The sequence below is a fragment of the Urocitellus parryii genome, chromosome X (genome assembly GCF_045843805.1).
Source record: "Urocitellus parryii isolate mUroPar1 chromosome X, mUroPar1.hap1, whole genome shotgun sequence".
NCBI classification, from domain to species: domain Eukaryota; kingdom Metazoa; phylum Chordata; class Mammalia; order Rodentia; family Sciuridae; genus Urocitellus; species Urocitellus parryii.
The window spans coordinates 60261658-60333746 of NC_135547.1; the positions used below are offsets into that span (position 1 = coordinate 60261658).

Genomic DNA, 72089 nt, shown 5'->3' on the forward strand with positions numbered 1-72089 from the left:
CGTCATACTGCTCAAGGGAACCATACACCAACAAGACATAACAATCATAAATATATATGCCCCAAATAATGGTGCAGCTGTGTTCATCAAGCAAACTCTTCTCAAGTTCAAGAGTCTAATAGACCACCATACAATAATCATGGGAGACTTCAACACACCTCTCTCACCACTGGACAGATCTTCCAAACAAAAGTTAAATAAGGAAACTATAGAACTCAACAACACAATTAATAACCTAGACTTAATTGACATATATAGACTATTCCACCCAACATCAAGTAGTTACACTTTTTTCTCAGCAGCACATGGAACCTTCTCAAAAATAGACCATATATTATGTCACAGGGCAACTCTTAGACAATATAAAGGAGTAGAGATAATACCATGCATCTTATCTGATCATAATGGAATGAAACTGAAAATCAATGATAAAAGAAGGAAGGAAAAATCAAGCATCACTTGGAGAATGAACAATAGGTTACTGAATGATCAATGGGTTTTAGAAGACATCAAGGAGGAAATTAAAAACTTCCTAGAGTTAAATGAAAACACAGACACAACATATCGGAATCTATGGGACACATTGAAAGCAGTTCTAAGAGGAAAATTCATTGCTTGGAGTTCATTCCTCAAAAAAAGAAAAAACCAACAAATAAACGATCTCATACTTCATCTCAAAATCCTAGAAAAAGAAGAGCAAAACAACAGCAAAAGAAGTAGAAGGCAAGAAATAATTAAAATCAGAGCTGAAATTAATGAAATTGAAACAAAAGAAACAATTGAAAAAATTGACAAAACTAAAAGTTGGTTCTTTGAAAAAATAAATAAAATCGACAGATCCTTAGCCATGCTAACGAAGAGAAGAAGAGAGAGAACCCAATTACTAGCATACGGGATGAAAAAGGTAATATCACAACAGACACTTCAGAAATACAGAAGATAATCAGAAATTATTTTGAATCCTTATACTCCAATAAAATAGAAGATAGTGAAGGCATAGATAAATTTCTTAAGTCTTATGATCTGCCCAGATTGAGTCAGGAGGATATAGACAACCTAAACAGACCAATAACAATAGAGGAAATAGAAGAAACCATCAAAAGACTACCAACTAAGAAAAGTCCAGGACCGGATGGGTATACAGCAGAGTTTTACAAAACCTTTAAAGAGGAACTAACACCAATACTTTTCAAACTATTTCAGGAAATAGAAAAAGAGGGAGAACTTCCAAATTCATTCTATGAGGCCAATATCACCCTGATCCCTAAACCAGACAAAGACACTTCAAAGAAAGAAAACTACAGACCTATATCTCTAATGAACCTAGACGCAAAAATCCTCAAAATCCTGGCGAATCGGATTCAAAAACATATCAAAAAAATCATACACCATGATCAAGTAGGATTCATCCCTGGGATGCAAGGCTGGTTCAATATACGGAAATCAATAAATGTTATTCACCACATCAATAGACTTAAAAATAAGAACCATATGATCATCTCGATAGATGCAGAAAAAGCATTCGACAAAGTACAGCATCCCTTTATGTTCAAAACTCATAAAAAATTAGGGATAACTGGATCATACCTCAACATTGTAAAAGCAATCTATGATAAGCCACAGGCCAGCATCATTCTGAATGGAGAAAAATTGAAGGCATTCCCTCTAAGATCTGGTACAAGACAGGGATGCCCTCTCTCACCACTTCTGTTCAACATAGTCCTCAAAACACTGGCCAGAGCAATTAGATGAAAAAAATTAAAGGCATAAAAATAGGAAAAGAAGAACTTAAATTATCACTATTTGCAGATGACATGATTCTTTACCTAGCAGACCTAAAAGGGTCTACAAAGAAACTATTAGAGCTAATAAATGAATTCAGCAAAGTGGCAGGATATAAGATCAACACGCATAAATCAAAGGCATTCCTGTATATCAGGGACAAATCCTCTGAAACGGAAATGAGGACAACTACTCCATTCACAATATCCCCCCAAAAATAAAATACTTGGGAATCAACCTAACAAAAGAGGTGAAAGACTTATACAATGAAAACTACAGAACCCTAAAGAAAGATATAGAAGAAGACCTTAGAAGATGGAAAAATATACCCTGTTCATGGATAGGCCGAACTAACATCATCAAAATGGCGATATTACCAAAAGTTCTCTATAAGTTCAATGCAATGCCAATCAAAATCCCAACAGCATTTCTTGTAGAAATAGATAAAACAATCATGAAATTCATATGGAATAATAAAAGACCCAGAATAGCAAAAACAATGCTAAGCAGGAAGTGTGAATCAGGCGGGATAGCGATACCAGACTTCAAACTATACTACAGAGCAATAGTAACAAAAACAGCATGGTACTGGTACCCAAACAGGCAGGTGGACCAATGGTACAGAATAGAGGACACAGAAACCAATCCACAAAACTACAATTATCTTATATTTGATAAAGGGGCTAAAAGCATGCAATGGAGGAAGGATAGCATCTTCAACAAATGGTGCTGGGAAAACTGGAAATCCATTTGCATCAAAATGAAACTGAATCCCTTTCTCTCTCCATGCACAAAAGTTAACTCAAAATGGATCAAGGAGCTTGATATCAAATCAGAGACACGGCGTCTGATAGAAGAAAAAGTTGGCTATGATCTACATACCGTGGGGTCGGGCTCCAAATTCCTCAATAGGACACCCATAGCGCAAGAGTTAACAACTAGAATTAACAAATGGGACTTACTCAAACTAAAAATTTTTTCTCAGCAAAAGAAACAATAAGAGAGGTAAATAGGGAGCCTACATCCTGGGAACAAATCTTTACTCCTCACACTTCAGATAGAGCCCTAATAACCAGAATATACAAAGAACTCAAAAAATTAGACAATAAGATAACAAATAACCCAATCAATAAATGGGCCAAGGACCTGAACAGACACTTCTCAGAGGAGGACATACAATCAATCAATAAGTACATGAAAAAATGCTCACCATCTCTAGCAGTCAGAGAAATGCAAATCAAAACCACCCTAAGATACCATCTCACTCCAGTAAGATTGGCAGCCATTAGCAAGTCCAATAACAACAAGTGCTGGAGAGGATGTGGGGAAAAGGGTACACTTGTTCATTGCTGGTGGGACTGCAAATTGGTGCAGCCAATGTGGAAAGCAGTATGGAGATTTCTTGGAAAGCTGGGAATGGAACCACCATTTGACCCAGCTATTCCCCTTCTCGGTCTATTCCCCAAAGACCTAATAAGAGCATGCTACAGGGACACTGCTACATCGATGTTCATAGCAGCACAATTCACAATAGCAAGATTGTGGAACCAACCTAGATGCCCTTCAATAGATGAATGGATAAAAAAATGTGGCATTTATACACAATGGAGTATTACTCTGCATTAAGAAATGACAAAATCATAGAATTTGGAGGGAAATGGATGGCATTAGAGCAGATTATGCTAAGTGAAGCTAGCCAATCCTTAAAAAACAAATGCCAAATGACTTCTTTGATATAAGGGGAGTAACTAAGGACAGAGTAGGGACAAAGAGCAGGAGAAGAAGATTAACATTAATAGGGATGAGAGGGGGGAGGGAAAGGGAGAGAGAAGGGAAATTGCATGGAAAGGGAAGGTGATCCTCAGGGTTATACAAAATTACATACAAGAGGAAGTGAAGGGTAAGGGAAGAATAATACAAGTGGAAGAAATGTTTTACAGTAGAGGGGGTTGAGAGAGAAGAGGGGAAGGGTGGGGAGGGGAGGGGGGATAGTAGAGGTTAGGATAGAGAGCAGAATTCATCAGACACTAGAAGGGCAATATGTAAATCAGTGGAAATGTAATTGATGTAACTGATGTGATTCAGCAATCTGTATACGGGGTAAAAATGGGAGTTCATAACCCTTTTGAATCAAACTGTGAAATATGATATATCAAGTTAGATGTAATGTTTTGAAGGACCAACAATAAAAAAAAAGATTTATAGCTCTATGTGTTGACTGGAAAGAAGAAATATTTCTAATTAACAATCTAGTTTTATGGCTTAAAAAACTAGAAAAATAAGAAGAAATTAAGCCAAGATTAGCATAAAGAAATACATCATAAAAATTATCACAGAGATAAGTAAAAGGAACAATTGGAACACAATAAGGAAAATAAAATTGTTATTTTCTTTGAAAAGATCAGTAAAACTAAAAACAAACTGCATGCTACTAAGCTTTTGTCCCTGTGACCTGACATGAACAATTAAAGGAGAAAATATTCATTTTGCCTCATGGTTATAGAGGTTTCAGTTCATTATCAGCTGACTCCATTGCATGGTGATGGACAATATCATGGTAGAGAGGGTGTGGTTGTGCATAGCTGCTCATTTCATGGTGGCTTGGAAGGAGAGAAAAAGAAAGGGGCCAAGGACAAGATAAAACCCCCAAAGACTCTCTCCTTTAACTAGGTCCCACCTCCTATATTGTCCACCATCTCCCGATTATGTAGTCAAATTATCAATCCACTGATGAGGTCAGAGCCCTCATGATCCAATCACTTACCAAAATCCCCACCTCTGAATGTTGATGAATTGGAGACCAAACTTTCAACACATGAGACAGTGGGGGACATTTAATAACCAAACTATAATAAACCTTGAGTTAGATTGGCTAGGAAAATAGAAGATTCAAATTACTAAAGTAATAAATGAAATTGAGGATATCAGTATCTTTTGTAGAACTAAAAAGGATGATAAGAATGTACTGTAGTAGTCAGCTTTCTACCACTATGACAAAATATTTGAGATGATCACCTTCTAAGGAGAAAAGGTTTATTTTGGCTCATTGTTTCAGAGGTTTTAGACCATAATCACTTGGACTTCTTGTTTTTAGTCTGTGGCAGTACAGCACATCATAGTGGGAACATGTGGTGGAGGAGGGCTTTTCACCTCACAGGAGCCAAGAAGTAAGAAAGAAAAGTTCCAGGGTCCCAGTATCCCCTTCAAAGTCATTTTTGCAGCGATCTAATTTCCTCCCACTATATCCCACATCTAATAGGTTTTAACACCTCCCAATGGTACCACAGGCTAGCTACAGAGCCTTTAACACATGACCTTTCAGGGAACATTTCAGATACAAACTATAGCAAGTAGTTTGAATAAATATGTACCCCAAATTGGAAAGCCTATATTTATTGGACAAATTCCTAGAAATATTCTACCAATATTAATCATGAATAAACAAAAATGGATTCATAACTAATAAGCCCATTGAATCAGAAACCAAACCTTTTCCAACAAAGAAAATCCCCGGAGAATGAAACTGACCAAATTATGTTAGGTGCATGGATAGATATATCACAATGAAATCCACTATTTTGTCTAATTATTATGTACCCATAAAAAAGGAAAAAAGAAAACCCCTGGAACAGACGACTTCACTGGGAAATCTACAAAATGGTGAAAAATAATGAACAACAATCCTTCCCAAAGATTTTTAAAAACCCGAAGAGGAAAGATACTTCCTAATTCATTTCATGAGGTTAGCATTACTCTACTACTCAAGGTAGGCAAGAATACTTCAAGAAAAGAGAATCACAGACCACCATCTTTTATAAATTTTGGTGCAAAAAATCCTAAACAAAATATTAGTGGGTGAGAGCTGGGGTTGTGGCTCAGTGGCAGAGTGCTTGCCTAGCATGTGTGAAGTACTGGGTTCAATTCTCAGCACCACATATAAATAAATGAATAAAATAAAAGTCCATCAACAACTAAAAATATTTTAAAAAGCTATAAAAATACTAGGGGGAGAAAAACAATATTACACTGAAAAGATTATATACCATTGGAATAATATTCATAATAGTCATTATTTTTATGGGATTTATTCCCAGAATGCAAGAATCACTCTATCATTGTAATGTACCACATTAATAGAAGACAAAACACCATGTGAATATCTCCATTGATTCAGACAAAGAACTTGACAAAATGTTGACATCCTTTCATGACAAAATACTCAACAAACTAGTAATAGATGGAAATTACCACGAAACCTGCATTTAACATCATACTAAATGGTGAAACTCCATTTTTTTTGTATTTTCTTAGATAGAACAGGATAAAGATGAGCACTTTGCCACTTTTATTAGGCATAGCATTGGAAGTACTAGCCAGTACAATCAGAAAAGAGAAAGAATGTAAAAGCATCCAAATTTGGAAAGTAGAGTGTGATTATCCCTCTTTGAAGATAACATGATATCATATGTAGAAACCCCTTAAGATTCCATAAATGAACTCATAGAAGTAATGAACAAATGCAGCAAAAGTTGTAAGATAAAATATCAACAAGCAAAACCATTTGTATTTTATGCACTAAAATAAATTATTTAAAAAGAAATGAAGAAAACAATTACTTTTGCAAAGATAATGATTACTTTGGGGTGCAGCTATAGCTCAGTGGTAGAACACTTGTGTAGCATGTGTGAGGTACTGGGGTCAATCCTCACACATGCTACACAAGTGTAAGTTGTAAGATAAAATATCAACAAGCAAAACCATTTGTATTTTATGCACTAAAATAAATTATTTAAAAAGAAATGAAGAAAACAATTACTTTTGCAAAGATAATGATTACTTTGGGGTGCAGCTATAGCTCAGTGGTAGAACACTTGTGTAGCATGTGTGAGGTACTGGGGTCAATCCTCAGCACCACATAAAAAAAATAAATAAATAAAATAAAGGTATTAAGTCCACCTACAACTAAAAGAATTTTTTAAAATGGCTACTTTTATAAAAAACACTTCAGAAAAATCAATCAAGGAAGTTAAAGACTTTTATACTGAATATGTCAAAACATTTGCTGAAAGGATTTAAAGAAAGCATAAATAAAGAAAATGTATTCTGTGTTCATGGATTACAAAAAATATTGTCAAGATATCAATACTACCCAAAGTAGTTATCTACAAAGAGCCCATTAAAAAATGAGCAAAGGAGGGCTGGGGTAGTGGCTCAGTGGTAAAACACTTGCCTCACATATATGAGGCATTGGGTTTGATCCTAAGTACCACATAAAAATGAATAAAATAAAGTTTTGTGTCCATATACAACTAAAAATATTTTTTTAAAAAATGGGAAAAAGGAGTTGAACAAACCTTTCTCAAAGAAGATATATGGATGTCCTATGGAATACAAACAGGTGCTCACCAAGTGCAGTGGCACATGCCTTTAATCCCAGCTGCTTGGGAGGCTGAGGCAGGAGGATTGCAAGTCCAAAACCATCCTCAGCAAAAGTGAGGCACTAAGCAACTCAGTGAGACCCTGTCTCTAAATAAAATACAAAATAGGGGTGGGGATGTGGCTCAGTGGTTGAGTGCCCCTGAATTCAATCTCTGGTACCAAAAAAGTCAACATTTATAATCACTGGGGAAATTCTAATCAAAACTATAATGACATACTACTTCACATACATTAGGATGCCTGTTATCTTAAAAACGAAAAAAAAAGTATTGACAAGAATGTTGAGAAATTGATACACTTATGCCTACTGATGGGACTTTAATTTTATTTTTTGTAGTTGTAGATGAACAGCATGCCTTTATTTTATTTGTTTATTTTTATGTGGTGCTGAGGATTGAACCCAGTGCCTCACACATGCTAAGCCAGCACTCTGCCACTGAGCTACAGCCCCAGCCTCTGATGGGAATTTAAAAGGGTGCATTCACTATAGAAAAAAATGTGACTATTAGTAAAAAAAAAATTAAACATAGAAACACCATATGGCCCAGTAATTCTACTTCTAGGTATATACTCAAATGTATTAAAAGGAGGGACTTGAACCAATATTTGCACACCAATATTCATAGCAGCATTATTCATAATAGTCAAAAGACAGCAATCACCCCATTTTCTCTGTTTAGATTAATGGATAAACAAAATATGGCATACATACACACACACACACAGTGGAATGCTGTCATGTCTTAAAAGGAATGAAATTCTGATATTATGCTATATAAATAAATCTTGAAACATTATGATAAGAGAAAGAAGACAAAATGAAAAATATATTATTCCTTTCATATGAAATAGTATAATAAAATTAATGGACAAAGTAGATAGTGTTTATTAGGGATGGGAAAGAGGGGAAGTATAACATCTGTTCCCCACTCCCTCAATGGGGTAAGTTGCTGTGAGACCAAAGTAGACACCCAGAGATGAAATGTAAGACATAAAGTTTATGAGAAAATGTTATGGGGAAGATCTTCTGGTGATGGGTTAGACAGGTATTCTGTCAGAAAGTCCAGTGGTAAAGGGCTGGACAGGTAAATCGCCATTTAACAGAACAATTCTAGTGCTTCATCAGAAAATAGTGCCTCCATTGCCTCCATAATGCTTGGTCTAGTGGCAGCTGGCTGGGTAGGCACTTCACTCTCCATGGTACTCTGATCTGTATCAGTTACCATTGGGACAGGGATTTATTATTTAGATTATAAAAGAGTGACATTATTTGTTTCCTCAGTTCATTTTGTTCCTTTTACTATCAGCATCCCAAAGAGTATTTGCACTGATGTATGAATAAGAAAGCAGTTTCTACAGATATCACTTGTCTTCCTTATTGGGAGTATATTTGAGATAGTCAGTGTCCTTCAAGATAGTATTTATCTGGACACTCTAGTCTGGGCCTCCTTTCATTATTCCTGTAACTTATCTAGGTTCCTGGGAATGAAAAGAGCTTTTGAGGAACATGGTATTTTACAGTTCTCCTTTTTTGTAAAGATGACATAGTAAGTTATTGTTTAATAGGCACAAAGTTTCAGTTTGGGATAATGAAAATGTTAAGAGATGGATAGTCCTAATGGTTTCATAACAGTGTTAATGTTCTTAAGGCCATTGAATTGTATGCTAACAAATAGTTTAAATTATAAATTTTCTTATGTTCTACTTTGCCACATAAAAAATATTTGAGTCCTCTCTTTTTCGAGGTTGTACGGAACACTCAAATTTTTTATTAAAAAGGCTGAGATTATGCAGACATCCATGGAGAAGATAGTACAAGTCCGGTCCACCCACCTGCTCTGGTCCACTCAGTACCTGCTTCCTCCCTCACCTAGCTGTCTTAGTGCTGCTGTGGCATGTGCTTAGATACAGGAGGTATCAGAAGCCAGGCCTAGGATCCTGGATATGGAGGTGTCTCTAAGTCCTGGCTGTTCCATCATTTGCCCATTTCTTTTTTCTTTCTTTCTTTCTTTTTTTTTTTTTTTTTTTTTTTTTTGGTGCTGGGCATCAAACCAGCCTTGTGCCTGCTAAACCTGAGGTCGACCACTAAGCTACACCCTCAGGCCCATTTCCAACATCTTTTGAAACCACAAAGCCTTAGTAGTGGGTCATGAGAGTACAAATGAAACTGCAGAGACCCTAAGCCTGGCTCTCACCTATCCGGTGAAAACTGGGTATGATTTTTTTTTTAATGATCAGTGCTAGATACCCTTTTTTATTTAAAAAAAAGACAAAGAGCCTTTGGGGAAAAAAGAGGCTGAGATTATGGATGACAAAGAGAAACAAATGAATGGCATTGAAGGAAAAATAAGAGTAGCAATCCACCAGTAAGAAAGGCTTTGCATTTATTTTTATTTCCAACTTGTGTGCAGTGGCCCCATTTCAACATATGAGCTTGTTTTTGGTCCACCCACAAATTTAATATACTCCTTGTTGACATCACCTAATTTAACTCTGGGGCTTCTTAATTCAGCAGCCATAGTCATGTTACATTTTTTGGGGGGGCACCAAGGATTGAATTTAGGGGTACTCAACCACTGAGCCATATCCCCAATCCTTTTTTGTATTTCATTTAGAGACAAGGTCTTACTGAGTTGCTTAGGACCTCACTTTTGCTGAGGCTGGCTTTGAACTTGTGATCCTTCTACCTCAGCCTCCTGAGCACCTGGGATTACAGGCATGTGCCACCACTCCTGGCCATGTTGCCTTTCTGTTGGGATTGAAGGGCACCATGCTGCCCCATTATCATAGCATTCCTTCCTCCTTTCCCCTGGAGGACAGTGAGTAGCAAGCAAAGAATCATTCATTGCAGTAGGACAGTAGAAACCCTTAATCACTGCCATTTACCACTTTGGGTAAGAACATTAACTACTGGATCCTGCGCAGCCTTCTCAGATCTCCTAACCCAGGAAAATAACGCTTTCCTTATCATCTTTTATAGATCAAGGTTTTTGTCAACATCCCATCTTTACCATCAAAGCTATCAAAAATATCAAGGATGTGTGATTTTATTCTACTTGTAAATAATCTGCTATAGTCTCATACAGAATCATTCTGGCAGAAAACATGAGACTTCTGGGTCAGAAAGAATTTTATTACTCTCAGTGCAGCAGGCAGAATGAGATTTATATTTGTGCTGTTTCCTTTTGTTCCCCACTTCAAGTCCTAGACAAGTGATTTTGAATGTCTCAGGAGAAAGCTGTGCATGGTGGGCTTGCATCATAGATGAGGAATCCTGAGTTTAGGGGACCTCAATCTTATAATGGGACTATCAACAATCATACCTACCTTTTCCCCAAAGGGAGGCATGGATTTCATTATGCACACACCAAACAAATCTGCCTTCTTCCTTGGAAGAAAACACTGTCTCTTCTAAGATGGTTGACTAAGAAGTAAATATGCCCTAATACAGAAAATATGCATAAATGTTAAACACTCCTCCTAATACTATTAATGTTTGCTTGCATTACAGCTTGGAGTAATTTTTATTCAGGAGTTGAGCCGGGTTTTGTTTTGTTGTCTAAATGACTATTTTCCCGGTACCACAGGCTTCAAATTCTTCTGTTACCTTGTTCTTAGTGTGGTGGGTTGGCCCAAAAGCTTTTATTTTTCAGTGTCCCTGATCCATCCTCTGCTTTCAGTCATCTCTATTTCTGTACCATAGGCAGAATCTCCTTCCTCACTTTCACATCTCTCCCATGTAAACATCTGCTTTTTATGTAGTGCTTTTTCCCATGATATTGGTGAGCTGGACTTTTCTCCATTCTCTTTATCCAGGCTCAACCTTCAACAAGCTTTATGTATCTAGGTTTCTAGGGGTCTTTTTTGAATTCCTGCTTTTCTGCCATGTGGCAGCCAAACTCTTGACTTAGTTTTCTGATTGTGTGGGTAGTAGCAGATCTCTAATATTACTCCTAAAGGATATGAGGCCATGACTCTTTGACACTCTCCTCATGGTAGGTTTTGTTTTTTTTTTTTTTGCCTTATACAGTTTGCATGCAATGCATGTTTACATGTGACTTGTAGATGATAAAGTTCACTCAGTATATTTGATTCATATCAGAGAAGCATAAAGGCAGGGGTTAAGGATTCATGTTTTTTATGTAGCAGTGACTTAGCCCTTTCTGCAGTCTTACACTGCTCCTAATCTCTCTGTGAAACAACTAGTATGGATCCCTGGCAAAAAGCCTAAAAGTTGAGTGTGAACTTTGTGTTTGGTGCTTCCAGGATTTTACACTGTGACAGTAGCCTATACTTGATCTTTAGCAATTCATTAAAATACTCAGTTAATTCTTCTAACCCATAAATATGGTAGCTAGTCCTCCTTCTTTAGTGGTATGCCACTGGTCTGTTCATCCAGTCTATCCCTGGAGATGCCTGACCCTCCTTGGAATTCTGTGTACTAGGTAGCCCTCTAATGACATTAGCTCTCTGATAGGTTCAAGTAAATTTATGGACATGCAAGGTTTTTTGGCTTTTTCTCCAAGATAAAAAAATACATATATGCTCTTTCCAGGTTACTATACAGTAACCTTAGATAACAGTGGAATTTTTTACTCTGAAGCTTGTTTATTCTTGAGGCTCTCATTTTACTCTTATTATTCTAAAGGGCAATACAGCAGTTCTGCATTCCTAATGAAATATGCTTTTGAAATGAGTCCTAAAGAATCAGGCCTGCTGCAGGAAACAAAATTAATTTCTGCTCTTTTGTCAATCTGCATTCCATGACAAATAGCAATAGAGGAACTTTGTTGTAAATAATAGCAACAAATTCTTTGAATATCTTATGATGTCCTTAACAATTATTTTTAGTCATCCCCTAGCTGACAATTCAATTCAGTGATTCTTCCAGTCTGCTAAAAACAATGAATTAGAAGCCACCAGCCTTGCAATAGAAATGTATAAACATGTCATTTATATTTATATTGTCAACATCACACCAATAGTATTCCTAATTGTCCCTTTGTGATTTGCTATAGTTTTAACTTCAGGATATGGTGCCACTAACAGAATTATGGCACCAAAGCAGGATGGGGGTAGGGGAGGAAATACTCCAGTCTCTCCCTATTTGACAACTCCCCAACCAATATCCTACTACTATTTCATATTGATTAATCAAAATTGTAGTTCAGACAGCAAGGGAACCCAGCTTATGCAGAAAATATATAGTAAGAGCCACACTGGATAAAGCAAAAGCTAAAAGGTACAGGTGAATTTAATTTTAATAATATATTTTATTTAACACAAAAATGCCAAAAAACATAACTAGTTTGATAGCTCATTAATTTCACAAGTTAGTAGGACTTTGAAATGTTGTAAATTATCACTTCAAAATATAAGCACTATGAAAAATATGAATAATTTTACATTCTTTGTGTTTAAGTCTTTGAGATGCTATGTTTTATCAAGAAAATACTACATATAAATTATAGTTATTTTCACATTTTTCCAAGTTTGAATGTAGATTGTTATCACTAAAAATGGAACAAAATTAAATTAACTATTTTAATTAATCTTTACATTTTTTCTATAAGTCTTTAACATATAGTGTTATACCATTTCAGTGTGTACACAATAAGAACAAAACTTATTTCTTTTTTCATTGAGTCAGTCTGAAATGCAGTATGTTATCATTTCAACATAGAAACATAAATGTATTACTTTGACATTAATCTATCTTGCTAAGTCTTTAAAATGCACTCTGTTTTCATTTCAACAAAAAACCTTATACATTAATTATTAGTTATTTTCAATTCTTTTGGTTACTAAGTCATTGAAATTCAGTGATGTTGGCATTTCAACATGTAAGCAATAGGAACAAATTAACGAATTTTGCATTTTCTTACTATGTCTTCAAAATGCAGTATGCTATTATTTCAACATGTAAATGTTATAAGTACATTATTAATTAGTTACTTTATATCTTTTTTTTCTTACAATGTCTTGAGCATACAGATGTACCTTTTTTATTTAAAAGTACATCACCATTTTGGATTGGCCAAATTTCTAGTGCTCACTAGACACAATATGGCTAGTGTGTACCATAGTGAACAGGATAACTCTAGTGAAAGAGAAGGAGCAGATAAATATAGCATATTTATATCATGAATGAAATGTACACAATACATTAAAAGAGAGCAACTGATGATAAATTGAGAGAAGAGAAAGCCTTTCACTTGAGGTTTAATAGTTGAGGAGCTATTCAATAGCTTAGGAACCAGTTTGTTTTGAAAATAGTATGTTAAAGGTAGAAGTGAAAACAAAATCTTATTCATAGGAGGAATAAATAATTTTCCAAAATGTCCTAAGAAAGATTAGAGGGATAGATAAATCATAGAACATCTGTTCTTTGAGTGACTTGAGGTAGGGACTTTGTCTCATTTGCTTTTTAGTACATCTAACTTATAACAGATCCTTGGTGAGTGTGCGTGAAATAAAGAACAACTTAGCCCCAGGTATCTGAGACCTAGAAAAGGAGGTAGCAATGTATGGTTGAAGATGAAGTGGGTAGGTAGAGGCATAGTTTTTCCCCCCTTTAGTTGCAGATTTTTTTTTTTACAAGCAACCTAAGGCAACCTTAAATACAGGAAGATTAAAGTAACTCAGGGGATAAAATTATCAGCTTCAATAACTGCCACCTACTTCACAAAGGCATCCAAGAAGTACTCAAATTGTCCTGACCTGTGTCAAGTACCCATCAGTGTAGATAAGGACATCTTGTACTATGATTGGGCCAGCTCACATCATACACCTAACACTGTGGTGAGTTAACAAGGAGAAGGACAATAGATAAGAGACCCACAGGACTTCTCAGAGCCCTCTATTTTCTTAGAATTCTTCTTCTACACAGATCAGTTACATATATAAGTTCTCTAACACCAGTTTTCTAGAACAATGGAATTTTACATGTGTCTCCACAACTTGAGATTCAGGCAAGAACACTGAATGTTTTAAAGGCCACACATAAGTATTGAAACAACTCTTTGTACTGTGAAAATTACTCAGGACAAGTGGCCCAGTGCATGTCATTCCGGTTTACTGCCTCCAGCATTGCCTTCAATTCTGCTTGTACTTCAACAAGCTTCTGTTGGTCTAAACTGCCATTAAACTGCCATTGTTCATAGCAATGAACAGGGATTGGATAAATCACATGCTTCAACTCCATCAAGCCTGTTAAGTGCTGAAGAAGATTCGTCAGAGTAGGCATTGATATGGGATTGGAGGCAAAGCTAAGGACACGAAGGTGAGAACAGCGGCTTAGGGCTGGGATGACAACAGAGAGTGTAGAGTCTGTCATAAGGCAGCTATTTATCTCTAGATGCCGTAGGGTGCCTGAGAGCTTCTCCAGAAGTATCTGGAATGACTCAGAAACTTCCCAAGATATCTGGTTGTTACTGAGATTCAACAGTCTCAGGTTGGAGGCCTGAGAGCTCTGGGACAGAACAATGAAGTCTCTGCTAGAAAGTCCACAGAAAGACAGATACAAAGCATCCAACTGAGGTGGCAGGACTCTGTAGAGAAAAAAAAAATGTATTTCTGAAGAATGAGGATTGGAACAGGGCAGAGTCTTGAATTATAAGTACATATGACTCTAGAATAAATTACTTTGTATATATAGTCCAACAGTGGTTAAGAATGTGGGATTTAGATAATAGCTTTGTGACTATGTAAAAGTTACTTTTCCAAAATGTAATATATAGTTTTTAAATCTTTGGAATATGTATAATATCAATTATTACGCAGGACTGTAGAGAAGATTAAGTGAAAAAAATTAACTCAGTGCTTTATAACTTTTTTGCTTTTTTGGTGGGGCTGGGTATAGGAAAGCAACCAACTAAAGGTTCCCTTTAATCTATTCCTAAATTACACTTTCTCCATTAAGGGCCTAAGCTTTGAGGAAAACAAGAATGACGTGACAGTATTAATTACTGTAGTCAGACCATGAGTATGTGTGTCAGCACTACAGCATAATACAATTCTCCATCTGAATGCCTCTCCTTCCTTTCTACAAGCCTGTAAAATAAAACAGGAAAAGGGCTGTGTCTTTTTTTACCAATATATTTATGGAATTATAGCATCTACATATGGTTGACTGAATGTATAAACAAATGACCACCATTTACTTTTCTAATCTTGTCTTTCTCCTAACTCTAGTAAGATATTCCTAACATGACTAGTTTCAAATTTCCACCAGTGCCCATGCTAGGTAGAAGGAAAATAGGTAAAAGAAGCTTAGGAATATCCAAGAAAGGTTGCTTTCCTGTCTTAAAAATGGGACATTCAGGGTACCACCCTAACCCCTCACCTGAGCAGTTTGTGCAGTTGATTTGTGAGGCAGAAGAAAGACAAGCTGAGCTCTTGGAGGTTGTCCATCCGCCTAATATTGTTGAGAAAATTTCTGAAGTTTTTTCCCTTACAAGATTTAAAAGGGATTTTAGACAGACTAAGGCTGTCCAGGTGGATCATCTGATCCAAAAGGCTAGTGACTTCACTCAGACAAGCCTGGTCTATTCCAAGATGATCAATGCATACCAGATCCAGAAACTTCAGGATGCTTTTATAGTCAGACATTTTATCAATTTGCAAATCCCTACAGCAGAGGTGCAAGGACCCAAAGCTCTGCTCAATTTTCCGCCGAAGGAAAGAAAGAAATTGTCTTGTTTGCAAGCTACCATCAAGGGAAAGGTCCAATAATAATTCCATGGGTTCCCTGGGTGCCCGAGGCTCAGAATTTGAGGTTATAGTTCTGATATGCCTACCACCCTGCTGAGCTTCTTGTCGTTTCAGGATAGAGTGCTGTGAGAAAACACAGGACTGAAAACAGAAAGGTAATGTGGTCCTGATTTCAGAGCATGTGGTCCTGCAGTCTGCATCCTGCCTTAAATCTAGGATCCTCAGTTTTGGCCCCCTGTAGGGAAAAGGGGAGATAACACATCTGAGTTGTAGCAGATTTTAATACAATCCAATAGGATCAATGAAGAGAAGAAGAAGAAAAACCTTTTATCCCTGGTCTTTACTCCATATACTATCTGCCATTAAAAGTTTACCATGCAAAATAAAAAAAAAATTTCATTGTTTTAGCCATCCTCTGATTCTCCACAGTCTGGATGCTCATGCCCTTCTATGTAATAATGCCCAATGTGTAAAGCCAAGAATAATATCCTCAATCATCTTTATTCCAAAATCAACTCTATGAGAGATTAATCTTTAAAGTGACCCCAAGTGTTTAACAACAGCCTCAAGGAGATCTCCAGCATTCACCCTTAACTACCTACTGGAGACTGATAGGCCCTCTTCTGCCCAAAGCACATGTATAATTTCTTGCCAGCTTACCACATCTCTATTACACATAGTCTTACCAAATAGGAGAGTTCTGTGCAGGCAGGGTCTGAAGACCATCAATCATGGCTTTCCAGATTTCATAGTGTGGCTCTCGTACACTCAGTGCCCCGATATGGAGACAGCGAAACGGCCAAATTCTCACCATTGCCTTCAGTATCTTCTTACGCCCGCCCATGAAGGCAGCAACGAACAATGGAACAAAAAGGTCTCTTGGGAGTTCCTCAAGAGCACAGATGGCTGCATCCTCATTACTCACTAGACTCTGTGCAGCAAGCTCTAGCAGTGTGGATGGGGTAATTTTGTCCATTTTCTTGAACCTGCATCAGGGTGAGGAACATTTAGAAATACTGAGAAAACATTCTTAGACTCTTGTCACTGCTAGTCAACTTTCCATCACTGTGACAAAATACCTAAGATAAACAACTTAAAAAGAGAAAATGTTTATTTTGGCTCACAGTTTCAGATGTTTAAATATAGCCACTTGGATATATGGTTTCTAGACCTGTGGCAAAGCTAAACATGCTGGCAGACAGTACAGACAGTATGTGGTGAAGCAAAGCTTCTCACCTCATGGCAGTCAGGAAGCAAAAGAGAGAAAAGGAAGAAGAGGCCAGGGTTCCAATATAGTTTTTGAGGGCATGCCCCCAGTGACCTACTTCCCTCAAATAGGTCCCACCTCCTACAGTTTCCACCACCTCCCCAGAGTACCAAAGGCTAGGGACCAAGCCTTCAACACATGAGCTTTTGGAGGATATTTAAGATCCAAACCATAACATTCTGCTCCTGGTCTCCAAAGGCTCATGTCTATCTCACAACGCAAAGTGCATCTCCAAGATTTCTCTTTGTCTTATCAGTTCCATTGTGCCCCAATCTCCAAGTCCAAAGTCTCATCTGAGACTCAGGGCATACTTTTAGCTGTGAGCCCCTGTAAAATTAAAAAGAAAGTTACATATTTCCAAGATACAATGGTACACTGTATACAGTCTCATTCCAAAAGGGATGAACAGGCAAATAGCTAAAGAAGAATCAGATCAATACGACTAAAACCCAGCAGGGAGTTTATATTAAATCCTATACCTCCATGTTCAGCATTGGGACACATGTTAGTAAGATGTGGGTTCCAAAAGTCTTGGGTACCCACCCCTATGGCCGTTTCCCAGGGTAACTGAACATTGGGTGAAAGAAAATAATCAGATCTTTCAAGGTTTAGTGTACACTGACTGACACTTATTCAAGGAGATCCAAAACATCATTGTAGCCCTCTAGTTAAGAGTAGGGGCTTATGCACATCTTGTGATCAACAGACATTTAGCTCAGGTATGGCTCACAGTGAGTCTCCAACCAATCCTATGGTCCTTTTCCCAGTCCCAAACATATAATTGGGATAGGTATTCTTAGCACTGGGAAGAATTCCCATATTAGTTCCCTAACCTGTGAAGTGATGGTAAAGGCCAAATGCAAGTTGTTTGAGCTATCTCTACCTAGGAAAATAGTAAATAAGAAAATAATATCATACCCTGAAAGGATCTTAGAGATCACTACCACCATGACAGACTACAAAATGCAAGGGTCATATAAAACTCTTATTGGCCCATGCATAAGATTAATGGATTTGGAGAATGATAGTGGGATATCACAAACTTAAGTGGTGACTGCAATTGCAGTTGCTAAGCCAGATGTGATTTCCTTGCTTGAGCAGATAATATATTGTCTGGTACGTGAGATGCACCTCATGATCTGGAATTTGTCTTTTTCTCCATTCTTATTCATAAAGCCCACCAGAAGGAATTTGTTTTCAGCTGGTAAGGCCAGCAATACACCCTTACTGTCCTACCTCAGGGATATATCAACTCTCCAGCCCTGTGTCATAACTTAATTCATAGGGACTCTCGTCACCTTTATTTTCCACAAGGTATTACACTGATACACTGATGACATTATACTGCTTGAACCAAGGGTGTAAGGGAAAGCAACTATTCTGGACTTATTGATAAAGCATTTGCATGTCATAGAATAGAAAATAAATCTGACTAAAATTCAAGGGTCTTCCACCTCAGTGAAATTTCTAGAATTCCAGTGTTGTGGACATTCTGTGATATCTATCCTAAGGTAAAGGATAAATGGTTACGGCTGGTCCCCCCTTAAACCAAGAAAGCAGCACAATGTCTAACAGGTCTATTTAGATTTCTGGAGAACACAGTTCTCATTTGGGTGTGTTATTCTGGCCCATTTACTGAGTGACTCAAAAAGCTGCTAACTTTGATTGGGACTCAGAACAAGATAAGGCTTTGCAAAAGATCCAGGCTACTTTGTCAACTGGGCCATATGATCTAGCAGATATAATGGTATTTGAGGTGTCAGTGACTGTTAAGGATGCTGCTTGGAGCCTTTGGGAGGCCCCCATAAATGAATCACAGTTTGCCTAGCATGCACAAGGCCCTGGATTCAATTCCCCCATAAATTAATCACTTATGATTTTGGAAGAAGGTCCTGCCATCATCACATACAACTACTTTCCCTTTGAAAGACAGGACTTGGCGTGCTACTGGGTATTAGTGTAAACTGAACACCTGACCATGGCCCACTAAGTTACCATGCAACCTGCCCATCATGAACCAGCCCATGAAGCTAGAAAGTTGGATGTACACAGCAGCAATCTATCATTAAATGGAAGTATTATACAAGCAATTGTGTCTAAGCATATTTTGAAGGCACAAGTAAATTACATGAAGAAGTGGCCAAAATGTCCATGGTTCCTGCTCTTGCCATAATGCCTTCTGTCCCATGTGCACCTATGACCTTATGGAGAATACCCCATGGTCAACTGACAGAGAAGATTAGGACCTGACATACAGTTAACTCTGCACATTATGCAGGGACCACCCAAAAGTGAACAGCTGCAGCATTATATCCCCTTTCTGGGACATCCCTGAAAGACAGTGAAGGGAAATATTCACCATGGGGAGAAATTTGGATTGTACACCTGGTTGTACATTTTGCCTGGAAGAAAAAGTGGCCAAATGTACAATTATATACCATTTCACTGGGCTGTTGCCAAAGGTTTAGATGGATGGTCTGGGACTTGGAATGAATATGACAAAAAACATCTTGGGAAGAAGTATAACCAAAATTCTAGAGGCAATGAAAGAAAAGAATAAGCAGTTTTTCACATAAAAAGTTTTAAAAAATGAAATATAAATCATACATAAATCAAAAGGCACTGATACATGGTACATATCTCAGACTAATGGGTAATATTTTACATATATATAGAATTGAAATATTGAGGGACAAAAGACAAAAAATTTGATAGAAAATTGGGAAGAAGATATGTACAAATGATTCATAGAAAATATCAAAAACAGGGCTGGGATTGTAGCTCAGTGGTTGAACGCTTGCCTCACATGCAAGAGGCACTGGGTTCGATCCTCAGCACCAAATAAAAAAATAAATAAACTAAAGATATTGTGTCCATCTACAACTAGATAACTGTTTTTAAAAAAGAAACTGTCCTTTGCACAGTGTTTAAAAAATATCAAAAGCAGTCCTGTAATAAGAAGTGCTAATCAGTGATACTTAGACAAATGTATATTAAACAATTAAACAAATGTATATTTAAATAACACGATGGGACCTTGGATATGGCTCAGTGGTAGAGTGTTTGCCTAGCATGCACAAGGTCCAGGATTCAATTCCCAGCACCACATAAAACAAAACAACAAAACACCATATTGGCAAAGTTTTAAAAGTAAGGCAACCCATTCTGTTCATGAAGGTGTAGGAAAAGTCACTCTCATACATTTCTATGGGAAATTAAAACTAGTACAACCTTCTGGATAAACATTTGTAAGTGTCTATCAGAACTACATGTTCTTAACTTTGGGCCCAATAATTCAACTACTGGGAATACAACATAAAGCTACATTTCTACAAATATAAAAATATTTTTGACCAAACATATTCACTGAAGCATTATTTGTAATTTCAAAAAGTTGGAAAAATTTACATGTCCATACATAGATGAGTGATTGAACAAATTATAGTACAACTATACAATTGTGTCTGATGTAGCCATTAAATAAAATGATGATGAACTCTAAGAATAGTAGGAAGTAATTTCCAGGAATGGTATTAAATGAAAAATCCAAAGTGGAAAGGAATATATATAGCATGCTATCCTTCATGTAAGGGAATATAATAAAACATATCTTTGTGTGAAATAAATAAAATATTTGGAAAAAAATGTTCATCTATAATTAACATACAGATTTTTCTTGTCATTGTTCCCTAAACAATACAGCAATGACAAATATTTACATAATGTTTATGTTGTTACTAGGTATTATAAGTAATTTAAAGATGACTTAAATTATACAGGAGGATTGTGTATGTTATATGCAATTTTATACGACTTAATATAAGGAACTTGAAACCCATGGATTTTAGGTGGAGAATTCACATCGGGGGCCTGGAAACCATTTCCCTGTAGATACCAAGGGACAACTGAAAGCAATCAAAATCAACCAGGTTATGAGGGTAGGGGACTCAAAGTCAATTACAAACAGAAATTAATTATATTGTAAATGAACATGTTAACCACACTGAAGGAGTGTGGAATATCTAAGTTAAAAATCTTTGGAAACCAGTATCTTAACTGTATTCGCCTAGGCTAAAGTAAAAAAGAACTGTGTACAAACACATATTAGTAAACATTTCTAACAATGATATTGATTAGCAATCCTGAAATGACATTATGTTTACACCCTCTAGGAATTGACAAATAAGTAAATATATTGTAGATAATGAATGCCAGGTAAGAAAAAGAATTTACAAATGAGGATAGAATGAATTAGAATCAGAAGAATTAGTATAAGTTCCTGGCTTTTAATGTCTATAATATGCATAGATACCAAAATAAGTATAAATGTTTCTACATGTCTACACACACACACACACACACACACACACACACACTTCCTACTTCTGTTTATGGAAAGGACCTAGCAGCAATGAATCCTCAGTGAGAATGAATATACATCAATGTATTATTTCCTAAACATTTTCCAAGCAAAGAAACCAGGACTCTTTGAAGAAGTAATTTTAATCCATGGCTATGGTGGGGGAAAACACACAAGATGAACTCAAACATTGTACCATACCAGAAATTAAGTATATGAAAAAGGATAGGAGCACATTGAAAGACTACAGAAACAATAGGAGCTAACAATGACCAATGCTGGAACAGGTCAAGGAACAAAATGAGTAGGCTGCAGTTTCATTATAACTCATAGAATAACAGTTACATATGAGCCCATACTGACAAAAATAAATTGGACAAATAAATAAATGGGGAAAATACAGTTCCTCCTTAAAATGAGGAATATAGAAAATCATCAGTAAGTAACATTTGTTGTAGAGAAGATCTCTAAATCGATTCTAAAAGAAGTGGGTCAAAGTATGAGAAGAAACACAATATTTTCAGTCTTAAACTATTTCCCATACTGTATTTATCACTAAACAGGGGAAATAGTAGCATCACAGAGGAGCAACATAATTTCCACCACTTTAACCAAGTATAATCAAGGTAAACATCAACAGTAATACAACATATGGACATCAGGTACCTCCTGATTTGATACAAGGAGAAGGGAACAAAACCACTTTTTCAGAAATGTGGTGTAAGGCCTAAAACTAATGCCCAATCATAGTATGCCTTGACATGGGGTGAGGGGACTGGAAGGACTTTGGCCTACCACAAATTTTCATCCCTAGCCAAACTAGCATCCTTATCATATGGACTATATCCACTTATCTCTGAGTAGTGGATTTCAGTTCTCTGCCAGTCCAAAGAACTATTCAACAAGGCAATTCTACCCCATGAACCATTGGATCCTCTTGTTGCTACTAAGAGTGCTCCCACGACCCTTACTTGTTCACTTTCTTCTGGAATGTGACACTGTGTGGCTCTCCCTGGCATGTGGTATTTCCTCTCCTAGGCTGTGAGTAAATGTTACAAATAAACATCTTTTTTTGGGGGGGTGGGTTATTGAGATTGAACTCAGGGGTACTCAAACACTGAGCCACACCCCAGCCCCATTTTTTTTGACAGGGTTTCACTGGGTTTCTTAGTGCCTCACTTATGCTGAGGCTGGTTTTAAAGCCCCCATGCTCCTGCCTCAGCCTACCCAGACACTGGGATTACAGGCATGTGCCACCATGACCAGCCACTAATAAACTTCTGTGGATTTCACCTGCCCAGTATCAGGTGCCATGTGTTTGGCTACTCCCATAACAATAAATGGAGAATATGTCCCTCACCAATGGGATGAAGGAGAGGAGAATAAAATATATCCTTGTCACAGTTGCATAATTTCTATCTAGTCATAAGAAAACATCAGACAAACTCTACCTGATATAGCTTTATTTTAAGAAATATCTGACCAGTACCTTCAAAAATGTCAGAGTTGTAGAAGACCAATAAAGAACAAGGAACTCTCACCCTGGAGGAGACTAAGGAGAAATGATGACCAAATGCAATGAGGTATACGGCACTGGATTCTGGAATAGAAAAAAAAAACATTAGCATGATAATTGGTGAAATTCAAATAAATTATATAGATTCATGAATAGTACTGCATCAGTGTTAATCTCCTAGTTTTGGTAATTTTGTATGGCTATATAAAAATGTTAACATTAGGGAAATTAGGGTGATGGCTCTCTGTACAATTTTTGCAAGGCTAAACTTACATGAAAATAAGAACTGAAAATGATAAACTGGGTGGTGTGGCGCACGCCTATAATCCCAGTGGCTTGGCTTGCAAGGTTGAGGCAGAAGGATGGGGAGTTCAAAGCCAGCCTCAGCAAAAGGAAGGTGCTAAGCAACTCGGTGAGACCCTGTCTCTAAATTTAAAAATTACAAAAATAGGGCTGGGGATGTTGCTCAGTGGTCAAATGCCCCTGAATTCAATTCCCTACCACCCCTCCAATAAAAAGAATTGAAAAATGATAAAAATCAGTGGTTGAAGGGATGATTATCTATAAACTACATGGATTAACAATAGTTCATCCAACTGAAATGTAGTTAAAGGGATGGATAGAAAGATGGTTAAGTGCTTTTACACATAATTTATTAAAATTATGAATTAAAAATGCTTTAGAGAGCCTGGTATAAGAAATGAAAACCACACTTGCCTGGCACAGTAGCGCACACCTGTAACCCCAGCTATTCAGCAGATTGACACGGGAGGATCACAAATTTGAGACCAGCCTCTGCAAATTAGCGAGGCCCTCAGCAACTCAGAGAGACCCTGTATTAAATTTAACGATATAAAGGGCTAGAGATGCGGCTTGATGTTTAAAATTCACCTGGGTTGAGTTCCGAGCACAAAACCAAAATCAAAGAAAAGGAAAGAAATGAAACCTCATCTATATATAACATCTCGGTGAATATTTGCTCTTCAAGTGAGAAAGCATTTCTAAGCATAAAATAAATGAAATACGATAGAAATTAAAATATCTGCACAGCTCAATACTTACTATCTGAAAGCCTGGCATATCAACATTAGCCACTAACAAAACTAAGATGCAAAGTAGGAATATAAATTTTTGAGGAGAAAGGCTGCAGAATTTTAAACTATGTGCGGATACACCAATGCATACAGGGTGACATGCAGTGAACCATTAATCCCTAAATTTTCACTCTAGATAATTTTGGCCAAAACATGTGTAATTTATTTTTAAAAAAAATGCCGGACACAGTGGCGCACACTTGTACCCCAGTGGCGCGGGAGGCGTAGACAAGAGGACGGCGAGTTCAAAGCCAGCCTCAGCAAAAGCGGGTCACTAAGCAACTCAGTGAGTTGTATTTAAAAAAATAAAATACAAAATAGGGCTGGGGATGTGACTCAGTAGTCAGGTGCCCCTGAGTTCAATCCTCAGTACCGCCCCACCAAAAAAAAGATGTTATAATTTACCTAATTTGAAGTCAGAAAAATCTTCGATGTAGTGGAAGTGCCTCAGCAGCCGAAGCCGGAGCTTCCTCTCAGGAGCTCACATGCACCACCAGACTTAGTAGCGCGCTGCGTCTTAACGGTTCATTGCCAAAGTTAAGTAGCCAGGAGAGAATTTCTATTGGTTCACCTGAGTCAAGTGACCCATATTGATCAATCAGCTCTGCACTGGGAGGCGGGGCCAGACTCCTGACCCGCCCAGAGAGGCAGCATTCCCTCCAGCACTGCGAGGGCCCCAGGGTGAGAGCGAAAGGTTTTTATTTAAGTGCCTGCCCCACTCCATAAAATTTTCTTTGGTAAAAAGTGAGACAAAAGTGGCAGGGTTGTGGCTCAGCGGTAGAGCGCTGGCCTCGAAAATGCTCCCTCAGCTGGTACATGTGAGGCCCTGGGTTCGATCCTCAGCACCACATAAAAAATGAATGAATTAATTAAAGGTTAAAAAAAAGTGAGACAAAAAACCAGGTCTCACTGCACAATAATGTGGCAGGGGGTTTTATATGAAAAACGAGTAGCCACTGCCAAGTGTGGTGGTACATGCTTATAATCTCAGTCACTCAGGAGGCTGAGGTGATAGATCACAAGTTCGAGGCCAACCTCAGCTTTAGCAAGGCCCTAAACAACTTTCTCTCAAAAATAAATAAATAAATAAATAAATAAGGGCTGGGTATGTGACTCTGTGGTTAAGCTCTCTTGGGTTCAATCCCCAGTACAAAAAAAAAAAAAGTAGCCTTTTGATGACAAAAGGCATTAGTGTCCCTGGTTCTCTAAAGTATTAAAAAAATATACTGAAAACTTGTGTTAGGTGTGCGGGACACTCCCCCTTCTCATCAAAACTTCACTGAACCCCTCCCCTTCCTCTACAAAGAGCTCCAGGTTCAAGGGTTTTCTCAATCAAATCCACAGGACAGTGTCCACTTACTGTTCCAGAGTCACCCTGCCAATCAGCACCCGCCACATCCCCTAGCAACCCTTCTTAAGCCGAAGCTTGTAAGCACACGCTTTCTTCCTCTCCACCCTCTGCCCTCTTCCTCTTCTTTCTCTCCTCTCTCTACCTTTTCTCTCTCGTTCTACACTCCTCCTCTTCTCTCTCTGCTCTCTGCCCCTCCTTGGGGCAGCCCCCCCAATAAAATCTCTTGGTTGAATGTCTGTCTCAGGTGAGTCACTCACCTTTCATTGGTTCCCTGACTCGGATGGGGCTCCCCTGCCTTTAGCAGGACCCCCATCCCATCGGAGGTCACCACCTGAGCGGAGGCCAACCTGCGCCCATCTTCTCCATCGCCTACTTCGCATCCACCATTGGCCTACAAATTGGTGAGTCCCCCTCCCCAGACTCCTAAACCCGCGGAGGCACGGTAACGGGGAACTGGCCCTTGATCATCGGGCAGCCCCAGTGGTGTCTCGTGGGGAGGAATACACCCCACCCAGACCGAATACACCCCACCCAGACCTTCACCATCGCAGTGGTCCTCTTGGAGTCTTCCCCTTCCAACAGGCCTCAGCCAGCTTGAGAACTGGCAAACTTCCTCCCCTCCCGGAGCATGGGCCTCCTCTTTCCCCCTCTCCATCTGAAACCCTGGCGTCAGGTGACCCATATCTCCAAGGCCCTCCAGGAGGGCACCTCACCAGAGGATTTTCGGTGATGACCATATTCTCAGCCTGAGGTCTCCTTCTGATATTCGCCTGAGCAGGACGCCTCTCCAGTCAACATATCATACCCTTCCTCACAGCCCCAAGGGGGGTGCCTCCTCCCTGCTGGCCAACTCCCCTCTCAAATGTGACAATTTGGACACCCTCGGCCTAACCCCGGAGATCAATCCCAAGAAACGGATAAAAGTCTCTACACAGGATTGGCCCAATTATTCCTTAGATAACCAAAACCATTGGCCCCCTTATGGGTCCTTAGACCACGCCAGTTTGTGGGATCTCTACAATTATTGTGTGGGATCGAAAAAATGGGCAGAGATTTTATATACTCAGGCTTTCTTCCTCCTTCCTCCTTTCTGCCTCCTCATCCAGAGATTTCAACCCAGCCAACAAGCCACCGCTGTATCCCCGTCTGCCAGTCCCAGCTCCTGCCCCTCAGGCTCCTCCTTCAGTCTTCCCTTCACCCATTCAGGCACAGTCTTTCCAGCCATACCCTACTTCAATTATGGCTCCTTTGAGAGAGGTTGCTGGGGCGGAAGGGAAGGGATTGTTAGGGTCCTCATGCCCTTCTCCATGGCAGACCTTTCACAGTTGGAAAACGCTTGGTTCCTACACCTCCAACTCTACCTCATACATAAAGGAGTTTCAGTACTTACTCCAAGCCCATAGTATCACTTTTCATGACATTTACACGATCCTGGCCAATACCCTTCTCACAGAGGAAGCAGGCTGTTCTGGGAACAAGCCCATAATTATGCTGATGAGGTCCATCAAACCACTCAGGCCTACCCTCTAGGCCCCCAGGCAGTTTCTGATCAAGACCCTAATTGGGACCACAATACTGCCATAGGATTAGCCCTGAGGGACCAACTTTCCACCTGCCTAGTTGTTGGACCCAGAAGGGCGGCTCAGAAGGCGGTACATTTTTTAAAACTCCAAGAAATCATTCAGGATAAAAAAAGAGAACCCTTCCACCTTCCTAGATAGACAAAGGCTCTCCAGCAATATACGAATGTAGACGCTGAGACCCCCCCACCATGGGAGACAGCTCCTAATGACCTACTTGTTCTCCCAGAGCTACCCTGACATTTGGGTGAAAATTAAAAAAAGAAAAACTGGAATGGAGACCTTTGACCCCTCAGACTGAATTCCTGGGCACAGCCTTTAAGGTGTACCACAACCGGGATGAGAAGGCCAGAAAAAAAAAAGTCCAGATGCTGGCACAGGCTCTACAGGGACCTACTCCATGGGCCCCTTCATTTTTGGCCAAATGCCCACCACCAAAGATGGCCCCTGGGCCCTGCTTTAAGTGTGGGACAGAGGGACACTGGGCATGAGAGTGCCTGAATCCCAGGCCACCTATGCATCCATTTCCAAAATGCCAATTAAGGGGTCACTGGGCCATGGACTGTCCCAGCCCCAAAGAGGAGCCAGATCTGCCCCAAGCCCAGACCTGGATCTTTTGGGGCTGGCAACCGATGACTGAAGGAGCCTTGAGACACCCTCCCTGATGACCCCCAATTATCCTTTAGATAACCAAAACCATTGGCCCCCTTATGGGTCCTTAGGCCCCGCCATTTTGCGGGATATCTACAATTATTGTATGCGATTGAAAAAATGGGCAGAGATTTTATATACTCAGGCTTTCTTCCTCCTTTGCTCGAATCTGACTCTCTGGACCTTTTGCAACCCAAAGTGTGTCCTCTTGGCTTATAAATCCTCCTCTCTTTCTGCCTCCTCATCCAGGGATTTCGACCCAGCCAACAAGCCACCACCGTATCCTTGTACAAAGCCCTCCCCCACTCTCCTCTTCCCCTTTCAGGAGCCCAGGGTCACTATTAAGGTGGATGGACATCCAATTAACTTCCTTATAGACATAGGGGCTACTTATTCAGTCTTGAGAAAGTTTTGGGGATGCACTGTTCCATCCTGTCCCCTCATTGTTGGGGTAGGGGGACAAACAATCCTTCCCCTTAAAACCCCATGCTTTCTTGTAGGTTTTACCACTATTCTTTCTCCCACCAGTTTTTTGGTAATTGCCTCAATGCCCCATTCCCCTATTGGGAAGGGACATCTTAGCCAAATTTCATGCCTCCATCACATTCCATCCCATCCTTTCTTTTATCCTCATCCTTGGAGAAGCAACCCACATGTCCACAGGCTTCCCTCCTTCTCTCCCTCCGGAGATAAACGCTCAAGTTTGGGACACTTTCACCCCATCTCTGGCTCACTGTGTCCCTGTCAGAATTCATCTTGCAAATTCAAGCATTTCCCTTGTCAACTTCAATACCCTCTTACAACTAGCAGTCTTCAGGGCCTACAGCCCATTATTAAGGACCTATGGTGCAAGGGCTTAATAAGACTTACCCACTCACTCCCCTTACAACACTCCAATTTTGGCTGTAAAGAAACCTAATGGACAGTACCACCTTGTACAAGACCTATGAATCATTAACAAGGCAGTTAGACCCATTCACCCTCTGGTGCCAAATCCCTACACCATCTTCTCTTCCATTCCTTATTCTTAGTCCTACTTCTCAGTCATCGACCTGAAGGATGCTTTCTTCACCATTCCCCTTGCTCAGGATTTCCAGGATCCGACTGGCAGTTGGATTTCACACACATGCCCAGGGTCAAGAACCACCTGGGATGACTCCTTCACCCTGCATCCTTCCAGAACATCTCAGTCATCCCCTTCTAAGTTTTATCTGAACACAGATTTGGAAACACCAAGAAACTAAGGATGCCTTATTTATAGTGCTCTCCATCCTGACTCTTATTACCCCTTTGCTTCACATGGGAAGACCCTACATCCTTTAAGTCTCAACAGCTGACATGGACAGTCCTACCCCAAGGCTTCAGAGACAAGCCTTGACAAAAGATCTAACTGCTTATGACTTTAGGGATAGCACTCTCTTACAGTTGGATAGAAGCCTTCCTTACCTCATGGTAAACTGCTGACACCATTGCCTCTATCCTCATTGAGCAGATCATTCCCAGTTTCGGACTTCCCGCCTCCATCCAGTCAGACAACAGTCTGGCCTTCGTTTCTCAGGTTGTTCAACTAGTCTCCAAAGGCCTCAACATCACTTGGAGCCTCCACATCCCCCACCTACCCCAATCTTTGGGTAAGGTTGAGAGGGCTAACAGCATTCTCAAGGATCATTTCACTAAGCTTGCCATTGAACTCAGGCTGTCCTGGCAGCCCCCTAGAGCCCTCTCAGGCTGTAGCCCCTTTGAGCTACTCCATGGGAACCCTGTCTTAATCAACCAAAGCTTTCCAGTTACTACTCCTCCACTTGTGTCCTACCTGCCCCATCTCACACTTCTACACAAACTCCTAAGGGAACACGCAGACTGGTGTCTTCCTGCACCATCTGTTACCTCTGGCCCAACACAACCAGGAACTGATGCAGTCTTACTTAAGGTTTCTCGCCAACCCTCTCCTCCTTTTATTAATCATTAATCTCTCTCAAGCTTCTACCCTAACCCACAGATGACGCTTCTACATCCAAATGACATGGCAGCAGGATGGCACCACCAGCTCTCAGTTTATAGGTCAAGGCAATTGCCCTTCCACTGGCTGCAATCAGGCAGTCACCCTTAACATTACTGGATTCAACCAGGCCACCTCATCCCACTTATGTTCAGCAATGCTGTGCTTCATAGCAGATCAAACTGAGGAATCCTGTAAGCACTGGCCTGATATCTATGGTGGGCGCCCTTATAATTCCTGAAAGAAATGTTTCCTAGATGAGCCTTGCTATGAAAATCAAGCATACACCAAATTAACTATTTGGGACCCATGGGACCCCAAATGGGCTTCTGGTGTTGATGCTTCTCCTCAGGGATTTCCAGCTACTTGCTCCCTCGGAGGACACCTGTCTCTTACGTGAAGGCCTCAACAACAGCTGTCAGAACTTCACCATTGTGGATATGGAGCTAAAAAATGGAAATACGACTGCGGGAACTTCACTAGCCTGTCACCAGGGTTTATAGGCCCATTCGCTTTCATGTGCCTTCTCCTGACCATTGGTCTTTCTCAGCCAGTCCCTCTCACTGGGCCTCCAGCCAGAAGCTAATGTGGTGTCTCCTCTTCCCTCTTCTTCTCCTTGCCTTCGGGTATCTTTGGTGTTCTTAGGCTCATCATGTGGTGCACCTGGATCATGGAGTTTGTGGAGGCCCTCTGACAGGACAGCTGGCTGACTCCCCCCATTTGCAGGGACAAGGATTGGATGGAGACTATCCATGACCTATGGCTTCGAGGAACTTTCATCGATTTTGGCCCCAAGGAAATTCACATCTTCAGCACCCCAGCCTTTACAGCGGTGCTTCTCTTGTCCCCGCACCCTGACCATCCCTCCCTTCTTTCACACTTGTCCCGTCCCTCTCCAGCAGGAAGTAAAGAGGCGATCTCATCACCCTGCTCCCAACATAAAAACAAAAAGGGAGGAATGTTGGCTGTGTGGGAGACTCCCCCTTCTCATGAAAATTTCACTGAATACCTTACCCCTCCCCCTTCTCTTAGAAGAGCACAAAATTCAAGGGTTTTCTCAACCAATCCCCGCAGGACAGTGTCCACTCACTGTTCCTGAGTCACCCTGCCAACCAGCACCCGCCATATCCCCTACCCAACCCTTCTTAAGCTGAAGCTTGTAAGCACACACTCTCTTCCTCTCTACTCTGCCCTCTTCCTCTTGTTCCCTCTCTCTGCTCTCTTCCCTCTTCCTCTTTGCCCTTTTACTCTTTTTTTTCTTTCTCTCTTTGTCTCTGCCTCTCCTTTCCTTCCCCTTCAGGCAGTCCCCCAATAAAATCTCTTGGTTGAATCTCCGTCTCAGGTGAGTCACTCGCCTTTCATTGGTGCCCTGACTCGGATGGGGCTCCCCTGCCTTTAGTAGGACCCCCATCCCATCGGAGGTCACCACCTGAGCGGAGGCCAACCTGCACCCATCTTCTCCATCACCTACTTCGCATCCACCATTGGCCTACAAATTGGTGAATCCCCCTCTCGGTAATAAATAGTATTCGTCATTAATCAAATCAAACCCACAATGATATATCATATACACACGAATTGTAAATTTAAAAAATAATAAGTATTGACAAGGTGTGAAATAATTGGAACCCTCTGATGTTGCTGATGGAAATGTAGAATGGTTCAGATATTATGGAAAAGAGTGTTTCTCAATAAATTCAACATGGAATTACCATATAATTTTCCTTTTCTGAGGAAAATACCTGAGTAAAACTACTTAAAAGCAGGCAAGGCCTACTTTGGTTCACATTTTCAGAGGTTTCAGTCCATGGTGACTTGACTCAGTTGTTTCTGGGCCTGTGGTGAGGCAGAACTTCATGGCAGGAAATGCATAGCTGCTCACCTTATGGGGGCCAGAAAGCTAAAAGAGGGAAAGGAAAGGGTGGAGGAAAATATATACCTTTTAAAGGTACTTTTTCAGTGACCTACTTCCTCCAACTAGGCCCCACCTAAAGATTCCACTACCTCACAATAACCCATTATGGTATGAAGTTATCAAAAGATCAATGCATTGATAAGGGTTGATCCTTCGTGATCCAATCACCTTCCAAAGTACCCACCTCTGAACACTGTTGCATCAGAGACTAAACATTCAACACATGATCTTATGGGAAACATTTCAAATTCAAATTAAAACACTATTATATTCATTTTATGATTATAATTAGAAAAAGAATAAAAAAGAAAGCAAGAGTCCAAAAATAATTTTATACAAATGCTCATAGCAGCATTATCAACAATAGCCAGAAGGTAGAAACAACCCAAATATTCATCAGCTGTTGATTGGATCAAAAATGTGATATGCTCATAGAACGGAGTACTAGTCAAGGAATGAAGTGTTAATAATTGCTAAAACATAAGTGAACTTTGAAAACATTATGTTAAGTAAAAGTAACTGGACAAAAGGTCAGATAGTGCATGATTCCATTTATATGAGATATTCAGAGGGGCTGGGTTGTGGCTCAGTGGTAGAGCACTCACCTACCACTTGCAAGGCACTAGATTAGATTCTTAGCACCACATAAAAATAAATAAAATAGGGGCTGGGTCTATGGCTCAGCGGCAGAGCACTCGCCTAGCACGTGTAAGGCCCTGGGTTCAATCCTCAGCACCACATAAAAATAAATAAGTAAATAAATAAAGGTATTGTGTCCAACTACAACTAAAAAATAAACTTAAATAAATAAATAAAGATATTGTGACCAACTACAACTACAAAAAATATTTAAAACAAAGAGAATCCAGAATAAGCAACTTAACAGAGACACAATGCATATTATGGTTACCAGGGTCTTTGGAAAATAATAATGGGAAGTGATTACTAAATAGATATGGGGTTTTCTTTTGGGGTGATGAAAGTTTTCTGGAATTAGACAGGGGTAATGTTACACCACCAAATGTACAAAATGCCACTGAATAGTGTACTTTAAAATGGTTAAAATGTTGTATTTTATGTTTGGTGAATTTGACTTCAATTAAAAAAAACAATTTAGATAAATGTAGTAGACAGAATTCTATAATTCCCCCCACAACAAAACCTTTCAGATCTGGTTATTAAAAAACTAATCAAGTTACTTCTATGATTCAGTTTTGCAAATATAATAAAAATGAATTGACCTAGGGCTGGAGTTGTGGCTCAGTGGTACAGCGCTTGCCTACCACCTGTGAGGCACTAGGTTTGAACCTCAGCACCATATAAAAAAATAAACAAATTAAATAAAGGTATTGTGTCTATCAACAACTAAAAATATTTTAAAAAATGAATTGACCTAAAGATATAGAGATTATATGTGTGGATTTGTTCCAATTACAAGAACAATCTAATAGCAGCATTCTCTAGCTGGTAGTAGAAGAATAAGTCACAAAACTCCAAATGTGAAAGAATATGAACTGAAGGCAAATCTCTGTTGCTGAACTTGAGGAAATCATGAACTTGAGGAAATCATGAGGCAAAATGTGAGAATAGACTATAGTTGCTAAGAGCAGTTCTTGTCTGACAGCTAGCAAGAAAATGGGGACCTCAGATCTAATTTCTCAGGGAACTAAATTCTGCCAATAACAAGAATGTGCTTGGAAGGAGTTTCTTTCATTTTGCCACTAGATGAAGATATAGCCAACATCTTGATTACAGCCTCATGATTCTCTGAGAAGAGAACTCAGGCATGCTGTGTCTACTTCTGATATATAGAAATTGTAAGAAAATAAATTGTATTATTTTATGCCTCTAAGATTATGATAATTTGCTACACAGCAATAAAAATAAATACAGGTTTTATTATACTTATTAATGTGGAAATATGTCCAAATATACTGTTAAGTTAAACAAAGCAAGTCTCAAAAAAGACTATATGATTCAATTAAAATGTGTATCTATAAATTTTGTGTTATTTTAGTAACAACAATAAAGCAAAAAATTGTAATGTATTTGTAATTTAGGAAAGTCATTAGAATCACCTCCATTTATATTCAAGAATGAAGCTGAATCTTAAATCATTCTTATTAATATTACCAAGAAAATCTGAGTTTTAATAGCATTTGAATACAATGCTGTCTTTAACAAAATCTTATAAGCTTAACAAAGGAATCTTTCACATTACTTGATAGAATCTTTAAAACAACAATAATTTTCCCACTATTCTTTTTTTGTCTGACTTATAATGCTTCAAATGTCTTAAAGCATTTGGCATAACTTAAAAATAATCTTTTTGACCATAAAATTTTTATAATTTTTAGCATTAGACAAAATGTATTTATGTTTTTAAAGTTAGCTAAGTGGTGAACAATAACTTCTGTTCAGAGGAATAGGAAAATATAGTGATTTAAAACTTTTTTTTTCTTCAAACTTACATCTTGTTGCTAAGTATAATTTTGTACCATCCTTGAAGGTGAAACTCATTTGTCATGCATTTTTTCTCTGACTTAATGAAGTTTTCCTCTACATAACTACATGCATAGAAAATAATTTCCAATAATACACATTAAATTAGATGACTGCATTGTTTAGTCTTTGAAAATAACAATGTAATTGTTAAAATTTAAAAAAAATTTAAATTAGAGACTGAAATAAAAAGGAATAGGAATTACAGGTCAATGAGGTATAAATGTATATATGTGTGTGTGTTTTAACTAAGTGCAGGGTTTAATAGAATAAATTGTTTGCTTGTAGAGAAAACAGGGAAATGCATTCAATTCGAAACTTTTTTATTCAACCTACAATTTTGTTCTTAAATGCTACCTTGTTTAGAAACTATTTACCATCCAAAATATTAAGGAATTATTTTAGGAATTAATTCATCCTTGCATGACATAAAAAAAATATTCTTTTTAGGGGTGGCATTGTGGCTCAGCGGTAGAGCACTCGCCTAGCACGGGCAAGGCCCTGGGTTTGATCCTCAGAACCACATAAAAATCAAATAAAGATATTGTGTCCATATACAACTAAAAAATATTTAAAAAATCTATAAAAAGAAAATATTCTTTTAGATAAATATATACAAAATAAAATTTCTGAAAAATTCACCCATCACATTCTACATTAAACATCTATTATTTTATTTTTTAATATTTGTTTTTAAGTTGTAGTTGAACACAATACCTTTATTTTATTTATTTATTTTTATGTGGTCCTGAGGCTCAAACCCAGGGCCCCACATGTGCTAGGCAAGTGCTCTACCACTGAGCCATAACCCCAACCCTATTATTTTATTTTTTAAAACCCAATAATTAAAGATATTTAAAAATAAGTGGAACTACACTGCAGGTTAAAGAAAATAAGTCATCAAACTAAGGATCTGATTTTTTTTAATATCCAATGAAGTGTTTCATGAATTTGCCTGATCATCTAAATTACTTGGGTGCACTTCTTAAGAGTATAAACTCTCATTTTCCATGCTACATGTGCTAAATTAAAGCACCAGAGGATCAATTTGTGAATCTAGCTGTTATTTACATATCCAGGATTTTACACAGGAAGGGGTAGATTTGGGAAATCTTGGCAGATCGCACTTACCAAAAAAGCATACTAACAAATATAATAAAAACAAAATTTCATGTTCAAGAGAAAGAGGTGCAAAGGGACCATATGCAAGAATGTTCACCAGAATAATGTTTGTAATAGAAAAAAATCTGTGTGTGCATCAGTTGGAAAATAGGTGAATTATGATGTGATTATATAATGGAATACCATACTGATATAAAAATAAATTACCTTCATTTATATATAATTGACACAAGTGAATCTAAAAAATATGCTTTGTAATAAAAACAATTTTTGTGTGTGCATATATAAAAACAATTCTGTATTTATATGTATACCTAGGTGTATATATTTGTGTACTACATATTGTATATGAAAACATGTTTTAATACTATCTTCTAGCTAATTTTTCATAATGTAAATACTTCATAAATTAATATGATTGATTATAACATGTGTTCATGAGGGTATGAACAAACTTTCTTTTTGTAGGGCAATTTGCATATATACATTTATTGAAACTATACATATATATCCATAACCAATATAAGCTGAATATATTATGATAATTTCAATATTCTTGGTAAATTAAAAATAAGTAAAATAGTAAACTGTTTGGTGACCTGAAAATATTTTTACTAACTTGCCTTTATTTTCAAGCAAATGATAAAAACAAGTAGCACAGGAGTTTATAGTATATGATTCCATTAAAATGGATGCATGAAAAAATTATGTGAGTATGAGAGTAAAGAATATTTAGTAAAAGTACAAACTAAAATATTTATTTTTACACATTATATGTTCATATTTTTGAAATTTTATGTAAGAAATCTCTAAAAAATAAAAGAGACAAATCTTTAACAAAATGTTACCTGGAATCATTGTACCAAATATTTTAAAATGTCCATTTAGTCTTCAACTGATTCCCAAATGGGTCAGAAAAAAACAATGGGCACTTCTATGGGAAGAGAGACTGATCCAAAACAAATGTAGCAAAATGTTAAGAACTGGGGAATGTAGTGAAAGGCATGTAGGAACTTCTTGTTCTCAAAACCATTCTGTTACTTTGAAATTATTTCAGAATGATTTTCAAAAGACCACTCACACAATGATGGGAAAATTTACCCATGTATTTGGTATTATGTGTATGAGAAGATTCCACAACCCCAACTGGTATTAAGAATTCCATCAAGGAACTTCTTAATGAAGTTTCTCAGATCAGGCTGGAAATATGCTAAACTGAAACCTGCAGAGGAGTGTGGGAGCCTTAGACCCAGGTGTCTGTTATCATGTGGCAGGTTCAGAAAACACTAACTAGTGACCTTGATGAGTTTTTAAAAAATGAAAGAAAAAATACAAGAGCCTTTTAAAATAAAATAAATAACTGGGTGTAGTGGTGCACACCTGTAACATCAGCAACTTGAGAGGCTGAGGCAGGAGGATTTCAAGTTCAAAGTCATCCTCAGCAATTTATGGAGACCCTCAACCTAGTGAGACTCTGTTTCAGATAAAGAAATCAAAAGGCCTGGGGATGTGGCTCAGTGATTAAGCACCCCTGGGTTCAATATCCCCTACAAAAAGAAAGGCTAAAATACATTAGCATCAAACAATACTCAGTATCAGTGAACATATGAGAAAACAGACATGATCATACATTGTAGAAATAAAATTGGGAGAACATTTTTTCAAGACTGACTCCTATGACAATCATAAGCATCCACACTCTTAAACAGAAATGACAGTTTGAGGAATTTTAAACCCTGATGTTATTAACAAAATTCTGTGTAAAAAAATTTCAGTCAACATTGTATTTATTAGTGGAAACTACAAAGAGCTCAAATTTCCATAAATATGGGATAGGATGGATGTGTATTATCTTTGTTTTGATGGGAAATATTTGGACTGATTTAAATTGTGAATAGTTTGTTTCTTGGGGCAGAAATAAAACTGATCGCTTCTATCTTACCTATATTTTCTAATTTTGCTGAGGGCTTTTGTAGGTACCTTTGGCGCTTGCTCAGCTTGGGCTTAGGACAGTCTTGAAGTGCTAGAGATTTACTGTCCCCAGGGTAATATCTACCAAGAAATGACTGTGAACATACACTCCAGCTTCCCATCACTAACTGGGATAATTCTGGTTTTCTCTTCTACTTCATTTGTTCTATATTTATCCTGGTACAATATTGTTTGAACATTGTGTAGCTTCTCCCAATGTCTGTGTTAACTTCCCCAAATATTGATACAAATTGTTGGAAGACATCACTAGTGTTCTACCTTAAAGGCAAGGCTAAAGTTATAGTAATATAATTCAGTGGAGAACTACATTTGCCACATGCTCTCAAGATGTGAAAATCCACCCGCAAGACTGTGCATCATCTCATGGAAGGACCTACAGACAGGGACCCTTCACAAGGAGAACCATCAGTTAAGGTTTGTATATCAAAATCCTTAGAGGGGAGATGGATTGCTGTCCAGAAGGTCCATATTTGTAATATGATTCAGCAGCAGAAACAGGTTGTTATGTTTTTACAACTTGAATTCTATTTTTTCAACTGAAAATAATTGTATTGTCTAATTATAACATCAAGAAATGAATTCCCACTGAGCTTATCAGAAACACACCTGAAACAACCACCCAATTTAAACAAACAGAAAGGTAAAAATTTTTAAAAATGCGCTTCCTACCTATTTTCCAGACTTCCTAGCCTCTTTCTCCCTCTCCCTCCACCCCATCCCCGCCCAATTCCAATCTGGAATCAGATCAACAAGATTGTTAGGGTTAATTCGTGGTTTTAATTGTGGGCATAGAAGAGGAAAAAGATATTCTTTTAAAAGTCCAACAGAAATCACGGCAAGGAGAATGCACGCTACAAAATATTACGACACATTGATCTCATGTATTTCTAAATAGGAAAAGTAAATAGAGGGATGGGTAGAAAAGCTTTGGTAGATAAGGCAGTAATGAGGAGAAAGGTCGCTCCGCCCACGCTCCCACCCCCACCCTTCTGCCGCACTGCAGGTGTGAATGGTAATTGGGAATCTGAGCTCACAGTGACGTGGCCCCTTCCAGACCCAGGGTGGATTAGTCTCTCCTCCCAGTTGCGGTCTTGGTAGTCTTCGGTGGCGGTGCTCTCTGAAGCGGGCGAACAGTTTTGCCCAGAGAAGGAGGAAAGTAGTAGAAGCTGACCCTGATTTGGTAGGTTGGTGGGCGCAGCCTGGAGCTGGGGTGGAAAAGGGCAGTGACCAGAGCAGATCCAGGACTGGATTCTGTCTCATTCTTGAGGCTCACCTATTCGGTGCTTGTCCGGGGGGAGGGGCTCAAGAGAGTCGCGGGGTTAAAAATGGGTACCAGTTGGGATCTTCTAGTAGGTGGGCTATCAGGCACTATTTGAAGGTAGTGGAAAACCGGGAAGGGAACCGCGTGGAAAAGGACCTGATTTCTGCAAGGCCATGGTCGGGGGAGCCGGTAACCAGAAGGTGGGCAGAGCGGACCCTGCCACCGTTCCAGACCATGGTTCCCAGGATCTTTTGTTCACCCTTCGTACATTTAGAACCGGAAATTGTGGGCTACGGGGGCCGGGGAGGGGAGTTGCTACAGAGAAGAGGGACAGGAATTAGGACTGTGAAAGAGGTCCCTTATTGCAGAGGCTGCGGTTGCAAGCAAGCTTCTATCCCAAGGATAGAGGCGGGGAGCTAGAAACTGTTTCTGGTCCCTGCAGGTTCGCGTAAGCATATGCACCGCTTGGGCCAAGAATGAAATCGCTGAGACCGCAGCGGGTCCTAGTTTGCAGTGCCCACACACCTCTTTACCCATCGTCCATCTTGATGCATAAAATGGTGGGCATGGGAGCGGGGTGAACTGGAAAGTAGGCAGTGAGTCTTATGGGAGACTGGAGAATGAATGAAAAGGTTGATTTTTTTTTTTTTTAATAAACTACGTCTTCACCCAGCAAACTCTTCTGACTCTCCTGCTCCACAAGTTATTCATGTGTGTCCAGGAAATGGTAATTTAGTGACAGTGGGATGAGACAGTGGAGAAAGGAGGCCTAAAGGAGATTAAAATGGTTTGAAAAAAAAATTGTCTTTGGTATATAGTCCACTTCGGAAAGTTGATATAGCCTATTACAGGGCCGGAAAAGAAACCTTGACACAGGATGGAGGAGAAACAAAATTATTTGTTTAGGAAAGCCTTCAAATAAAAAATGGAGCTGTTGTCTCCAGTAGGATCCTTTGATCAAGTAATTAATCCTGGACGTTGTTTGCATTTCTTTCTGCAGGTCTTTAGTTCCCTTGGCACAGCAGATTTGAAGGCTCAGAGAGAGGCAGCTTCTGATCCCTACAGGTAGGAGGGTGCCTGGGGCTCTCTACTACAGGGGTAAAAGATCAACAGAATTGGGTGGACTTATAGCCCACCCTGCCTAAGTGCAAGAGAAATCTAACACAATCTGAACAAAATGGCCAGTCTGTGACTGGTGAGGAAAGGAATAGAGGGGCAAGGTCTAAGGCTCCCATGGAGGGCTTATCAGCATCTGTGTTTGCAGAGGCCAAGTCTCTGAACCACTGCCAGCATCTACCACCCATCCTAAGTGTTTGGATAGTGACCTGGAAAAGAATTTTCAGGGAAAATTATGGGCTTTGAAGCAGGGTGGGAATGGGGAGACACCCCCTAGAGAGTGTGTGAAGTCTCAGCAAAATCTTTGCCAAAAGGAGCCCTGAATTGTTATAAAGCATTCAATCTTTCTTGTTTGTTATCTCCTAGAAAGAAGAAATAAGAAAAACTTCAACATGGAAAATGTCCCCCAGGAAAACAAAGTTGAGGAGCAGGCTCCAGTAAAAAATGAGGAAGAAGCTCGCCCTTTAGAAGGTGGTGAAGGCCAGCAACCTGGAGGAAATATTGGAGGGGTTTGGGCTCCACCTGCTCAGGATTTTGGAGAGGATGTGCCCAATAGGATTGCTAATAACATTGATATGATAGATGGAGATGCAGATGATATGGAAAGGTTCATGGAGGAGATGAGAGAGCTAAGGAGGAAAATTAGGGAGCTTCAGTTGAGGTACAGTCTGCGTATTCTTATAGGGGACCCCCCTCACCATGATCATCATGATGAGTTTTGCCTTATGCCTTGAATCTCCAGGTTAATAATCAAAACCCCCTGCTTTCCAAACTTGTATTTTCTTGTTGTACCCTTTATTGTGAACTTTTTGGTGTTCTGCTATATTCTGATTGGAGATTTCATTTTGACCTAGTCTGTAAACTCAGTCAGCAGGGGAGTGTCATGAACTTGCATGGGAAAAGATTTGTTACATCTTATAAAGTTAATAAAGCAATTTAAAAAGCAGCCAAAGATATACTATCTCATTTAACAGCATGCATATTTACACACATTATAATTTATAATATAGATGAAATCTATATGTGATTGTGGTATAATTGGTATAATTATTGAGCTCATTTTTTAAAAAAATATTTTTATTAGTTATTGATGATTTTTTTATTTTACTTATTTATTGGTATGTGGTGCTGAGAGTCACACCCAGTGCTAGGCAAGTGCTCTACCACTGAGCCACAATCCCAGCCCTAATTATTGAGCACTTTTAATTTTCTTTTTTTTTTCCTTAATTATGTTTTTTTCTTTTCCAAAATGAATACATATGTTTTATAGGTTGAGAAAAAAATTTAAGAAGGAAGGAATTAGCCAGTTTATAAAGGAAATGGAGGTGCTGGGCGTGGTGGCAGAGACCTGTAATCCTAGCGGCTCTGAAGACTGAGGCAGGAGAATTTTGAGTTCAAAGCCAGCCTCAGCAATTGAGCGAGGCACTAAGCAAGACAGTGAGACCCTGTCTCTAAACAAAATACAAAAAAGGGATGGGGATGTGGCTCAGTGGCTAAGTACCCCTGAGTTCAATCCCTGGTACCAATAATAATAATAATAACAACAGCAACAACAATAATAAAGGAACTGAAGGCAATCAACAAATACTTGAAACTAAATACAATTTAATGACATAAATCTCATCACCTCTGGATCTCTTGTTAATTAGCATATACCTGGTAATTATTACAAGTATATTTCTTTAAAGAGAGCCTATCCTCTATCAAATGAAGATAACATATGTCTTACAGTGTTACTGTGGGATAAAGTTAAGTAATGGCTGAATTATGGCTAGTTCTGTCCATACATACAAGACCCCAACACTCTAGATGCTCTTCATTTTGGGGGGAAAAAGTGTGTCTACCACAAATCCATTTGTCTACAAAGGGAATAACACTCTTCTATTCCTCTGCTGCTCTCCTTTCTCTGGGTAGTTCTATAACTATTGGGCACTCCTTCTCCATCTGGGTTTTGCTCCCTCCACTGGTCCCCACCATTGCTGATGTGCTAGATTCCTAAACGTGACTAAGATCCACGTATTTCTGTTTAATCTTCAGTAGTCTGAATTCCCACTTAGCCCTTTAAGAAATGTGCTTTAGGGTTATACTTATACCACACAGATATTCTACCAGTGCTACTTAGGGATGCAAACAATGCTTTGGGGTTTTCTCACTGTTCCTCACATCTGTCCCCTTGACAAATCTGAATGACAGTGTGCTCAGAATTTTACTATCCCTTTCATCCTTTGATGAATATGTCCCAGGCTCCTTGACTCTCTATTTTCAATGTAGACACTGCCACAGGAGAGAGAAACCTGTAGACAGGAATTGCAGAGGTGGCTCTATGTCCCCAAGAATATTTGGGTATACCACTCACATCCTAGGACTCCCTAGTAGATTCCATTCACACTAAGCTGCGTGGATCCTGAGGTGTTTTCCTCCTGCTTTGCTTTGAGATTTGCTGTGCCAAGTAAGTTTGTAATCACAGTTCAATAGAAAACAGTGGTTAGGACTGACAACTGGTAGGTGGATCCTTGTTTTAGAATATTTTCCACAGTCATCACTGTTCATAAGACTGTCCTTTTCACAGTAAGTGTTTTGTCTCTTATGTATCCTGATATGCTTTGTGTTTAGCACCATGCCTGGCAAGTTGGAGGACACAACAGTCAATTATAGCTGAATCAAGAATTCTGCAATCTGGACCTCAGTTTACATCTGATCATTTATGGGCAAGTCATTTCCCTAGACTGTACTTTGCCATTTAAAAAGGAACACAACAAAGACAGCATTATGTGGCATGCAAATAGATGTCACACTGATAAGTCCAAAAATTGTAGTTACAACACAGCAAACATATGGAGGCAAATTTTTCACTTCCCTTGGACAGCTGTACTAGGCAGGTGATGTTTTACTGATGGACACAATTGTATTTGTGAATGTGTAAATATGCACGCTTTGAATGCTTTCTTACATTGGTATATCAGAATTAAAATCACAGCAGAACTTCAAAGAGCTGTTCTGGAAGTAAAATTTGCTCCAGATATTTGCTTTAGCAGCTTTCCATGGTTCATGGGTAGGACAAGCTTATGCAAAGGAACTACAATTGTCTATGACTGCTTTTGGGGGACAGTGAATTTTCCTCTAATGTTTTCTGAGAGTAGAAATTTTGACAGACACTGCCAGATAAACAGTACAAGCTGAAGCACCTCAGCTTTTCTTTATACTTCCTGTTTCTCAAAACTTTAAACTGTGTATAAATTACCTGGAAGATTCCTCAAAGTAGATTGTTGGGACTTACACCCCACCCCTGAGTTTCTGATTCCAGGGGTCTAAAGTTGGGTTTGGTTGCAAGGTGATGTTCACCCTGCTGTCCTGGGGGTTCAGACTTGGAGCACAGTGATCTGTGATTTTCATCCATCCCCATACAGTCTAGACGTTTTCATGTGTTCTTCAAACAATTTCATCATAAGTAAGTTGTCTTTCACCATAAATAAGCTATGAAGTTTGCTCAACTTCACATAATTTATGTATGCCAAAACACATGATGATATATGCTAACTTACAGATATTGGTATTAAACTGGCAGGGACTTGGATTTTCCAATTTCCCAACTTTAGGGGAAGATTGAAAGGAGATAAATTGTGATGGTGCTTGAAGGGGTTGGTAAAGAAGACCTTTCCTTTTGGGCATCACTACTGTCAATATAGGGCTAAATATTAGATTCAGTAAAAGAAAAAACATGTTTCCTCTTTCCCCCACTATTCTCCAAAAACCTGGCCTTTAACATACATAAGTACTGACATAACTTTCCTAAGTATATATATGGATATAATATAGTGAATCTCAACATCATATATATTTGCAAGAAATTAATTTTAAAAAATAACTATGGGCAAATGGCAGAAAGATCGATGGGGGGAAGGGAGCAGGGGCTGGGAAAAGGGAAGGGGAAGGAGAGGTATGAACCAAGGTCTGCTTGATGACCGAGCAACATCCTGAACCCTTTTTTTAATTTTTTATTTTGAGACAGGGTCTCATTAAGTTGTTAAGGCTGACCTCGAACTTGGGATCCTTCTGCCTCAGCCTCCTTGAAACCTGGGATTACAGGCATGCACCACCATGCCCAGCTTGATGTACTCTTTTTTTTTTTAAAAAAAATATTTTTAGTTGTAGATTGACAAAATACCTTTATTTTATTTATTTATTTTTATGTGGTGCTGAGGATCAAACCCAGTGCCTCACACATGTTAGTCAAATGCTCTATCACTGAGCTACAACCCCAACTCCAACTCCATATTTTTAAAATTGTTTTTAGTTGTGGATGGACATGATACTTTTATTTTATTTATTTATTTTTATGTGGCACTGAGGATTGAACTCAGTGCCTCACACATGCTAGGTAAGTGCTCTATCACTGAGCCACAACCACAGCCCCTCAATATATTCTTGATGATGTTTTTAAAAATAATTATTTTGGGGAAAGTTCCTCTTCAGTGGTGGCTTTTTATGGAACTTTAAAGTAACAAGTTAGCAAATTTCTGGTTAGAAATTAATTCTAATGAAGCAATAGTTTGCATTAGGAATAGAAACTGCAGTCTCATATTAAAATATAGCAAAGCAGTTACTAGAAAAGAACGGAATATACAACAGTATATTCAACCTCCCATTATAATTCAAGAATTTGAATTTAGGACATAAGTTACCACATTTCATCTGCCAGATTAGCTAAAATGGATCCATTTGATCCACTATTGATTGGGTTATGCTGAATGGGTGCTCTTATACACCAATACTTGGAAGTGTGCATGGAAATAACATTCTGGAAGACAGTGGTAGTAATTATCAAATGTAGAAATGTACATGTTATTCTAACTGCCATTGTTGGGAGCCACTCTAGCAGTACATGCCCTTAAGTCCTGAACTAGAGATACTGAACAATTATTGTGCCCTGCAATAACTTGGGCCTTACCTCTGCTTGGATAATGAGGCCTGGCTCCAGGAGTACGCATCACCCAATGGGGTCAAGTTACACTTACCTGTTCCTTTGTAATCCTACCCCTTTGCCCTTTTTGGGATAAAATGTTCCATGAAACCTCCCCTTGTGTGTCCCCTATTTAAGAATAAAGAATTCCAGAGGCTCTATTTCCACAACCCCTAAAGTCAGAGAGCTATCCCTGGATTTTGAAAAGGTTCTTCTGTGTGTTTGCATGCTTTCTTTGCCGTTTTCTTAAGTTATTGGAATAGTCAAATTTTGTGAACCCAGCATTAGATTGCCAGCTAGGATAGATGATGATGTGCCATGAAATATTACAGCATGAATTTGCCTCATGGACAGAATTGCAAAATTGTGAACAAGAATATCTATTGATGGCTGGGGTTGTAGCTCAGTGGTAGAGTGCTTGCCTAGAATGTGTGAAGCACTGGGTTCTATCCTCAGCACCTCATAAAAAATAAATAAAGGTTAAATTCTTTAAAACACTGAATATCTATTAAAGTCTTAATTAGAATCATATTTAGGTATTAATTTATATTGATGGATCTGTATAATATAAACCAGATAAGAGGAAAAATGACATCTTTAACTAGATGATTGTCAATTGTCTTTGCTTTCTTTTCTCATCTTCCTCTTCCCCACTTCCCCTTCCTCCGTCCTCCCCTCCCCCTGCTTCTTCTTCTTTCTTTCTTTCTTTTTTTGATTGTCCAACATATGTCTTATTAACTATATTTGGGGATTCATGAACTTAATAGTGAGGCCCACATTTACTATAGAGGGGGGAATACTGGAAACACTTTTGAACAAGCTACCCTTCACTATTACATAGACACATGTCTTAGATTCTTCCATTCAATATAAACTTCCAAAGACCTTGTTTTTTAAGTTTTATGTTTATTTACTCTAATATTTTAAGATGATATATAAAACAATGCATTTTAACTTATACATATTAATGGGGTTGCATGTGATGTTTGATATATGTGTATATTGTGTATTGTTCAAATTGGGGTAGACATATCAACTCATAATATTTTATATTGAAACCATTAAAAATCCTTTCTTTTAGCTTTTAAAAAATATACAGTAAGGGGCTGCAGTTGTGGCTCAGTGATAGAGTGCTTGCCTAGCACATGTGAGACATTGGGCTCGATCGTTAGCACCACATAAAAATAAATAAATGAATAAAATTCCCAAAGGTAGGTGTGTGTGTGTGTGTGTGTGTGTGTGTGTGTGTGTGTGTGTAGATAGAAAGAAAGCTATCATTACCCATAGCCACCCTACAGTGCAAATTTAAACACCAGAACTTCTTTCATCTAACTATAACTTAATTCCTGTTATTTATTTTTTCCCCATCCCTCCATCTCCACTATTCTCCTCAGCCTTTGGTAACCAACATTCTATACTCAACTTCTGTGAGATCAAGTGTTTACAATCTACATGAGTGAGATAATGTGGCACTTGCCTTTCTGTGCCTGGCTTATTTTAATATAATGACCTCCTGTTCCACCCAAGTTGTTGCAAATGACAGGATTTCATCCTTTTGTGGCTAAGTAGTATTCGATTGTACATGTGTACCAAAGTTTCCTTATTCATTTATTACTTGATGGACAGTTAATTTGTTTCCATTTCTTGGCTATTGTGAATAGTGCTGAAATGAACATGGGAGTACACATGTCTCTTTGACATGGCAACTTTATTTCCTTTGGATATATATCCAACAGTGAGGTAACTGGATCATATTATAAGTAGTTGTATTTTGAATTATTTTGAGGGACCTTCATACTATTTTCCAAAATGCTATAATAATTTATTTTCCTATCAGCTTTCTACAAGTTTTCCCCTTTCTCCACATCCTCAGTAGAACTTGTAACTTTTTTTCTTTTTTCACAGCAGGCATTCTTACTTGGGTAAAGGAATATCCCATTAGAGTTTTATTTACATTTTCCTCATGATTATTAATATTAAGCATATTTTCCTATACCTGTTTGTCATTTATATTTCTTTTGAGAAATGCCTATTTAGATCTTTTGCCTATTTTAAATGGATTATTTGGTTTTGTGTTTGAGCTTTTTCTACATACTGGATATTAATTCCTTGTCATAGGTATAGTTTGGAAATGTTTGCCCCCATTTCATAGGCTGTCTCTTCAATTGGTTGATTGTTTCCTTTGCTGTGCAGAAGATATTGGTCTGAAGTAATTAATTTTATTTTTATTTTGGTTTTCTTGTTCTTTTGGAGTCTCATCCAAAAAATAAGTTGGACATTTTAATGTTCTGAGGCATTTTTCCTTGTTCTTCTAGTAGTTTCAGTTTCAGGTCTTACATTTAGGGTTCTGGTTCATTTGCAGGTTTTGGGCGGGGGATGTTTTGTTTTGGGTACCAGGGCTTGAATCCAGGGGCACTCAACCACTGAGTCACATCTCCAGCCCTTCTCAGTTTTTACTTTGAGACAGTCTTGTTAATTTCCTTAGGGACCAGCTAAGTTGCTGAGGCTGGCTTCCAACTTGCCATTCTCTTTCCTCAGCCATCTGAGCTGCTGGGATTACAAGCATGTGCCACGGCACCCATCTTGAGTTTATTTTGTGTATGATGATAGATAGGAATCTAGTTTCATTCTTCTTCTGGATATAAAATTTCCCCAGCATCTCTGATTGAACACTGTTCTTTCCCTAATATTTGTTCTTAGCATTTTTGTTGAACAGCAGTTGGCTGTAGACATGGGTTAACTTCCAGGTTCTATATTCTGTTCCACTGGTCTGTTTATTTTTATGCTAAAAATATTTTAATACTAAAAATTTGTAGCATATTTTGAAGGTAGGTAGTGTAATGCTTCCAGCTTTCTTTTGTTCAAGATGGCTTGGGCTATTCAACATATTTTGTGGATGTACAGGAATTTTAGGATAGTTTTTGTAATTCTGGGGAGAATGTCACTGGTATTTTGAGGGGGATTGCACTGAATCTGTAAATCACTTTGGTAAGTATGGACTTTTGAACAACATTGATTTTTTCCAATCTATGATCAAGGGACGTCTTTCCATTCTTTGTGTCTTCCTCAATTTCTTTCATCAATGTTTCATAGGTCCCATTATAGAGATTGTTTTCCTCTTTGGCTAAATTGCTTCCAAGGCATTTTATTTTTTATAGCTATTGTTCATAGGATTGTTTTCTTGATGTCTGTTTTAGATAATTTGCTATTGATGAATAGCAATGATATTGATTTTTGTATGTTGACTTTGTATCCTCCAAATTTAGAATTTTATTAGTTCTAATAGTTCTTTGGTAAAATATTTCAGTTTTTCTCTATAAATGATTGTGTCATCTATAAACATTTACAATTTGTCTTCGTTCTTTCCAATTTGGATGGCTCTTATTTATTTCTCTTGCCTGATTGCTCTGGCTAGGATTTCCAATAGTGTGTTGAATAAAAGTAGTGAAAGGAGATATCCTTGTTTGGTTGAAGATTTTATAGAGAAAGCTTTCAGCTTTTCCCCTTTCAGCTGTTGGTTTGTTATATAGGACCTTTATTATGTTGATGAACATTCCTTCTATACCTAATTTGTTCAGTTTTTTTTATCATGAAAGGATGTTGAACTTTATTAAACACCTTTTCTGCATCTATTCAGATTATCATGTGCTTTCTGTCCATCATTCTGTTGATGTGATATATCTTGCTTATTGATTTGCATATGTTGAACCAGTCTTGCATCACTCTGATGAATCCCATTTCATCATAATGAATAATCTTGTTGATATGATATTAGATTTTTGTTTTCTTATATTTTGTTGAGGATTTTTGCATCTGTATTTGTCAAAGATATTGGCCTGTAACTTTTGTATATGTGTGTGTAAGTGTGTGTGTGTCTGTGTCTGTGTGTCTGTAAGTGTGTATCTCATTTTGGTGGAGGGGGCAGGCTGACCTCATAGAATAATTCTGGGAGATTTCCATCTTCTTCAAATTTTTTTGGAATCATTTGAGAAGAATTGATATTACTTCTTCATTAAATGTTTGGTAGAATTTAGCAGTGAGACCATCAGGTCCTGGGCTTTTGTTTGATGAGAGACTTTTCATTATTGATTTAATATCTTTTTTGGTATTGCTTTCTTTCTAAACCTATATATGAAATACAGGTTTTATATTTTTCATGATTAATTTTGCAAAGGTGTTTATATATATATATATATATATATATATATATATCTCCAACAATTTTTTTCATTTCTTCTGGGTTATCAAATTTGTTGATATGTAGTTATTCCTAATAATTGATAATGATTCTTTGTATTTTGTGCTAGTGGTATGTATCCTTTTTATCTCTGATTTTATTTGAGCATTCTTTTTTTTCTAAGTTAGTCTGCCTAAGAGTTTGTCAATTTTAACTTTTCTAAACCAACTCTCTGTTTAGTTGGTGTTTTATGTTATTTTATTAGTCTCTATTTGCTAATTTTGTTTATTGTTTCCTTCTAGTAATTTTCTGTTTCATTTTTTTCTTATTTTTCTAGATCTTTTAGATACATTGGTAGATTATTTTTTGAGATCTTTCTACTCTTTCAATGTGGACACTTAGTGCTGTTAGCTTCCCTCTTAGTATTTGTTTTGCTATATCCCATAGGTTTTAATATGTTGTTTCTATTTTCATTTGCTTTATGAAATTTTTCAAATTTCCTTCTGAATTTCTTCCTGTATTTATTCATTGTTCAGGAGTGTGTTGTTTAATTCCCATGCATTTGTATAGTTTCCAAAACTTTTCTAGTTATTGATTTCCAGTTTTAGTGCATTATTGTCAGGAAAGATATTTAATATTATCTTCAATTCTTAAAATTGGTTGAAATTTTTTTTGGAGTTCACAATATGATCTGTCCTGAAGAATGTTTCATATGCTATTGAGATCAATTATGTTTAGAGCTGATAGTAAGAGTGTTCTGTAGATGTTTGTTGGGATCATTTGATCTAGGGTACAGTTGCACTCTGCTGTTTCTGTTGATTTTCTATATGGATGATTTTTCTCATATTTAAAGTAGAATGTTAAAATCCTCTACTATAATTACATTAAAGTCTATTTCTCTCCTTTAGGTCTATTAATATTTATTTTATACATTTAGATGTTCCGACATTGGGTGCATATATATTTAGAATTGAAATTTCTTCTTGCTGAATTGACCCCTTTATTATTATATAATGACCTTTCTTGCCTCTTTTAGCTGCTTTTGACTTAAAGTTTCTTGTGAGCAGAGTATAGTTGGGCCTTTTTTTTAAATCCATTCAGTTACACTTTCTTCTAAGTGAAGAAGCTAATCCATTTATGTTTGAGGTTATTATTGCTGGGTAAAGCCTCTGGCCTTTCTACTGCTATTTTATTACTGTGTTTTAACATTTTAAAAATTTCTTTTCTTTCTGCCTCTTGTAGTCTTCTTTTGTGGTTAAATCATTGCTCTAGTAGTATGTTTTAATTCCTAAATTATTATTTTTGTTGTGTCTATAGTAGTTTTTTTCTCTCTGATTACCATGATGCTTTCATTATATCTTCTGATTGTAAAAAATTACTTTGAAAAGATAACATTGATCATAAATATAGGCGAAAAAAAGAAAAAGACTGATGTGAAAACTTTGTATTTATACTCCATTGCTTTCCTCATTTTGCATTTTTGATATCCCATTTTATATCTTGTTATGTTGCCTTCCTCTTAACTTGTTTGTGTAGTTATTAAAATTTTAAATGTTTTTAATATTTATATTAGGACAAAGTAGTTTACATACCAAATTTCAATATTAGAGAATTCTGAATATGTCAGGATAGTTGCTCTTACAAGTAACTTTTGCATTTTTTGCAGTTTTCCTCTCATTCAGTAACATTTCTTTTTTTCAGTTCAGGAAACTTCATTTATTGTATCTTGTCAGACAGGTCTGGTGATAATAAATTCTCTTAGTATTTGTTTGTTTGAGAATGCCTTTTTCTCCCCTTCATTTATAAGTATAATTTTGTTATGTACAATATTTTGAGTTGACAGTATTCTTCTTTCAGCAATGTGATTATCTCATCCCACTCTCCCCTTGTCTATTATATTTCTTCTGAGAAGTCTGCTTTCGGGCCAACTGGAATACCCTTATGCATTATTTGTTTTTCTCTTGATGTCTTGAGAATCCTCTCTTCTATTTTGAACTTTTGAAGTCTTGATTAGACTAGATTAGTTGAGTTTAATCTGACTGGTAACTTTTGACCTTCCTGTACTTGGACATTTGTATCTTTCTGTGAGTTTGGAGAGTTTTCTATTATTTTCTCTTTGAAATTTTGCTCTACTTCTTTGGCATTCTCAAGTCCCTCTTGATTCCTAATAACCTGAATATTTTCTTCCAATTCTCTTCCAAATTTCTTGTAAGCTTTCTTCATTTATCTTTGTTCTTTGTTATTTTTCTCCCCCATCTGTATATTTTCAAATAGCCTGTGTTTAAGCTCATTTATCCTTTGTTCTGTTTAATCTATTCTGCTATTGATGCCATTTAGAAAGTTTTAATTTTGTTTATTATGCATTTCAGCTCAAGAATTTGTTCTAAAATTACTTTGGTCTCCATTAAGTTTTACTTATAAGAGTTCTGAACAGGTTCTCTATCACCTTGAAGTTTATTGAATTTCCTTAAAACAGCTAATTTAAATTCTAACTTTGAGAATTTGCATATCCATTACTTTAAGATTCATTTCTAACACTATATTTTGTTCAATAGATGAGTTAATGTTTCCCTGAAATTTTTTTGATGCTTATTGGCACATGGAAGTGTCTTTTCATGGAAGGATTAAGTACTTATTTCAGATTAATTATATATATATATATATATATATATATATATATATATATCCGTTCTTCAAGAAATTAATTCTAAAGTAGTTATTTTCTTTGAACCTGTGATCACTGCTGCTATTTAAGCACTAGATGGTGCCCTTAGTCTGTGTTTGCTATGAATCTTATTCTGTGCCACTGTTTCAGCACTAGAGGGGAACACCAAGTCTGAGTTTGTCACAAATCTGAAGTGATATGTTATTCAGGATCAACTGGTGGATTTACTAAAAAGAGTATTCCATCCTTGCAACCCTCCACCTGGGGCTGGTTTAGGTCCAGAAGCTTCATCCACAGTCTCTGTTCTATGGTCAGATACACAGGACTCTGTCTCATACTGGGCTTCATCATGGAGGGAACAGACCCAGGCTCCTGAGCAACAACTATATACTAGATTTTCCCCCATAGAGACAGTGATACGATGTCATGTTGCTTGGGGTTGGGAGAGCATCAGAGTAGCTTTACTGTTGCCAGTGTTACAACATTGGGTCAGAACTAGAGATTATAGCCCTCAGAGACCAGCACAACACAAAGATTACACAAAGGTCTGTACTTCTGTTGAGGGCCTTCTGCTGTGGAGTATTTGTTGCTTGAGATTGCTTAAGTCCACTAGAGTAGTGATGTGCTCCAGAATATTAGTTCACCCCCCTGGAACAGCAGGTCTCTATCTGGCACTGGGGTGGGTCCTAACGCTCTATTCACGGCCCTGGCCTACAGACAGGAACTGTTAGGATCTACCTGGTATTGAGTTTCACCAGCCTGGCACTAAGATCAAAGACAAAGTCCCATGCTTAGTCCTTGTCTTACTCCCCAGTAGATGCAGCTTTTCTTTGGACTGAACTATCTGAGTTTGGGGGAAGGATGGTAGAAGCAGTCTCTTTCCTACTAGACTAGGGTAGGTCCAAGAATCCATCTGTGAGCACTGCTCTAGGGGAGGGACTGTGAGACTCTGGATTTCTCTGTGTTAGGCCTAGTACTGGGTTCAAAGACTATAGTCTTGGGGTTGGGAGAGCATCAAAGAGCATCAGAGTATCCATTCCCTTCATACAAGAGAGAGATTTCTGTCTTCATGCTTCATTAGTTGGAGTTTGGTAAAGGATGATGCAAGCAAGTTTGTACTTCCTATCTTCTTCAATGTGTCTTTTCTTATTATAAAACTAGGTACTATTATCTCTCAGTGTATTCTTAGCTCTTGTGAAATCAAACTTGTGCATGAATAGCTTTTTAGATTGGTGTTTCTATGAGAAAATAATCATAAGAGGGTCTTAAGACTGTCTTCATCTCAATATGGTCTGGCAGCATTTCTATACACAATATCAAACTGTCTGAAAAATAAAATAGTAAAATAATCCCATTCATAATAGTTATTATAATAATAATAAAATACTGTGGAATAGGGCTGGGGTTGTGGCTCAGTGGTAGAGCGCTTGCCTAGCATATGTGAGGCCCTGGGTTCAATTCTCAGCACCACATAAAAATAAATAAATAAATAAAATAAAGATATTTTGTCCAACTACAACTAAAAATTAAATATTTTTTAAAATACGATGGAGTAAATATACTCAAGGAGGTTAAATATCTACACACTGAAAACCATAATGAAAGAAATTGAATAAAATAAAAATAAATAGAAGGACATTTGTATTCTTGGGTCAGGAAAATTAATATTGATAATATATTTATGGTACCCAAAGTTATCTACAGAATCAATGAAATCCCTACTGAAATACTGATGGCACTTTTTACAGAAATAGACATAAAGTTTCTAAAATTCATGTGGAAATGCAAAAGTCCCCAAATTGTGACAGCAGTCTTCAACAAGAAGAATAAAGATTGTGTCATCACACTACCTGATTTCACCAAAGCTATATGAAGAAAATGATTAGGAGTGTGATGTAAGAGCCTACAGAATGGGAGGAAATATTTGCAAACTACTCTAATAAGGAATTAACATCCAAAATACATAAATAAATCAAAACATTTAACACATACAAAAAAAGAGAACCCAAACAATAAATGGGCAAAACAACTAAAAAGGCATTTTTCAAAAGAAGAAATACAAATGGTCAACAAGTATATGAAAATATGTTCAACATCTCTTGCAATCAGGGAAATGCAAATCAGAACTATATTGTGTTTTTATCTCACTTGGGCCAGAATGGCAATTCTCAGGAATATAAATAATAAATGCCGGCAAGGATGTCAGGAAAAAGGTAGACACATAACTGTACCTTGTTGTTTGGACTGCAAATCAGTAAAACCACTCTAGAAAACAGTATGGAGAATCCTTAAAAAACTAGGAATGAAGCCACTATATGACATAGCTATCCCACTCTTTGGTACTTATCCAAAAGAACTAAAATCAGCAAACCATAGTGATACAGCCAGATCAATGTTTATAGCAGCACAATTCACAATAAACATATTATGGAACTGGTCCAGGTGCCCTTCAATAGATAAATGGGGCAAAAATGTGATATATATATACACAATGGAGTTTTATTCAGCCATTTAGAAAAATGAAATTTTGGCATTTGTGGATAAATAAATAGAAATGGAGAACAGCATATTAAATGAAATAAGCCAGACTCAGAAAGTCAAGGGTCAAATGTTTTCTCTCATATGCATAAGCTAGAGCAAAGAGAAAAGAGGGGTTTGGATATCATTAGGATAAAGCAAAGATCAATGGAAGAGAAGGAGATTAAGGGGGAGGCAGGAATGACAGGAAAGGGAAGGAAATGTGGAAACGACTTGACAAAATTACACTATATGCATTAATAAATATACAACAGTGAATTTCACCTTCATGCATATCTATAAAGCACCAATTAAGAATAAACAAACAAACAAATAAATAAATAAATGGTAGACCAGCAGGACACAAGGACAGAAGTAGGAGAAGGAGGAAGGAGTAAAGAGGAGACACCAAGCACTCAAATGGAGCAAACTAAATTCCATGCACATACGATTGTTTCAGAATGAGCCAAACTATTATGTATAACTATATTGCAATAACAAAGCATTAAAAATATTCAAATATCAATAACTTCTGTAAAAAAAGCCATAGTAATCAAAACTGCATGGTACTCATCTAAAAATAGACACATAGACAAATGAGATAAAATGTAAACCCCAGATGTAAATTCACACATTTATTGTCAATTTATTTTTTATAAAGTTGCCAAGATTACACTAGTGGGTAAGTAATGTTTCCTAAAAATCAAAGCATGCTGGAAAAACTGGATTACTACATGTAATGTAAGGAAATTAGAACTTTGTCTCATTTCATATATAAAGTAACTCAGAATACATTAAAAACTTAAAACTGATACTGTAAAACTACTAAAAGAAAATGTAGACAAAATGCCAATTCCATTGATCTGGGCAATGTAATTTGGAGGTCAATTTTAGTTATGACCACCACATTATAGATAACAAATGAAAATAGATAAATGAGGCTACATCAGAATAAAAGGTTTTGAAGAGAAAAGGAAACAATAATCAGAATGTACAGACAACATACAGAAGGGGAGAAAGTATTTTCAAGCCATACATGTAATATAGGATTAATATTCAAAATATATAAGGAACTTGGGTTGGGGTTGAAGCTCAGTGGTAGAGCACTTACCTAGCAAGTGTGAGGCACTGGATTTGAGCCTCAGCACTACATATATATATATATATATATATATATATATATATATATATATATAATGTTCATCTACAACTTATATATAATAAGAAAACTAATAAGTCTTTTAAATGAGAAAAATACCTGAATAGACCTTTCCTGGAAAAAAAAAAGACATAAGAGTGGCCAATAGGTAATGAAAAAATGCTCAGTATCAGTGATCATCAAGGAAATGCAAATTAAAATCACAGATGGAATGTCACTTTACACCTGTTAGAAATGCTACTATATTAAAGATAGAAGATGCATCTTTTGTGAAGATTCAGAAAAAGGATAATCTTGTATATTGTTGGTATAAATTCAAATTAGTACATCCATTATCAAAAAAGTATGGATCTTCCTCAAAAATGAAAATAAAACCACCATATGATCCACCAATCCCACTAATAGATATATATCCAAGGAATATGCAATTGGTATGCAAAAGAGATACTTGCACTCCCACAGTCAGTGAAGTATTATTCACAATAGCCAAGATATGGGAACAATCTGTGTGTCCAACAATGGATTAATGGATAAAGAAAATATGGTATATACATACAATGGAATGTTACTCAGTGTTTAGGAAAAAAAATCCTGTAATTTGTGGCAATATGGATGAGCCAACCTACTTATGTTAAAATAAACCAGGCATAAAAAGACAAACACTGTATGATCTCCCTTTATGTGAAATCTTTAAAAATAAAATTCATGGAAATAGAGTATAATGATGATTATCAGGGACTGGATTGGGTTTTTAAGAGAAAATTGTCAAAGGCACAAAATTTCAGTTAGGAGGAATACTTTCAAGAGATTGATTGAACAGCATGGTAACTACAATTAATGACACAACATTGTATATTTCCAAATTGCTAAAAATTTAGGTATTCCCGCCCCCAAAGTGATAAGTTAATACATATGTTAAATAGCTTGATTCAGCTTTTCCACAGTGTGTACATTTATCAATACATCATGGTGTATTCCATAAATGTATACAGTTTTTGCTTGTCACCTAAGTAAGCAAATGAAAGAGACATCTAGAGTGCGTGTTTACAGAGCAAAGGCATTGTGATCATAGAGTGAAAAGGCAGCCATCAAAAACTCGGAAAGAAAAGAACAAAAAGAGAAGAGGAGGCTTCAGGAGAAATCAACACTGCAGACACCTTGACCTTAGACTTTCAGCCCCCAGAATTAGGAAAAATAATTGTTCATTATTTAAGCTATCCAATATTTGGTATTTTGTTATGGCAGTTTTAGTAGAGAATACTACAGGATAAAATATAGATTGCTGGTTTCCAAGGACTAGAGGAGAGGGTAATGGACAGGGGATGCTTTATGGGTGAGGAATTTTATTTTAGATGTTGTAAATGTATTAAAACTAGATGTAGGTGGTAAAACATCGTGATTATAATAAATGTCACTGAATTGTTCATTGAAAGATTGTTAATATTTTTAGATGTTTTATTTTAGAAAATAAATATAATAGAAAATTTACATCTTAGTCTTTTGTAAATGTGTAATTCGGTAGCATTAAGTATATTCATATCACTGTGTATTTATATCAATATCCATCTTTAGGAATTTTTCATAATGCCCAAATTGATATTCTCTCTAATCCCAATTTCCCCTTCTCCTTAACCTCTGGAAACCACTGTTCTACTTTATGTCTATATTCATATGACTAATCTAGGTACCTTATAACAGAAATCATTCAGTATTTGCCCCTTGGTGTCTGGATTCTTTCACTTGGTATATTTTCAAGGTTCATCCATATTGTATCATGTAATAGGTGTTCATTCATTTTAAACTGGAACAAAATTCTACTGTATTATACATCACATATTTTTTATATATTCATCTATTGATAGACACTTGAATTGCTTTCACATTTTGATCATTGTTAATAATGCAGTTATGAACATGGTTATACAAATATCTGAGTTCTTACTTTCAAATATTTTGTTATATTCTCAGGAGTTGAATTATTAGAATATATATGACAATATTATGTTAAGCTTTTGAGTAAAAATCTTAACATTTCTCATAGTGGCTGCATCATTTACACTCCCATCAGTAATGTACAAGCATTCCAATTTCTCCACAGCCTCTGCAACACTTTCTGTTTATTTATCATAATAAATCAACAACACATTTACATTATTTATCATTATCATGATAATGTGTATATAGTGGTATCTCATTGTGATTTTGATTTTGATTTCCTTAGTGAATAGATATGATAAACATAATATCATGTGCTTATTGGCCATTTGTATATCTTCTTTGGAGAAAAGTTTATTCAATTTCTTTTTCCATTTTTAAATGTTTTTATAGATTTGTTTTCTTTTCTTTGGTCATTGTTGTCATTGAGTTCTTTGTGTTCAATCCCTATTCCTTATAAAATATATATTTCAAAATATTTTCTACCAGTCTGTTAATGGCCTTTTTACTTTATTGATAGTGTACCTTAATGCAGAGTTATCTAATTTTGAGGAAGTCCAATTTATTTTTCTTTTGTTTTGAACACTTTCAGTACCATATAAAATTATAAATCCAATGTCATCAAGCTCTTGTCTTATTTTCTTCTAAGACATTTGTAGTGTTAGCTTGTACATTAGTCTTTGATTTATTTTGAATTAATGTTTAAGATGATGTAAAGGTACAACTCCAGTCTTTGGAATGTACATATACAATTTTCCTAGTACCATTGATAGAAATAATCCATCTTTCCCACTGATTGAAAAATATCTAGGGGCAGGAAGACAAAGATGGCTGACTCATACTGATAAATGGGCAAACACAAAAATCATATGAAACAACAAGGGAACAAACCATTCTAAGCAAACCAAATAACTTAATAACAGAATCCATTGACACCACAGTGGAAGAAGTTTTAGAGGAGGAATTTAGAAATTTCATAATTAAACTGATCTGTGAGGTAAAAGAAAATGTAAGGAGTGAAATCAGAGAGAAAATACAGAAAGTGAAATATTACTTCAAAAAGAGATAGAGATTCTGGAAAAAAACCAAGTGGAAATCCTCAAAATGAAGGAATCAATAAACCAAATGAAAAATTCAATAGAGAATCATCAGCAGACTAGAAACACTTGAAAAATATAATTTCAGGTAATGCATGCAAAATATATAATCTTGAAAAAAAAGTTGACCATGGAAAATAGACACTAAGAGACCATGAACAGAATTTTCAAGAAAGATGCGATAATATGAAAAGACCAAATTTAAAATTTCTTGTGATGGATGAAGTCTCTAATACAAACTAAAGGAATGTGAAATCTTTTCAATGAAATAATATCCAAAAATTTCCCAAACCTTAATAATGAAATGGAAAATTAAATAAAGAAGGCACACAGGACTCCAGACATACAAAATTGCAACAGATTCACATAAGGCACATTATAATGAAATACCTAACATATGGAATAAGGATAGAATTTTAAAGGCTGCTAGAGAAAAATGATAGGTCACATTTAGAGGTAAATAAATCTGGATTTCAACTGATTTCTCAACCCAGACTCCCAAATCTTGGAGATCATGGAAAAATATATACCAAGACCTGGCAGAAAATGGATGACAATGAAGAATACTATATCCAGAAAAATTAAGCTTCAGATTTGATGATGAAATAAAAGTCTTCCACAATAAACAAAAGTTAAAAAATTCACAACTAGAAAGCCTATACTAAAAAACATACTCAATAAAATATTTCATGAAAAAGAAATAAAAAATAAAATTGAAAACCAGCAGAGGGAGGAACTATACTAGAAGAATATAGTCTATCCAAGGAGAAACTGCTACAAATTAAGAACCAGAAATAAATCAAAATAGCAGGTAATAAAAATCATTTCTCAATAATAACATTGAATGTAAATGATCTAAACCTGTCAATCAAAAGACATAGACTGGAAGAGTTGATTTAAAAAACAAGACCAAACAATATACTGGACTCACCTCATAGGCAAGGATATCCACAGACTGAAGATGAAAGGATGGGACAAAAACATATCACTCATATGGATCTCATAAACAAGGAGGGATTTTCATCCTCTTACAAAGTGGATTTTTTTTGTTTTGGGGTACCAGGGATTGAACTGGGGCACTTGACCACTGAGCCATATTCCCAGCCCTATTTTGTATTTTATTTAGAAACAGGATCTTATTGAGTTGCTTAGCACCTCACTTTTGCTGAGGCTGGTTTTGAACTTGTGATCTTCCTGCCTCAGCCTCCTGAGCTGCTGGGAATACAGGCATGTGCAACTTCACCTGGCTACAAAGTGGATTTCAAGCTAAAGTTAATCAAAAGAAACAAAGAAGGTCGTTTCATACTGTGTAAGGTCATTATACAACATGAAATAACAATTGTAAATATTTATGCCCTAAACAAACAATGAAGCACCTAAGTACATCAAACAAACCCTTCTCAATTTCAAGAGTCAAATAGACCACAAAAGAATTATACTGGGTGACTTTAACACACCTTTTTCATCACTGGATAGGTCTTCCAATCAAAAACTAAATAAAGAAGTAACAGAACTAAAAAATAAAATTCACAATTTAGTCTTAACAGATATAAATAGTAGATTTCATTCATCAATTACAGAATACACTTTCTTCTTAGCAGCACACGGATCATGTTCTGAAATAAACTTTATATTAGACTGCAAAGTAACTCTCAACAAGTACAAAAAATAGAGATAATACATTGGATTCTATCTGATTATAAGGGAATGAAATTAGAAATCAGCGATAAGAATAGAACCTACTCAAACACCTGGAGACTAAATAATATGCTATTGAACAATGAATACATAGCCAAAGATATCAGGGGTGTAATAAAATAAATCCTTAGCGGTAAATGAGAATAATGATATATCAAAATCTCTGGAACACTATGAATGTGGTTCTAAGAGGTAAGTTCATAGCATTGAGCTCATTCATTAAAATAGAAGGTCACCAAATAAGTAGCCCAACATTACATCTCAAGGCCCTAGAAAATGAAGACCATATCTACGTCAAAACCAGTAAAATAAAGGAAATAATTAACAGCAGAGATGAAATGAATGAAATTGAGGTTAAAAAAATACATGGGGCTCGGGATGGAGGTCAGTGGCCGAGTGCTTGCCTAGTATGTGTGAGACACTGGGTTCGATCCTCAGCACCACATAAAATAAACAAATAAAATAAAGTCATTCTTTCCATACACAACTACAAAAAAATTTTAAAAATATATAAGAACAAGGAAACAAAAAGATGTGTTTTTTTGTAAAACAATGAATAATATTGATAAATCCTTGCCAAATTTACCAAAAGAAAAAGGGAAAAAACAAATAATTGAAATTTGTGATGAAAAAGAAAATATCACCATGGACACTACTGAACTACAGAGTATAACCAGAAACTACTTTAGAAAATCTAAACTCTAAAAAATTAGAAAATCTTGAAGACATTGACAAATTTCTAGAGATACATGACCTACCAAATTAAATCAGGAGGACATAGAAATTTTAAACAGATCAATTTCAAGTAGTGAAATTGAAGACACCATGAAAAGCCTACCAATAGATTTCCAGGAGCACGCTGTGTGGAGGTATGTTGTTTAGGAGCTTTCAGCATGGCAGGTTTTCACTGTCCCCCAGACAGATTCTTTTGCTGAACCCGCAGGAAGATGTCCAGTTTCAGAAGAAGGTACGGCTGGTTCACCAGTGCATAACCCAGCTTACAGCTCCTATGTATGTACTTGATGCTGGCTCGGGAAATGGAAGCCTAGAAAACAGTTGATGATTTTCTTTGTGGGGAGATAGACATCAAACAACTAATTCTTTACATTACTGCTGTGATAAGTAAAATACAGGAGAAATAAAGCAAGAAAAACTTATTCCTGGAGTAATCTTCGTTGGCCACCCGCCTCAGCACTTTACAAAACCCAAATCAAAGCATATTTCTTCCAGTTTGGCACTATTACAAGATTCAGACTATCCAGAAATAAAAGGACCAGAAATAGCAGAGGCTATGCCTTTGTGCAGTTTAAATCTGAAGATGTTGCCAAGATAGTTGCTGAAACAATGAATAACTACCTTTTTGGTGAAAGATTTTGGAGTAAAAATTACACGAAGAACTTTTTAAAGAGTGGAATGTTCCACTTAATCAGACATCCAGCCATGAAGCAGTATAATCAAAATTGGACATTTATTCAAAAACTACACATGGAAGAGTGATTTAAAAGGAAAGTCAAATTGCTCAGGAAGAAATTATCAGCAAAAGGAATTCATTATGATTTCCCTTCATTTGTTTTATCCAATAAGATAAAAGAGACTTCAGATAAACCTACAAAGAAGAAAAATGTTTCAGGCATACCAAACAAGAAGAAAGGGCTTCTTAAGGCACTGGTACCACTCCTGAGAAGTCTACAGATAACCAGGGACCCACACCACTTTGTACACTAACATTTTTGTAGAAACAAAAATCTGAAGTGGTGGGAATGGATGATGATAAAGATGATGAAATAGTTTTCAAGCAGCCTATATCTGGTGCAGAAGAAGGAGTACAAGAGACTCTAATGCCTAAGCACTCAGGGAAAAAAGATGAAGACCAAGAAAAACCAAGCAGTAATTCTGAACGCATTATGTGTATTATAACTTCTGACAAAATGTGATAATTTTCTTACAGTGGCTGACTATATTTTACAAGGTACAATGAAAAGTAGCCATTGACAGAAGTGAAGGAAAAAAAAAACATGCTATTTTTTGTGTTCACTAAGGAAAGAAGTGGCCTCACCAAAGAGCATGTTGCCCTTGCTGAAATACAAGGGCACAACACAGCCTTCAGTGGTTGGGCTCACACTGCCTTTGTCCTGGTCTCCCCTTGTTTTCCTGTCTCCTCTTCAGTTTGCCTCTGTTAAAGGGTCAGTGTTAACTGCACACATAAGTACTGATTTGCTGGCTTTTTTTTCACCACTAAATAAAGACAGTAAATCCTGCTTAAAACACACACACACACACACACACACACACAAAAAAAACCCTACCAACAAAGAAAAGCCCAGGGCAAGACTGATTCTCAGCTGAGTTCTACCAGACCTTTAAAGAAGAACTAACAAATCCTCCTCGATTATTCCACAAAATAGAAAAGGAAGAAACCCTTCCAAACTCATTCTATGAAGCTAGTGTCACCCCAATACCCAAACCAGACAAAGACACATCAAGAAAAAAAAACTTCAGATTAATATCCCTGGAAAACAAAGAGGCAAAAATCCTTAGTAAAATACAGGCAAATCACATAAAAACACATTAAAAAGATATTGCCCCATGATAAGTGAGTTACATCCCAGGGATGCAAGGTTGGATTAAAAAATATGGAAATAAATTAATGTAATTCACCACATAAATAGATTTAAAAATAAGAATCCAATGCTTATTTAATAGATGGAGAAAAAACATTTGATAGAATACAACATTCATTTATGTTCAAAACACTAGAAATCTAGGGATAGTAGGAACATATCTCAACAGTGTAAAAACTATATACATTAAGCCCAAGGCCACATCATTCTAAATGGAAAAACTGAAAGCATTCCCTCTAAAAACTGGAACAAGACAGGGATGCCCTCTTTCACCACTTCTATTCAACATCGTTCTTGAAACTCTAGCCAGAGCAATTAGGCAAAAGAAAGGAATTTAAGGTATACAAATAGGAAAAGAAGAGCTCAAACTATCAGTAGTTTCTGATGACATAATCCTGTATTTTGGAGACCCAAAAACCTCCACCAGAAAAATTCTAGAAATTGTATTATTAACTAAAAGTATATATATATATATATATATATATATATACACACACACACACACACACACACTTAAAAGAATTAATTTATACAAATGGTATACTCTGATCACAAAGAAATTAAATTTCTAGAAATTCTAGAAATTGTAGAAGGATATAAAATTAACACCCATAAATTAATTGTGTTTTTATACACCAATGATGAATCAGCTGAAAAAGAAATAAAGAAAACTCTTCCATTTGCAACTGCCTTTAAAAATAAAACAGTTGGGAATCAATCCAACAAAAGAGATGAAAGATCTCTACAATCGAAACTACAGAACACCAAATAAAAAATTGAATAAAACCTTAGAAGATGGAAAGATCTCCCATGCTCTTAGATAGGCAGAATTAATATTGTCCAAATGTCTATACTACCAAAAGCACTATATAGATTTAATGCAATTCCTATTAAACTTCCAATTACATTATTCATAAAAATAGATAAAATAGTCATGAAATTCATTTGGAAACAAAGGAGGCCCAGAATAGCCAAAGCAATCCTTAGTGAGAAAAGTGAAGCAGGAGGCATCACAATACCAGACCCTTAAATAATTCTACAGAGCAATAGTTAAAAAAAAAAAACAGACATGAAGACCATTGGAATAGAAGTACAGAGACAAACCCACATAAATACAGTTATCTCATATTAGAATAAAGGCATCAAAAACATACATCAGAGAAAAGATAGCCTCTTCAACAAATGGTGCTGGGAAAACTGTAAATCAATGTATCAGAATGAAATTTAATCCCTATCTCTTACCCTGCAAAAAAACTCATCTCAAAGTGGATCAACGACCTAGGTATTAGATCAGAAACCTACTTGAAGAAAATGTAGGCCAAATACTTAGAAACCCACTTTCTCAACAACCAAACATCAATAAATGCGATGGTATCAAACTAAAAATCTTCTTCACAGCAAAGGAAACAATCAAGAGTATGAATAGAGAGCCTACAGAATAGGAGAAAATCTGCCTCCTGCACCTCAGATAAAGCGTTACTTTCCAGAAAATTTTATAAAGAACTCAAAGAGCTTGACACCAAAAACTCAAATAACACAATTAATAAATGGACAATTAATAAACAGACACTTCTTAAAAGAAGAAATATGCATGATCAACACATACATGAAAAAATGTTCAACATTTCTAGCAATTATAGAAATGAAAATTAAAACTATACTGAGATTTCACCTCACTCCAGTCAGAATGGCAACTATCTAGAATACAAGTAATAATAAATGTTGGAGAGAATGTGGGAAAGGGTAAACTCATAGATTGTGGGTGGGACTTAAAATTGGTGCAAACCCTCTGGATAGTGTGGAGAGCTGTGGCTTGGATCACCATCTCTGACTGCCTCATGGCTGCATTTGCTCTGGGAACTTCCTGTGATAATTGTTTCAGCTACAATAGTAAATTAACACAAATGACATAAATATTTATGTGTATATCTTTCCTCTCCTATTTGATTTAAGAGAAAATATTATAAAACTATAATTACCAAGCAGTATGTATGGGTTTATAATGTCTAAATATGTAATTTCTATAAAGTTAATAATACAAAGAAGGAAGGAGAGGATGGAGCTACATGTTAGAGTAAACATCTTGTTTCCCATTGAATCAGTTATAATTGATATAATGTAGATTGTTTTATGATGGTAATTTTAATTCCTAGGACATCTACTAAGAAAACTTTTTTAAAATCTTTTTAAAGAAACAAGAGAAGTAAAATGATACACAAAAAATACCTTTTAAAAATAATATAATAGTGGGAAAACAAGGGAACAAAAATATTAGGCCATAATGAAAATCTATATACACTTAAAAGAATTGAATTTATACAAATGGTATACTCTGGGCTGGGGATGTGGCTCAAGCGGTAGCGCGCTCGCCTGGCATGCGTGCGGCCCGGGTTCGATCCTCAGCACCACATACCAACAAAGATGTTGTGTCCGCCGAGAACTAAAAAATAAATATTAAAAATTCTCTCTCTCTCTCTCTCTCTCTCTCTCTCTCTCTCTCTCTCTCCTCTCACTCTCTCTTAAAAAAAAAGAAAATTAAAAAAAAAACAAATGGTATACTCTGATCACAAAGGAATTAAATTAGTAACCAAATACATAAGAAAATCTGGAAATCTTAGAATTATGTAGAAATTAAACAATATATTCCCATCAGAAGAAATCATTAGATAAATTAAAATGTTTTGAAAAACAGAAGCACAACATATCAAAACCTATGTGTATAGTAGAACATTACTTAGATGAATACATGTCCTTTAAATCTTAAATCAACAATCTAAGTTTCCACTTTTAAAAAAAGGAACTAGCCAGGTGCAGTAGCACACACCTGTAATCCCAGTGGCTTGGGAGACTGAGGCAGGAAGATCGCAAGTTCAAAGGCAGCCCCAGCAATTTAGCAAGGCCCTAAGCAACTTAGTGAGACCTCTCTCTAAATGAAATATAAAAAAATGGGTTGGGTATGTGGCTCAGTTGTTAAGCTCTTGGGTTCTATCCCTGGTAGACCCCTCACCAAAAAAAAAAAAGAAAGAAAGAAAGAAAGAAAGAAAGAAGAAGGAAAGGAATGGTAAAAATTGAAGTGGAAATAAAATAGAGGACAAAATATCAAGGAAACTAAAACTGGGATCTTTGAAAATATGTATCTTTAAAAACTGACAAAACTACAGCTGCACTGATCAATAAAGAAAGATGAATATTGAAACTACTAAAATGAAAAAAAGACAAGAAATCAGTACTAACCCTGTAGATAAAAAAATGTTATAGAATAATACTATGAAAAACTGCATGTCAACAAATAAGACAGGATGATTTCAAGAATGAGACAAAAGTCACCAAAAGTGACTTAAAAGCAAACAGACACAAGTAACATCACAAAAAAAATGTCAGAGTATAGGACTCCAGGGCTCTGTAATGAGCAATTGGGGAGCTAGACAAAACAGTAAGAATCAACATTCTCAGAATTCTGGAGTTCAGTCAAAAAGATAAAAACTTGGCAAAGAAAGAAACTGCTTTGTAGAGAGAAATTTTAAATTGCCTACCTACCATGTCCCAGATTGGCAGAGAACTTTTGATGGCAGCCCATTCTCTTGGTTTAGATTACTAATTCTAGAGGTAAGGGATATTATAGAATTATAAGATTGTGGGTTGTGGACATCTTGGAATCTCTCTGGAGGACCAGACTGGGAGCACGTCCAGGGCTAGGGTTGGTTTGGCTTTCTGGTTGACATTTTTCCAAAAGCATTTAAAGTCTCATATAATGGCCACAGCAGTCCAGGGAAAGAGAAAACACTCAGGACAGCAAATAAATATAATGAGAATCCTGATATGGGAGAGTTTGGGAAAGTATATATGTGGAAGAACAAGCTTTAAAAACAAAACTCTCACATATACTAGGGAATTATTAATACCATATACACAAATGCAAGAGTGGGCCCCCATATTCAGCAAATATCAAAGAAGACTTAGGAATTCACTTTGGGCTAACCTTCAGGTTCTAAACAAGCTGAAGGTAAAGCACTGCAATATGCCCCAATTCAAAGCTTATCAGCAAAGACTGGGACAGTCTTTCCTTCTCCCCCCACCCTTTGTTGGCTCTAGGCCTTTAAAATAACTGTCCAAACAGAAGCCCACTAATAAGCTAATAAAATACTAATTTCACAGGCTGCACATAACAAAGAATGTAGAATTTACAGATATAATTTAAAAAGCTAATAAACAACAAATGATAACTCACAATAAAGATCAACAACAAAACCTAGGGAAGAGGAGAATCTGATTGCAAGAGCGAACATATTATAACCAAAATATAAAAATTCCAACAAAATTTGATGAAGCATTTTAAAAAATCCTACAAGTATATCAATTTACAGGGAAGAATAAATTATTAGAAACTACACAGGAGAAAGTTTTATATATTGAACCCACTAGATAAAATGTTTTGTGGTACTGGGGATTGAACCCAGGGATGCTCTACCACTGTGCTACATTCCCAGCCCCTTTATTTATTTATTTATTTTTAAATTTCATACAAGGTCTTGCTAAGTTGCTGAAGCTGGTCTCAAACTTGTGATTTTCCTGCTTCAGCCTCTGGAGTCTCTGGGATTATAGATGTGCACCATTGTGCCTAGCTTAGACAAAGTTTTTTTAAAAATATTTTTAGTTGTAGATGGACACAATTCTGTTGTTTTTTATTTAGTTTTGTGTGGTGCTGGGTATCGAACCCAGGACCTCACATATGCTAGGCAAGTGCTCTACCACTGAGCTACAACCCCAGCTCCAGACAAATATTTTTTTTTATTTTTATTTTGTAGTTGTAAATGCCTTTATTTGCTTATTTTTAGGTGATGCTGAGAATCAAACCCAGTGCCTCATACATGCTAGGCAAGTGCTCTGCCATTGAGCCACAGCCCCAGCCCTAAACAAAGATTTTTAATCAATTGTCTTAAAAATGCTCAACAAAGCCAAAGGAAATCGTTGATAAAGGATAAAATGAAATGGGAAGAATGTCTCACCAAATATAGACTATGAGCAGAGAGACAAAAATATGAAGATAGAAATAATAAGATAAATTGTTTCTGGAGCTCAATAGTACAAAGACTGAAATGAAAAACTCAGTAGAGAGATAAGAACAACAGATCTGAGCAGGTAGAAAAAAGAATCAATGACCTTGAAGATAGGCCAATTTTTGTAATCCAAAGAAAAAAGAAAGGAAAAGAATGTGCAAAAATGAACCAAGCCCAAGAGACCTGTAGGACTCCACCAAGCAAGCACAGGGAAAAAAAATAGCCCAGCACAATGGTGCACACCTGTAATCCTAGTGATTTGGGAGGCGGAGGCAGGAGGATTGCAAGTTCAGCAATTTAGCAAGACCTTATCAAATAAATAAATAAATAAATAAATACTGAAAAATACTCAATCATAATGAAAAATACGAATCTATGTTTCCATGAAGTTCAATGAACTCCAAACAGAGTAAAGAGAAGAAAAAAAAACACATTATAGCCATCTTTGGGTTGGGTAGTGGTTTCACAAATGTGAAATAAATAAATGGAAAAGGAAAGGGAAGAAGAGCAAGCAGGAGTCAACCATAGCCGTCTGTTACAAATCAATTGTTTGATGAAGCTTTATCTGAAGTCCATATTAAAACATATTTTAATGCCTTCATTGTTAGCTATCTGATATTCTCCAGCAATGATTAACAGTCAAATGTAGGAGGGTAAGTTTTCAGTTTAGAGAGAGGCCAGCAGAGATGGCATGAAGAGTTGGTTGAATCAGTTTGGGGTACAAAGACTTTGAGGTCCATAAGGGACATTTAGGCAGTGACAGTTGGCAAGGTAGGACAGATTTGGGGAGGGAATGATCTAGACATGCAGATTGGGGAATCACTGGTGTTTAGAGGGAAGCAGATGAGATTGCCAGACAGAGAATATATGATGTGAATTGAGGAAAGAAGAAGCCAAGAAAGAAACTCTGGGAACCCTGCCATTTAGAATGACAACTCATTTCCCTGACATGCACCACCTCTAGGCTCTGGAGTCAGAGATGATTTTTAAAGTGATTGTGGGGTTCAGGAACTGAAAGCTCTTTGCAAAGCTGGGTACCCTCTTTGATCAGCTGTCATACCTGTAAAGAGGATCTGAGAAGAAAATTATGCAAGTATGCTGTGAGATGCTCCAGGTAAAGCACCTGGGTTTAGAAAGCCACCCCCTTCTTTTGTGTGAGCCACTTCCCTTTTGCCATACCCCCTCCCCATAGTCAGTAACTCCCCAGTACCTCTTGCATGGGGGTAGAGGGGAGGTGGGGAGGGTGCATGGGGGGGAATCCAGTTAGGGTGACGCGGTGTTCATGTGACTGGCTTGGAGCCGACGTGGGCACCAGCCCCCGCGCCCGCCAACCCTGTGGTGCGGTCCTGGACCCGGCGCCCACGCAGAACCATCTCTTGAAGCCGCTGCCTTGGCTGCTGCGAGCCCGAGGAGGCGCAGGCCTGACCCGGGTCCTCGCAGGTCAGTGCAAAGGCGGGAGCTGCCAGCGGACCCAGGGCAGGGGTGGAGGTGCAGCAGCAGACAGAGGGCGGGGGAAGGGATAAAAGAAATCCATAAGGAGAGGGGCGCGTTTTGGGGTGGCACAGCGGAAAAGGAGGACCTTGCAGAGTTCCCGTTGCCTTCTCGACCCCCACATCCCTCCATCCATTTTAGCGCAAGCCATGGTGGGGCGGGGGTGGGGGGCACTCCCGCAGTGCGGCAGTGAAACGTAGACGCACTCTAGGGAATAACCCCCTCTCACACTCTGCGCCTATGAAAACAAATTAAAGCGGGGATGGGTTGGGCAGGTCGCCTCTGGGGAGGGGGACACGCAGACCCAAACGTAGTTTGGAAAGCATCCTGGTTTGGTGCCCAAGGCCTGAAAAGAAATGGCGGCTGGGGTGCGGGAGAGGGTAGTAGAGGAGAAGATTGAATGAGGAGGGCCTGGATTCAGGATAGGGACCCGAGTCCTGGTCATTTCTGAGCGCCCCGCCCCGGCCCTGCGTCCTATCTGCAGGTCTGCGCGTCTGTTCCCATAGCTCTGGGAGGCCTGTAAAAGAGGAGCAACCCGCCCAGGATCTCTGCAGGTCAGTAGGGGGTGGGAGGAGGGAGCATGAACAGGGACCCAGAAGGGGTGAGAGTGCAGAGGACATGGCCCCAGGCAGACTGTGATGCCCCACCACCCGCCCCCACCGCATGGATTGCACGCACCTCGCCACGCTGAAGCGGCATGGAGAAGGTGACGGACCTGCCAGGGAATGGTTGGCTCGCTGTGGGGGGAGGAGTGTGGGGTAAGGGACCTGCAGAGGCACACTCGGAGGGCCGGACCAGCTTAGGGGAACCCTCTTAAGGGCGAGTTGCAATATTCTGTGGGCCTGCGTTACACCCCCAGACCTTCAGTCTCCCATGTCTCCTTTTTGTCTCCTCTTCTCTGCATCCCTATCCCCCATGACAGAAGGAGAGGAAATCTCGACATGGAAAAACCCTACCGCAAAAATGAAGGAAAACTGGAAAACGAGGAAAAGCCAGAAGACGAAGTAGAGCCTGAAGATGAAGGAAAATCAGATGAAGAAGAAAAGCCAGACGAGGAGGGGAAGCCAGCAAGGGAGGGAAAGCTAGAAGATGAGGGAGAGCCAGAGGAGAAGGGACAATCGAAAGATGGGGGCAAGGCAGAAAAGCAGGGCAAGTCAGAAGGTCAGAGCAAGCCACCAGGGGAGGGCAAGCCAGAATCCCAGGCAAAGCCAGCCAGCGAGCCTAGGGCCGCCGAAAAGCGCCCCGCTGAAGATTATGTGCCCCGGAAAGCCAAAAGAAAAACGGACAGGGGCACCGATGATTCCCCCAAGGACTCTCAGGAGGACTTACAGGACAGGCATTTGAGCAGTGAGGAGATGATGAGAGAATGTGCAGATATGTCAAGGGCTCAGGAAGAGCTAAGGAAAAAACAACAGAAAATGGGTAGTAGTTTTCACTGGATGCAAAGAAATACTCAGGATGCATTCAACCCAAGGGGCCAGCGGGGTGTCAGGGGAGTGAGGGGCGGAGGTAGGGGCCAAAGGGGCTTACACGATATTCCCTACCTTTAATGCCTTTGGTCATGGATTCAGACTTCTCTGATGAGATTGCCAGCCCTGCTTTCCCTGGTAGATACTTGCCAGGTCCTATGCTTTAACCTTAAGCTGATATTTTGCTTTAGGTGTCACTCTTGTTACCAGCAGCTTTTTGATCTAACTACAGCGCTCTGTCTTTTGGTACAGAATTTTCACCCCATGTGCATGGAAAAGATGTTCATGGTACATTGTAAAATAATAAACAGTTTGCAGAACCACAGGTACAGTATCAGGAAACTTTTGTAAAACTGTAAATATGTTGACATAATTCATTTAAACACACAGAAAACTCTGAAAGTGTGTACACTAAAAAGGAGATAATGGTTATTCCTACATAGTAAACATGAATAGGTCTTGCCTGTTCTATATAATGAGTTTGACTACCTGATGGTTAGGTGCCCCCATACCTTCCTTTGCTGGTATACCCTCTGTGGGTCTTCCATAGGTGTTATCAAGTCAGTGGGCACTGCTGTCCCTTCTCCTGGATCCTCTACCATCCTATGGCTCCTCCATGTTTGACTAGTTTTTTGATTGTTGTTCACTGATCTCTGCTTTTTCTTAAATGATATGGATTATGTTTGCCATCATCATAACATTAAAATACTAAAACCAGAAAACAATACATGATAAGCAATTAACTGTTGGTTAAGCCTGTGATATCATTGAAGACAGTTAAAATTCCATGTCAGAATGTAAAATTCACATTACCTTTGGGACTCACAGCTGGAGACATCTGCCTGACACTTAAATTCATTTCTATGAGGGTCAGTCTTGTCATCTATGAGCTAGGGAGATCTTAGTTATTCCCAAGGCAAGTCCAGGCAGCAGAGATATAGATGCTGCTCTCTCCTGGGTTCTGCTGTGTCTGCTGGACACTGTTCCCTTTATCCTGAGCTTGGCACCCTTTAATGATAGAGGCTTTAAGATGTCAAGTTATTTGGAGTCACTGCTGAGCCAATGTTCACCACCCTTGACCACTATAGTGAAGTGGATAAAGCCTTCTCCTGACTTTGGAGTTACCACCATCAGTTATTTGTAGTATCACTCTAGTGCTACTTTGGCCCTAATTAATATCCTTGGTTTATGTTTTTAGCCAAATGATCATTTGTGTACACTTTGTTGATTTGTTTGTGAGATATAAATATTCTCACTAAATTCAGATATTGCAGGCTAGGCTAGAAACAATATCTATGATAGCACTTGTTTTGTTCTCATAGGTTAGTAATATCTTGCCTACAGATTCTCTTTCCTAGGTTGAGATCACTTACAGGAGTTTCTCATTGGGTCCCAGCTTAGCAGTTCAGTAGAACCATTAACACATTTTGAGTGTTAAATTTTTAGTAGTAAACTTATGGCTTATGCACCAGCTTCATCAGCATCACTTGAGAGATAATCTGAAATAGAATAATAATTTCAGGCCCCATCTCAGACCTACCAAGTTAAAATCTTCATTTTTACAATATCCTAAGGTGATTTTTT

The 72089-nt window shown here is 37.5% G+C and overlaps 3 protein-coding genes and 1 pseudogene across 3 annotated transcripts; 3 read left to right on the top strand and 1 right to left on the bottom strand.

The window, feature by feature from the left end:
- Positions 1-14257: 14257 nt before the first annotated feature.
- Positions 14258-16909, bottom strand: LOC113175805 (melanoma antigen preferentially expressed in tumors-like). The gene is made up of 3 exons (XM_026380144.1): positions 16620-16909; positions 15566-16168; positions 14258-14771 (listed from the first exon to the last, which is right to left on the bottom strand). Exons 1-3 carry the CDS (start codon positions 16907-16909, stop codon positions 14258-14260), a joined length of 1407 nt encoding a protein of 468 aa, XP_026235929.1.
- A 21465-nt stretch (positions 16910-38374) lies between these two features.
- On the top strand, positions 38375-40479 carry Bex5 (brain expressed X-linked 5). The gene is made up of 3 exons (XM_026380143.2): positions 38375-38462; positions 39544-39608; positions 40026-40479. Exon 3 carries the CDS (start codon positions 40052-40054, stop codon positions 40391-40393), a length of 342 nt encoding a protein of 113 aa, XP_026235928.1. The 5' UTR covers positions 38375-38462; positions 39544-39608; positions 40026-40051; the 3' UTR covers positions 40394-40479.
- Positions 40480-60738: 20259 nt separating this feature from the next.
- LOC113175792 (MKI67 FHA domain-interacting nucleolar phosphoprotein-like) lies at positions 60739-61801 on the top strand (annotated as a pseudogene).
- Positions 61802-69977: 8176 nt separating this feature from the next.
- LOC144250856 (transcription elongation factor A protein-like 3) lies at positions 69978-70586 on the top strand. Its single transcript, XM_077794067.1, has one exon. It carries the CDS (start codon positions 69978-69980, stop codon positions 70584-70586), a length of 609 nt encoding a protein of 202 aa, XP_077650193.1.
- The last annotated feature ends 1503 nt before the right edge of the window (positions 70587-72089 follow it).

What these genes read in the sequence shown, in the direction of transcription:
- LOC113175805 (XM_026380144.1), bottom strand. Translation starts at nt 16,909, where the DNA reads ATGGACAAAATTACCCCATCCACACTGCTAGAGCTTGCTGCACAGAGT. An exon ending in GCACAGAACTCTCCTATTTG is followed by an intron (nt 16,169 to 16,619) that starts GTAAGACTATGT and finishes TTTTCCCTACAG; the next exon opens with GGGGCCAAAACTGAGGATCC. An exon ending in CAACTGCACAAACTGCTCAG is followed by an intron (nt 14,772 to 15,565) that starts GTGAGGGGTTAG and finishes TTTTCTCTACAG; the next exon opens with AGTCCTGCCACCTCAGTTGG.
- Bex5 (XM_026380143.2), top strand. Translation starts at nt 40,052, where the DNA reads ATGGAAAATGTCCCCCAGGAAAACAAAGTTGAGGAGCAGGCTCCAGTA.
- LOC144250856 (XM_077794067.1), top strand. Translation starts at nt 69,978, where the DNA reads ATGGAAAAACCCTACCGCAAAAATGAAGGAAAACTGGAAAACGAGGAA.